This window comes from Apium graveolens, chromosome 10 (assembly GCF_009905375.1).
Source record: "Apium graveolens cultivar Ventura chromosome 10, ASM990537v1, whole genome shotgun sequence".
Lineage (NCBI taxonomy): Eukaryota > Viridiplantae > Streptophyta > Magnoliopsida > Apiales > Apiaceae > Apium > Apium graveolens.
Genome location: NC_133656.1, coordinates 38,100,684 through 38,172,772, shown reverse-complemented (window position 1 = coordinate 38,172,772; position 72,089 = coordinate 38,100,684). Strand labels below are relative to the sequence as shown.

The 72,089-nt window shown below is 35.8% G+C and overlaps 3 protein-coding genes across 6 annotated transcripts; 2 read left to right on the top strand and 1 right to left on the bottom strand.

Annotated features, from left to right (window-relative positions):
• The first annotated feature begins 27,616 nt into the window (after positions 1 to 27,616).
• On the top strand, positions 27,617 to 28,477 carry LOC141690520 (uncharacterized). The gene has a single exon (XM_074495313.1). The coding sequence runs from the start codon at positions 27,617 to 27,619 to the stop codon at positions 28,475 to 28,477; it is 861 nt and encodes a 286-aa protein (XP_074351414.1).
• A 14,061-nt stretch (positions 28,478 to 42,538) lies between these two features.
• On the top strand, positions 42,539 to 53,032 carry LOC141692621 (SKP1-like protein 21). 2 transcript variants are annotated; one of them, XM_074497511.1, is made up of 10 exons: positions 42,539 to 42,999; positions 43,121 to 43,189; positions 45,120 to 45,225; positions 45,702 to 45,923; positions 46,281 to 46,472; positions 47,320 to 47,401; positions 48,177 to 48,295; positions 48,403 to 48,569; positions 51,476 to 51,587; positions 52,662 to 53,032. In XM_074497511.1, the coding sequence occupies exons 3-9, from the start codon at positions 45,160 to 45,162 to the stop codon at positions 51,543 to 51,545; spliced, it is 918 nt and encodes a 305-aa protein (XP_074353612.1). In that variant the 5' UTR covers positions 42,539 to 42,999; positions 43,121 to 43,189; positions 45,120 to 45,159; the 3' UTR covers positions 51,546 to 51,587; positions 52,662 to 53,032. The 2 variants fall into 2 exon arrangements, with proteins under 2 accessions (XP_074353612.1, XP_074353613.1); XM_074497512.1 differs by having other exon boundaries at positions 45,702 to 45,716; positions 52,662 to 53,028.
• An 895-nt stretch (positions 53,033 to 53,927) lies between these two features.
• LOC141693961 (DEAD-box ATP-dependent RNA helicase 20) lies at positions 53,928 to 60,150 on the bottom strand. Of its 3 annotated transcripts, none has more exons than XM_074499155.1 (10): positions 59,970 to 60,148; positions 58,568 to 59,283; positions 58,295 to 58,474; positions 58,032 to 58,193; positions 57,799 to 57,953; positions 56,837 to 56,929; positions 56,638 to 56,723; positions 56,331 to 56,557; positions 54,476 to 54,709; positions 53,928 to 54,391 (listed from the first exon to the last, which is right to left on the bottom strand). In XM_074499155.1, the coding sequence occupies exons 1-10, from the start codon at positions 60,023 to 60,025 to the stop codon at positions 54,288 to 54,290; spliced, it is 2,013 nt and encodes a 670-aa protein (XP_074355256.1). In that variant the 5' UTR covers positions 60,026 to 60,148; the 3' UTR covers positions 53,928 to 54,287. The 3 variants fall into 3 exon arrangements, 1 of the variants encoding a protein (XP_074355256.1); XR_012563322.1 differs by lacking the exon at positions 53,928 to 54,391 and adding an exon at positions 54,861 to 54,929 and having other exon boundaries at positions 54,573 to 54,709; positions 59,970 to 60,150; XR_012563321.1 differs by lacking the exon at positions 53,928 to 54,391 and adding an exon at positions 54,861 to 54,929 and having other exon boundaries at positions 54,642 to 54,709; positions 56,137 to 56,557; positions 59,970 to 60,149.
• Positions 60,151 to 72,089: the final 11,939 nt, after the last annotated feature.

The following is a 72,089-nucleotide window of genomic DNA, read 5'->3' as shown; positions in this document are numbered from 1 at the left end:
CAAAATAGACAACATTCCTATCCTCTGTCATCCTATCCCCAATAAAACCAATTATACCAGTTGCAAAATCAAAATGAGTTTGATTTATAATAGCATACCCGATGTGCTGACTCAGAGTTGGGATAGCATCAAAATTCGAACATTTGTTCCCAAAAGCTTTAGTGATGCAGTCGAAGAAGAAGCTCCATTCTCTTCTGATATGAGCCCGTTTCAACTGCCCAAGTTTTGCCAAACTCTTTTCATACCCCAAATTTGCAATTAACTCCTGAAGAGCTGATTCTTCTGGAATTGAAAAGGTATAACCTTCTGGGAGATGTAGAGCGTTGCGTATTGTACCAGGAGTGACTGCATAAGAAGAATCACCCACTTCGAAAATAATACTAGGAGTGCCATGTCTACCACCGTCATCAAAGTGGCCAGTCCGCCAAAACGTCAGAACTTGTTGGCTCGAAAAGACTGAAGGCTGGGTTAATGCATACCCAATCTCACTGTGTGCAAGTAGATCTTGCACAAAATGCAATTCAGATGGAACTTCAGCATGATCAAGAATTGCAGCATAGTTATTTGGAACAAACTTAGCTCCATCAATGATTAAATCCTTAGGTGCCATGTGAAAAATTGAGATTTAAAAGTGCCTGTTAGGTGTTTGATAAAAAGTCTGTATGAAAAATCAACGTGAGAAGAAGAGAGAAAGAGAGAGTAAAAGCAAGTAGAGAGAAAAAGTATGAAGGAAATAAAAGATTAAAGAAATCCTCTCTCTGCCGTACTTATACTCTGAAAAAAAAATGTTACCGTTGGACACCTGTCAGACATGCAGTAATAACGGATAGTTACTGGGCGCGAGAAAACAGTAATCATTACTTGCCCACTTGCCTGTTTTCAAGGAAAAACCGTTCCACTTACCCAGATATTCCATTAATCAAGGTAAAACAGTTTTAATTCAAAATTGAAACCGTTCCCACTGATTTAATTATTTTTCACTGCATCATTAATATTCTGAAAATAAATCAAGTAAAAATGACCAAGATAAATCAGATGAGTAAGTGCTGATAAAGAAAAATCAGAACTTAAATTAAAATAGAATTTATATGGTCATCAGAATATGAATAATTATCAGGATTTATCAATGCATTACACAATAACTTAGAGACAAAATCTTGAAACAAAAACAAATTTCATTAATATATCAAGAGAATACATTCATGAAATTGAAATTACATCAGTACTTATACAAGATATCCCTAAGCTACTAAACCTAACATCAACAGCCTTTGTCCTAGCTAAAGAAGCAGGGCAAGGCTGATGATGAAGAAAAATAGGAAGAAGAAAATAAATCATTTCTTCTTCCTACTCTCGACAAACAGAATGGCGAGTCAGATGATTCGCTCTTGCTGGCGGAGAGCTTCCAACCTTTCCTCCTCCAATCGCTCCAGATGGCGATGGTAATCCATATAGAAGAACAGGAGGTGGGTCAGTACCTCTTGTGGGACAGAGTCCCATATCTCCTCAGGAATGGCCGTGACGTGCCATTCCTGCTGCCAATCAGCACAGCTTAGCTCCATATTAAATGTTTGGTAATTCAAAAACATGTTGTATCTGACCATTGTGTTTTTTAAAGAAAAAGTATGAAGGTAAGTTTGTGAGAAAGAATTTGATGGGAAGGCTGATGTGAAGTGGTTGCTTATATAGGCAAGTGAATGCCAGGAGACGCAAAGGAATTTAATGCTGATAGGTAGAATTAATTCTACTTCGTCTCCCCAGACTTGGAAAAAGAATAACATTCATTGGAAAGAGAAAACATGGTTTAATGCGCACAAGAAACAAGTAAAAGTAGACTCTTCAAGTACGAATACCATTAACCCTAACCATAGTGACTATTAATCTTCCACTTCAACATATTCTAGTTTGAACCGAGACTGTTATCAAATTTTATCCACATATAAGTCAAGTAAAGAATTTAGACTGTAATATCAGAACTTAGACTTATATCAGAACTTAACAGTCATCAGAACATAATTTCTTAACTCGAAAAAGGAATGCTTATCTGAGTAAATCCTCATACAAGTTCTGAGTTATACTCTTCAGAACTTAATCTTCAAAATATGCAACCAGAACTTGTCCTCAGAATTAGTGCAAGGTGACACAATGACTGTTTATCTAAAACAACATGGACCACCACAGTAATTTTCATCATTCAGATGGAGTGATTAGTGTGTGCATCAAGCTAAATAGCAGACAAAGAGTAAAGTCTGATTCACTTCAATAATCTCAGAAATAAGGCATAACTAAAATTTTGCTGAAGAGCTGTCATTATCCTGAAACCTACTGATGAATGAGTTCATGCTTGAGTCCACCTCAACTGTTTTGTGCTAATTTTATGCATATTTTGAAATTCTATTTTACAGTGGCTTCTCAGTGTAAGTGAGTCACGACTGCTTATCAGATTTTATGCTATTATCAGAGTATTTCTCCAGTAATCATAGAGTGTAAAAAGTCACCAAGAACATATTTTGCTTTTCTAATGCATATTTACTTAATACCAGCAATGCACTTGGGTCGTCCCTTCCACATTTTTACTCTAGATCTCAAAGGAGTACCTGATTTTATTCTTTGATCCTTTTGGTTTTTCTTTTGATAAGTGAGGTTTATCAGCACTTAGTATATTCAGCAGTTTTACTAGTATCAGAACTTAACAGATGAGTAGCATTATTCTAATTTGTGACTTAGTAATAAGATGAACAAAGTAAACTCAACTAAGCTCAATTATCAGAATTTGCTTGTGTCATAAAATTTCCACAGAAATAATTACTTCTTATATGGGATCATTTGTTTATTGAAGACTACTAGGTCAGTATCTAGCACAGTTATCCTCATAGGATTGAATAATTACTTAAACAGACATATCACTTATCAGAGTTTAGAAACATATATCAGACAACAATCAGTACTTAAACGCATATTTCAATTAATCATAAAATTCATAAAGAGATTACATTCTTTAAATACTGATCATAAAGTCTGATGCATCAGAACAAAACTAGGCAGATTTAGAAAAAGAACCTGAAACCATTCCAAGTTCATTTACTAATCTTGTAAAAGTGGCTTCACACAGTGGTTTTGTGAAGATATCTGCTAGTTGTTGATTTGTTGGAACAAAGTGCAATTCCACTGTAACTTCATCCACATGTTCCCTTATGAAGTGGTACCTGATGCTGATGTGCTTTGTCATAGAGTGTTGAACTGGATTACCTGTCATAGCAATAGCACTTTGATTATCACAGTAAATAGGGATTTTGAATTATGTTAACCCATAATCCAGTAACTGATTCTTCATCCAAAGAATCTGTGCACAACAGCTTCCTGCAGTAATATACTCTGCTTCTGCAGTTGATGTGGAAATTGACTTTTGTTTCTTGCTGAACCAAGAAACCAATCTGCCTCCAAGGAATTGGCAGCTTCCACTTGTGCTTTTCCTGTCAATTTTGCAACCTGCAAAATCTGCATCTGAGTAACCTATTAGTTTAAAATCTGATTCTCTAGGATACCACAATCCCAGATCAGCTGTTCCTTTAAGATACTTAAAAATTCTTTTCACAACTGTTAAGTGAGGTTCTCTTGGATCTGCTTGAAATCTTGCACAAAGACAGGTAACATACATGATATCAGGTCTACTAGTAGTTAGATAGAGTAGAGAGCCAATCATACCTCTGTAATCAGTAATATCTACTGATTTACCAGTATCCTAATCCAGTTTTGTTGCAGTGGCCATGGGAGTGGATGCACTTGAACAATCTTGCATTCCAAATTTCTTCAGCAAGTTTCTGGTGTACTTAGTTTGACAAATAAAAGTGCCTTCTTCATTCTGCTTGACTTGAAGGCCCAGAAAGTAGCTAAGTTCCCCCATCATACTCATCTGATATCTTGACTGCATCAGTTTGGCAAACTTCTTGTAAAGTCTGTCATTTATAGACCCAAAAATGATATCATCAACATAAATCTGGACCAGAAGTAAGTCCTTTCCATGGTTGAGGTAGAACAGTGTTTTGTCTATTGTTCCTCTGTTGAATCCACTTTCCAGAAGAAACTGAGCTAAAGTCTCATACCATGCTCTAGGAGCTTGCTTAAGTCCATAAAGTGCTTTATCAAGCCTGTAGACATAATCTGGATGTTTGGAATCTACAAAGCCTGGAGGTTGTTCAACATATACTTCCTCCTCCAATTCTCCATTGAGAAAAGCACTTTTCACATCCATTTGAAAGACAGTAAACTTTTTGTGAGCAGCATAAGCCAAAAATATCCTTATGGCTTCTAACCTAGCAACTGGTGCAAATGTTTCATCATAATCAATTCCCTCCTGTTGAGAATATCCTTTTGCAACAAGCCTTGCCTTATTCCATGTAATTATGCCATCACTGTCAGTTTTGTTTCTGAATACCCACTTTGTACCAACAACAGATCTATTCTTTGGTCTTGGCACTAGGGTCCAGACTTTGTTTCTTTCAAATTCATTCAACTCTTCCTGCATTACTTGCACCCAATCAGCATCTTGAAGAGCTTTTTCCACTTTCTTTGGCTCAGTCTGAGAGAGAAAAGAATTGTAAAGACATTCATTTGAAGTACCTGTTCTAGTTCTGACACCTGCATCAGGATTTCCAATTATCAAATCAGGTGTATGTGATTTTGTCCACTTCCTTGCAGATGGAAGGTTTTCTCTAGAACTGGATGCTCCCCCATGATCCATGTTGTCTTCAATTTCATTTTCTGATGCTCCCCCTGAAACTATGCTCTCTGAGTTGGATTCTTCAGAATTTAGATTTTCAGCACCAGCAGAACTTGGCTTATCAGAACTTGACAAATCAGAACTTGAAGAGCCAGATGTATGTTCTGATGTTTCTTGAGATGTGGTAAGATCTTGAGTATGCTCCCCCTGCATAGGTGCATCTTCCTTTGACGTAGTCACCACAGTTTCAATAACATCAGAGTTTAATCCATCAGAGTTTACAGTATCAAGACTTAGACTTTCAGGATTTTCAGTATCAGAATTTGAGTCTTCATTTTCAAATCTCAGCTGATCATGGTCAATGAAATCTTCAAGATCAGTAGTCTTCTTGTCATCAAAAGAGACATTGATAGATTCCATGACCACTTTTGTTCTCAAATTATAGACTCTGAAGGCTTTTGTAGAAAGTAGATATCCAACAAAGATTCTTTCATCAGCTTTTAGATCAAACTTGGATAGCTGTTCAGGATGAGTCTTGAGAACAAAACACTTGCATCCAAATATATGAAAGTACTTCAGATTTGGCTTCTTTTTCTTCACCATCTCATATGGTGTTTTTCCATGCTTGTTAATGAGTGTTGCATTTTGAGTAAAACAAGCAGTCTGCACGGCTTCAGCCCAGAAATAGGTTGGAAGCTTTGCTTCTTCAAGCATTGTACGTGCAGCTTCAATGAGAGTTCTATTCTTCCTTTCAACAACTCCATTTTGCTGTGGAGTTCCAGAAGTAGAAAATTCCTGCTTTATTCCATAGTTTTTACAGAACTCTTCCATTATCAAATTCTTGAACTCAGTGCCATTATCACTCCTTAAGATTTTCACAGAATCTTTGACCAATTTATCCAGATGTTTGACATGATCAATCAAGATAGATGCAGTTTCATTTTTTGTGTGCAAGAAATATACCCATGTGTATCTGGTGAACTCATCCACTATGACCAACGCATATTTCTTCTTTGTAATAGACATGACATTCACTGGACCAAATAGATCAACATGTAGTAGATGATAAGGCTCAAGAATTAATGATTCAGTCTTGCTCGTAAATGAAGATTTTCTTTGTTTGGCTTTCTGACAGGAATCACAAAGGCCATCAGGAGCAAATACTAACTTTGGCAGTCCTCTCACAAGATCTTTCTTGACCAGTTCATTTATATTGTTGAAATTTAAATGAGAGAGTTTCTTGTGCCAATTCCAGCTTTCTTCAATTAATGCTCTACTCATCAGACAAATTGCAAAACCATCAGTACTTGTTGAAAGCTTAGCTTCATAAATGTTACCACGCCTGTATCCTTTCAGAACAACTTTGCCTTTAGATTTACTCAAAATTTTACAGTGTTCTTCAAAGAAATCAACATGATAAGCTCTGTCACAGATTTGACTTATACTCAGCAGATTGTGTTTAAGTCCTGAGACCAGAGCTACTTCTTTAATTATGACATTCCCAAGATTGATATTGCCATATCCCAATATTTTTCCAATGTTGCCATCTCCATAAGAAACACTTGGGCCAGCCTTCTCCACAAAGTCTGATAGCAGGGCCTTATTTCCAGTCATATGTCCTGAACATCCACTGTCCAGAACTAGAATATTTTTCCTGTTGCCCTGCAATCACAAAGACCACTAATTATTAGTTTTAAGGACCCAGACTTGCTTGGATCCTTTGGTCTTATTAAGTTTGTTAACATTTGTAGCGGATTTAGCATCAGAGTTTATGTTAACATTTTTCTTATCAGAACTTACACTATCAGACTTTGAATCAGAATTTACACTAGAAGGAACAATGGAAACTTTCTTCAAAGAAGGTTTTATTTGATAATAATCATAGTACAAACTATGATATTCCTTACAAGTATAAATGGAATGCCATAAACTACCACAATGAAAACAAGGATTTTGTGGTTTATATCTAACAGACTGACTCTTAACTCCTGATTTTGAAGGTAAGGAGTTAATATTCTTATTCTTCCTGCTAAAAGAAGCCAGATGGTTAGAACTTCCACAGTTATGACATATTTTCCTAGGAGCATCAGGAACAGGTTTATAATCATTGCTTTTATTCACACCTTCCTTTCCATTCCTATTTTTCCTAGGTGATTTTACCTTATTTGCATTCTTAACATCTTTCAGTTTATGCTTAAGTTGCTTCTTTGTCATTAAGCCTATGTTTACTTCAGCTGTCTTTTCCTGTTTTAGTTCATCAGAAGTTAATTCCTCTTTAACTTCTGATTTCTCATTTTCAGACTTTACAGTTATAAACTTAACAGGTTTTAACTTTGGCTTTTGCTTAACAACAGGCTTAATTTCTTCAGTTCCTTTATCATTCTTATTCTCTCCATAACCTAAGCCCTCTTTCCAGTTTCCACTACTTAGCAAATTTTGAGTTGTTTTGCCAGAGTTAGTCCAAGTCCTGATAATCTCTCTTTCCTTTTTTAACTCAGTTTTTAGAGATTCATTCATTTTTAGCACTTCATCCCTAACATAAAAGGCATCATCTCTATCCTTCTGAGTTTGATGGAACATGACTAACTCTTTTTCTAAGAAATCATTTCTTTTCTTAAAAGCAAGATTTTTAGAAGTTAATCTTTCACATGTTAAAGTTTGATCTCTATAACTAACAAATATGGTTTTAAGATATCTTCTTAACTCATTAATATCATCAGTATGAAAAGCATAAGTAGTCTGAGGTACCTTTGTTTCAGCAGCTTCAGAACTGCTCTCAGCACTTTCTTTATCAGCATTTGCCATCAATACATAGTTCTCCTCACTTTCAGAGTCTGAGGTGTCTGTCCAGCTTTTCTGCTTTATGACAAGAGCCTTGCCTTTGTCACCTTTTACCTTCTTGCAATCAGGAGATATGTGGCCTTTCTCACCACAGTTATAGCATTTAACATTGGTATAATCTCCTCTGTCAGACTTTCCTCCTCTGCCTTCAGATCTTCTGAAATTCTTCTTATCAGAACTTATGCCTTTCCTGGAAAACTTCTTTCCCTTCCTGAACTTCCTGTATGCAATCTTTGTGATTCCTTTCACCATAAGAGCACACAGCTTCATCATCTCCTCATCAGCATCAGTCTCAGGCAAGCTTTCAGAATCTGAGTCATCATCACTTTCAGAACTTGATGACTCAGTTTCAGACTTTATGAAAAGAGCTTTACCCTTGTCTTTCCTTGAGGAAGCTGCTTTGGGGGATTCTTCTTCAGCCTTAAGAGCAACTGTCCTTGACTTTCCTCCTTTCCTCTTGCTTCTTTGTTCCATCTCAAGTTCATGAGTCTTGAGCATTCCATAGATTTCATCAAGAGTTATTTCATCAAGATTGTAGTTATCTCTTATTGTCGTTTCCTTCAAATCCCAGCATTCAGGAAGAGCTAACAGGAATTTAAGGTTTGAATCTTCAAGATCATACTCTTTATCAACCAATGACAAATCATTCAAAAGTTTGACAAATCTATCATATATATCATTCAATGACTCATTAGTCTTTGAGTCAAAATGTTCATACTCTTGAGTGAGTATTGTCTTCATGTTCTTCTTAATTGTGTCAGTTCCCTGACACCTTGTTTCCAGAGCATCCCATATCTCCTTAGCAGTCTTGCAGTTGATTACCCTATTTGACATTACATTATCAATGGCACTATGCAGTAAGTGTCGTACCTTAGCATCCTTAGCAATTGATGCTATATCTTCAGCAGTATAATCACTCTTCTCCTTTGGTACGGTCTTTGCTGCTTCACCTGTAACTGCAACAGCGAGCTTGGTTGGTTTGTGAGGCCCTTCCTTGATTCTATCAAGGTATTCTGGATCTGTTGCTTCCAGGAACATGGTCATCCTTACCTTCTATATGGGATATTCAGATGATCTCAGTATGGGAACTCTGATAGTCTCATACCGACTTTGGATTTGTGTCTTTGGAAGTTCTTCAGTTTTTGTAGGCTTAGTTGGAGTTTCTGTGTCAGACATGATTGTGTTTGGATCTTTAACTGTATGTGTGTTAACAGATTAGCTCTGATACCACTTGTTAGGCCACACACACTGTAGAGGGGGTGAATACAGTGTATAATACAATCAAATCGAACTTTAATATCTTAAGTAATAGAAAACAAACTTTATTGAAACAATAAACTCTGTTACAGTATGGAACTGTTACCTCTCAGTGATGAACAAATATCACGAGAGCTGCTAGGGTTACAATGAATAATCTTCTCGAATATAACACTTATAGTGTAAACCCTATGTCTGTGTTTATATACTACACAGTTACAAGATAATTGCTAATTGATATAGAATATAATTCTGCTTCCTAAAATATATCAATCAGATATCTTTTCTTCCAAGTATTCCATTCTTCACGGAACTCCTTCTTCATGCATATCTCTTCTTATGTTTATCTCGATATCCTTAAGTCCTGACTTCCAGTATAAGTACTGATTAATGGTTAAGTACTGACTTATCCTGTTAAGTAAGATCTGAAATCTAAACATAAATCATATTAGCCATGACATTATCAAATATATCTAACAGACTCGTATATTATATATTAACAAGTAAGACTCGATTAACCACATAATACACATAAGTACATAAGTCCGTAATCATTTTTATAGTTAAAATAATTTTTAGAATCAAAATCGACTCGCTGATCGCTCAACTGATCATTATCTGACTCGTTTCCTATTTTCGGACTCGTCTCGGCAAGTAATTCGACTATTAATCAATTAAATAACAAATTCAACTAATTTCTAGAAGAAATTAGGTTTTAATATTATTTTTAATGAAAAGAATTCATTTTTCTCAGTAAAAGGGCTTTCGTTTCGCTCGATTCGGACTAACGGTCTATTTAATATTAATTAAATATAGATAAATCAATTTATTATTCAATATAAATAATTATTACTAATTTTTAAACCCTAAAATAATTTTTAAATAATTATTTAAGAAAAAATAGAATTAAAAATGATTTTTCTATAATTTTTGGAATTAAAATGAATTTATTATGATTTATTGAAAATTATTTGATTAATTATCAAAATAATTAATCATTTTTAAATAATTAATAATTAATAAATAAATAATAAATAATCGAGAAAATAATTAAATCTGATTTTTAGAAAATATTTCAGAATTATTTATAATATAAATCAATTAATTAAATAATTAATTAATTTATAAAATAAATAAAACTGATTTTTATAATTAAAATAAAATAAAAATAAAAATGATTCCAGAAACACTTGTCATAAAATGAATTCTGACAATAACGGATCAAAGGCGGGTTGAAATTGGGTCAGAAACCGGGTTGCCAAGAACAATCCGGGTCGGGATGAACACACCGGAAAATTCCCAGATTCCGGTGGGTTCCCCGGACTTCGGCGACTTCTGTTCCTGGCCACACAAGCACCGTTTGGCACTATTTTTGATCCCAAATCATTCTAAATTACTTCCCCAACTTCAATCAACTGAAAAACGATCAAAATCATCCCTAAAACTTCATCTCCGGCCAAACCCGATTGAAACTCCGGCCAAAATACCAACTTCTTCATTTGTACATGAAATTCGATGCTTAATAGTGCAAATGAAAGCTTATAACACGTATAATCAAAGACCTAACAATTCAGGAACCAAAGATTCACCAAAATCACGAAGCTATGTTTTGAATATTGAACATAAACCCTAGTAATCGAATATTACTATCCAGACATCGTTCATTCAATTAAACACCATGAATGGACTGTAAATCATCTAACAAAGCTATATCAATCATCAAAACATCATAATCACCCAAGAATCAAAAAGTCCTAATTCGAACATAAACCCTAGAAATCGAAAATCAAAAACGATGCATTAAAACATGAAATTGATATCAAAAATAGAAAGAACATATGAAAACCTTTTATTTGAGTACTCGAACTGCTTGATTTTGTATAGAAATCAGATCAAAATCTCCAGTTGATTCTTCGACCCGCAGCTGTTCTGCCCGACCCAGTTTGCAGAGAATTTTAATTATTTTCTGATTTTTAATGATTAATTATAATTAATTAAATAAAAATTAGGCTATTTATAGTAGTGAAATTAATACTCCTAATAAAAATTAAGGCCCTAATTCTACACTTTTTAAAATTAATAGGCCCCTAATTTTATAATTTTTGAGTATTAAAATTTAATCTATAATTATTTTATATATAAAATATATATGCCAAAATTTCCCAAAAATTGTGAATAATGAAAAAATACAAAGAAATAGTATAAATGAAAGTCCTATAATTTTATAAAAAATAAAAATGTGATTTTTGTGGGATTTTTAACACCCAATGGGGCCCGGAAAAGTCATTTTTCGCAAAACAAGAAAATTTATAAAATACCCAGATGTTCAGAATATTGTGATGGTAAAAGCCGTTTGATGAAAAATAAGGCCCATTATTTTATTTGAAATACCTGCTTTAAAACTATGATTCGGGTCGTAAAATTTTTAAAATGAAAAATAAAATATCTAAAAAATATCTTAAAAATACCTGGACGACACAGAATGCTCGTAACACATAGCGATTAGGGTTTGACAGTTAATTCCAAATAAATGACATATTAATACACATAATTTATTATAAATATGATATAATACAGACGTAATTTTCCAAGACGTTACATCCTTCCCCCCTTAATAGGATTCTGTCCTCAGAATCTCACTATGAAAACAAATGAGGATATTTCTATAACATTTCACTCTCAAGTTCCCAGGTTGATTCTTCAACCATAGGGTTTCTCCACAATACTCGCACTAAAGATACAGACTTATTTCTCAACACTTTCTCTCGCCGATCTACAATTATTATCGGCTGTTCTACAAAAGACAAATCAGGTTGGATATCTACCGGTTCATATTCTATTACATGCCTAGAATCAGGATTATATCGCTTAAGAATCGATACGTGAAACACATTGTGAATATGTTGCATATGAGGCGGTAAAGCTAATTCGTACGCAACTTTTCCTACTTTCTTCAAAATTTCAAATGGTCCGACGTATCTTGGCTTCAATTTACTCTTGTTTCCAAATCTGGTTAATCCTTTCCATATCGATATTTTGAGTAACACATGCTCTCCTTCCTGGTAGTCTATATCCTTCCTAGCTTGATCTGCATATTTGCGTTGTCTGTTTTGTGCTGCATCCAGTTGTTTGCGAATAAGTTCTATCTTTTTTTTAGTCTGTTGGATTAATTCTGTACCCAAAACCTTGCGTTCTCCAACTTCATCCCAATATAATGGTGATCTGCATTTTCTTCCATATAATGCTTCGTACGGTGGCATTCCAATGCTTGCATGATAGTTGTTGTTGTAAGAAAATTCAACCAAAGGTAGATGCTCATCCAACTGCCTTCGAAGTCAATCGCACAAACTCGTAGCATGTCTTCGATTTTTTGGATAGTCCTTTCACTCTGCCCATCGGTTTGCGGATGATAAGCGGTACTCATGTTTAATTTAGTTCCAAGGCATTCTTGAAATTGTCTCCACAATCTTTAATTAAATCGAGGATCTCGATCAGACATGATAGATATTAGAACTCCATGACGCATCACAATTTCCTTGAGATACAAGTGCACTAGCTTGTCGAGCGAAAATCTTTCATTAATTGGTAGAAAATGTGTCGACTTTGTTAGTCTGTCAATGATTACCCATATCGCATCATGATTTGCTTTAGTCCTTGGAAGTCCTACCACAAAATCCATCGCTAGATGTTCCCATTTCCTTTCCGGAATATCCAATGGTTGTTGATGTTCCGCTTTAACTCATTGACATATGTAGCATTTACTTACCCATTCCGCTATCTTCTTCTTCATATTTGGCCACCAAAAGTTTTCCTTCAAATCGCGGTACATTTTTGTACTTCCTGGATGAATGGAATACTTCGAATTGTGCGCATCTCGCAATATTTCTTCCTTCAGTTTTGCCACGTTAGGGATCCAGATTCTTGATGCAAAGTGTAGAATTCCTTTGTTATCCTTCTGGGTTGTAATTTATTCTCCTGTTAAGTCGTCATATTGACTCATCACTTCTTCTTGACAGCGTCGAATCTTCTCTAGTAATTCCGGTTGAAAAGTCATAGCGTAGATAGCTTCAGTAAATTCATTGGGAACACGAATTTCGATTTCCAGCTTGTCAAATTCCTTGGCTAATTCTTCACATGAAGTTAACAGATTCAATCTTTCTTTTCAGCTCCATGCATCTGCCACAACATTCACTTTTCCTGGATGACAACTGATCGTAACATCGTAATCTTTAATCAACTCCAGCCATCGGCGTTGTCTTATGTTCAGTTCCTTCCGCGTAAAGATGTACTTCAGACTTTTATGATCTGTGTAGATTTCGCATTTCTCACCGTAGAGAAAATGTCTCCAAAGTTTTAACGCAAATACGATCGCTGCTAACTCTAGGTCATGCGTAGGATATTTCTGTTCATGATGTTTTAGCTGTCTCGAAGCATATGCAATGACGTTACCGTGCTGCATCAATACACATCCTAATCCGCGGTATGAAGCATCCCTATAAATGACAAAATTTCCATGCTCGTCTGGCAATACAAGTACCGATGCGGTTATTAACCGATTCTTCAGCTCTTGGAAACTTTCTTCACATTTGTCATCCCATACGAACTTTTCACTTTTTCGAGTTAACTTGGTCAGTGGCGTTGTTATTTTCGCAAAATATTTGACAAATCTTCTATAATATCCTGCCAATCCCAAGAAACTTCGAACGTCTGTCGGTGTCTTCGGCCTTTCCCAACTCAATACAGCTTTAATCTTCGCTGGATCGACTTGAATGCCTTCTATACGGATGATGTGCCCTATAAATTGTACTTTCTTCAACCAGAATTCACATTTTGAGAATTTCGCGTACAGTTGCTCTTTCCTCAGAATTTCCAAAGCTATCCTCAAGTGCTCAATATACTCTTCTTCCGTCTATGAGTAAATCAAGATGTCATCAATAAATACAATCACAAATTTATCCAAGTACCTCTTGAATACCCTGTTCATCAGTTCCATGAATGCTGCTGGCACGTTGGTCAAACCGACCATTACAAGAAACTCATAATGTCTATATCTAGTACGGAATGCAGTCTTGGGGATATCTTCAACTTTAATCTTTAATTGATGATAGCCCGATCGCATATCTATCTTCGAAAACCATGCGGCTCCTTTTAGCTAATCAAACAAATCATCGATTCTCGGTAAAGAATACTTATTCTTGATAGTGAGCTTATTCAATTCCCGATAGTCAATGCATAGTCACATGCTGCCATCTTTCTTTTTCATGAACAATACTGGTACACCCCACGGAGATACACTGGGTCTTATGATGCCTCGGTCTAGAAGATCTTGCAAATTGCGTTGACAATACTTTCATCTCGACTGGAGCCATTCGATATGGAGCTTTCGAAACTGGTTCTGTACCTGGCGCTAGGTCAATCGTAAATTCAATTTCTCGATCTGGTGGTAACCCTGGAAGCTCGTCTGGAAAGATGTCAGGAAATTCACATACAACTGGAATGTCTTCTATTTTGGGACTTCCTTTCTCGGTATCTAATACGTAGGCTATATACATCTCACATCCCTGTCGAAGCAATCGTTTGGTCTGCATTACTGTTAGAAATTTCTTCCGCTGTTTTTCGCCTTTAAATATTACCGTTGTATTTTTTGCTATTTTCAATTTAACTTTCTTGTTCGCGCAGTCGATCTGAGCATTATGACAAGCTAATAATCCATTCCCAAGATGACGTCAAACTCTCCTAACTTAAAAGGAATCAAGTCTACGAAGAAATAATTTCCGGCTATTTCTATATCGCACGCAGGACATACTCGATCTACTGGAAGTTGGTCATCATTAACTAATTTTATAATTAACGTCTCGCCAAACCATTCAGTTTCATAATTTAATTTGTCAAGGAATTCTTCAGAAATAAATGAACGGGTAGCTCCAGAATTATTTAATACTTTTGAATCTACAGAATTCACCAAAAGCGTACCTGCAATTACACTAAGACTCTGCACTGCTTCATGTTGAAAGTTTTTGCTCTGGGTTGATTAGGCGGCAGTGGAGGAGGTTATGCCAACACTTTCAGAATACTAGCTGCCATTGCCGGTCCTTTACAATTTCTAGCAATATGCCCTTTCTTTCCACACTGGTAGCAAGTAACTTCTGCTGTTTTTCCCGTTGGACATTCGTTGGAATAGTGCCCTTTCTGCTTACATTTAAAACACGTCATATCCGCTTTGATACAGACGCCGCTATATTTCCGTCCACAAGTTCTGCAGTATGGCACTGGGACTCTGACAATTCCCTGTTGGTTGGGGGCTTGGAAACAATTACCTATTTTCTAGATACCTTGTCCTATTCTTTTAAAATGCAAATTTGTCCGGGCTTCAAATCCTGGCTTCCTGCTGGAGCGGTCTTGGAAACTTCCCTGTCCTCTTTCCTTTTGGGATCTTTCGCTTTCTCCCTCAATAATCAAGGCTTTCTGGACTACGGCGATATACGTCGTTAATTCAAAAACTGCAAATTATCCACGGATCCACGGTCGTAATCCTTCTTGATACCTTTGGACTCGTGTTTCTTCGATATCAACTTGTTCTGGAACAAACCTAGCCAATTCAGTAAATTTAGCTTCATACTCTGTTACAGACATACTTCCCTGCTTCAATTCCAAAAACTTAATATGCATTTGATTTTTCATATAGCAAGGAAAATCTTTCTCTAAGAACAGCTCTTTAAACCTATCCCATGCAATAACATCTTCACCTTCTAAAGCCTTCTTAGGTTCCAACCAATAATTTTCTTTTCCTTTTAACAAGTAACTAGCAAAGTTAGTCTCCTGGTCTTCACCTATCTTCACTAGCGCAAATGTTTTCTCTATTTATTTCAAACAAGTGGTAGCCTTAATAGGATCTGCTGACCCATCAAATTCTGGAGGTTTAACCGACTGAAACTGTTTGAAAGTAGTAATAGGTATAGCTGGTGGTATCTGGGGCTCAGGACGAGGTGGCTGTTGTAACATTTGCTATTGAATCTGCTGCTGCTGCATCTGTTGTTGCATCATTACCATATGTTGTTGCATCAGATGGAACATTTGGTTCATGGTATCATTGGTCTGTTCCTCGGAATTGCTGTTGGAAGTCTCAGTCCTAGTCTTTCTCTTGGGTGTCATTTGTTGATAATAAAACAAGTGATGTCTTTTTAACAGTTTATTAAATAATTGACAGCAGATAAGAAAACAATTTATCTGGTTATTAACAAATTTAGATAATGGTTCGAAAAAGAAAACAGTTTGCTTAATATAAAAACAGGAAGTATAAACCGTTTATGTTAATATAAAAATAGGAAATGTAAACAGTTAAATGAAATGTTTATTCTTTTTTTCCGACAGAATTTAAAATACAAGAAGCTGTAAAATAATAAAGTAAAGGTAAATGTTTTAAATTTATAAAGACTGAAATTTAAATAAAAGAAATTTTGAAAAAAGTTCATTTTATATCTGACATCAGCCTCAGGTGTAAGTGCTTTGTACAAAAAGTCTCGCTCTGCTGGTCATGGTCACTGCTACTAGTCAAACTAACTACTACAAGTCAAACTACTACTATATACATACACACTACTCATTATGTCATACTAGGCTGCATCTATGCACATCTGTCCTCTGTAGTCAACATCTCAGAACCCTGGCGGAATACGCCTCAGCTCGTCTCGAAGTATCTGAACCAATGTCTGTGCTAAACGGAAAATCTTGTAAAACTCCACAAAAGAAGGCGGTCCCTCATGTGTCAAATTATCCAACTCACAGGTAGCACTCATCAAAACAGACTGTAACCTCTGCCTCATCATATAATCTGGCTGTAAGGCGGCTAACGGTCCTCGGTCTCTCTGATCAAATAAATGCATAATCTCTCTACACTGAACTCTCTAGTACTCAGTGTCATCTCTCATAATACTGTACTCATGGTACGGTACCATATGTGGTTGTGCAACCTAACCCACTGACTCCTGCGACGGAACCCTCGGCATCCATGCACCCTGCTGTGGTAACCCCAACTGTAAATCCATATCATGCTCACCCATTCCCTTAACTGGGATTATCTGAAATATATCTGCCTCTGGGGCATGTACTGGTATAGGAGGTAACACTGGTGGTGGTGGAAGCCCTGGCTCACTCCCCGGTATAAACTGATGCTCTACTGGAAGTGGAAGTGGGATCATCGGCTCAAAGAACTCCAATGGATCAAACATCTCTATAGGGTCATGAACTATCCTCTGCACTGGGGGTGCTGGCTCCTGTGGCAATGGTGGTGGAGGTGGAAGAGGAGGAAACATGAACTCAGATACTGGTGGCACAACTGGTGCGACTAGCCCGGTAGCTGTCCTCTCAGAAGAAGCCGAATAACCTGATGACGCCATCTGATAATATACCAAAGAAAGAAGAAAGGTCACTAAATCATTCCTAGAACTAATACCTTCTTATCCTAATTTTATCTACACTAACACTACTCTTCCTAGTTGACTATTCATATCCAATGTGATCTCCCTATCTTATCTTAACCCTAATGTTCTTGTATTCAGGGACTAAACCTACAACTCTGATGCCAAACCTGTAACTCCCTCCAGACTCGGGGTATAAGTCTGGAGGTTACTAGCTAATCACCAAACCTGTACAATCTGATTAATAAATAATAAAGAAATTAATCTAAACCCCTTTAACACTAACCAGGATATTTTTAGGTTGAAGTATGAAAATAAGAACCACTAACTACTTTATTAAAAACCAAATTCAAAATCTTACAAACTCTCTTTATTACAAACCATTGTCTACCCAGTTTTAAACTAATTTCATCTTTTATTCAAACTCACACACTAACTATCTACACTCCAACTGGTCGGGTAACTCAAAGCTTTCTTCCTGGATTGGGATCAACACCTTGGGTATGAGAGGATCCCGAGGCTTGACCCGCTTCTTAATCACTTGAGTCCTGATGGGTTTCATATTTCTTCTTTACTGAAAACAATAAGGTGAATAACAACAAAAGGGGGTTAGCCAAAAATTGCTCAACAAGTCTACAAAATATAAACAGTTTTAAAACAGTTTAACTGAATCGGTAACTTGGGTATATGTGCAAAGATATAACCCCGCGAGAATAGAAATAAGGCCATTGCTGGCGAGTACAAATGAACTAAACTGGTCACAAGTTCGCATCTATACCCTGCTGATCAGCCAGGATACAGTACAGATCTATATCCCACTATATAGATCCAATCGGGCACCCAGGCACTACGGCCCATCTCAAGGATCCGGTTATGTCCCGTTCCTTAGGATTAAGTAAACTTAATCCCCAAAAGTATCACTATCCAGTCCATGAAGTAGCAACCGGAACAATCGGTATGCTTTGACATTTTCTAATCACCAGAATATATCAACATATGTGAATAACAATTGGAATATGAACAATGAATTTAAAGGAAAAAGAGAAATCAGGAATATATCACCTTTGTCTTTCACTGGCTCAACCTGCCTTGCTGGCTTAGCTTCTGTAAGAGAAATAGATTGGTTTAGTCATTTCGTCCTTCAATTACGTTTTGAACCGACTGTACATCGTTCCTATTATCTACCCATGCGCTTATGATTGACTCGTATATTATATATTAACAAGTAAGACTCGATTAACCACATAATACACATAAGCACATAATCCCATAATCATTTTTATAGTTAAAATAATTTTTAGAATCAAAATCGACTCGCTGATCGCTCAAATGATCATTATCTGAGTTGTTTCTTATTTTTCGGAATTTTTCGGACTCATCTCGGCACGCAATTCGACTGATAATCAAATAAATAACAAAGTCAACTAATTTCTAGAAGAAATTAGGTTTTAATACTATTTTAAATGAAAAGAATTCATTTTCTGAGTCAAAGGGCTTTCGTTTCGCTCGATTCGGACTAACGGTCTATTTAATATTAATTAAATACAGATAAATCAATTTATTATTCAATATAAATAATTATTACTAATTTTTGAACCCTGAATTTTTTTTAAAATAATTATTTAAGAAAAATCAGAACTAAAAATAATTTTTCTATAATTTTTGGAATTAAAATGAATTTATTATGATTTATTGAAAATTATTTGATTAATTATTAAAATAATTAATCATTTTTAAATAATTAAATAATAAATAATCAAGAAAATAATTAAATCTGATTTTTAGAAAATATTTCAGAATTATTTATAATATAAATCAATTAATTAATTAATTAATTAATTAATTAATTAATTAACTTATAAAATAAATAAAACTGATTTTTATAATTAAAATAAAATAAAAATAAAAATAATTCCAGAAACACTTGTCATAAAATGAATTCTGACAATAACGGACCAAAGGCGGGTTGAAATTGGGTCAGAAACTGGGTTGCCAAGAACAATCCGGGTCGGGATGAACACACCGGAAAATTCCCAGATTCCGGTGGGTTCCCCGGACTCCGGCGACTTCTGTTCCCGGCCAAGAAAGCACCGTTTGGCACTGTTTTTGATCCCAAATCATTCTAAATTACTTCCTCAACTTCAATCAACTGAAAAACGATCAAAATCATCCCTTAAACTTCATCTCCGGCCAAACCCGATTGAGACTCCGGCCAAAATACCAACTTCTTCATTTGTTCATGAAATTCGATGCTTAATAGTGCAAATGAAAGCTTATAACACGTATAATCAAAGCCCTAACAATTCAGGAACCAAAGATTCACCAAAATCACGAAGTTATATTTTGAAAATTGAACATAATTGAATATTATTATCCAGACATCGTTATTCAATTAAACACCATGAATCGACTTTAAATCATCTAACAAAGTTATATCAATCATCAAAACATCATAATAACCCTAGAATCAAAAAGTCCTAATTCGAACATAAACCCTAGAAATCGAAAATAAAAAACGATGCATTAAAACACGAAATTGATATCAGAAATAGAAAGAACAGAAGAAAACCTTTTATTTGAGTACTCGAACTGCTTGATTTGGTATAGAAATCGGATCAAAATCACAAATTGATTCTTCGACCCGCAGCTGTTCTACCCGACCAGGTTTGTAGAGAATTTTCATTATGTTCTTATTTTTAATGATTAATTATTATTAACTAAATAAAAATTAGGCTATTTATAGTAGTGAAATTAATACTCCTAATTAAAATTAAGGCCCTAATTCTACACTTTTTAAAATTAATAGGCCCCAAATTTTATAATTTGTTAGTATTAAAAATCTAATCTAAAGTTATTTTATATATACAATATATATGCCAAAATTTCCCAAAAATTGTGAATAATGCAAAAATACAAAGAAATTGTATAAATGAAAGTCCTATAATTTTTATAGAAATAAAAATATGATTTATGTGGGGTTTTTAACACCCAATGGGGCCCGGAAAAGTCATTTTTCGCAAAACGAGAAAATTTATTAAATACCCAGATGTTCAGAATATTGCGATGGTAAAAGTCGTTTGATGAAAAATAAGGCCCGTTGTTTTATTTGAAATACCTGCTTTAAAATCATGATTCGGGTCGTAAAACTTTTGAAATGAAATCTATAAATGAAAAATAAAATATCTGAAAAATATCTTAAAAATACCTGGATGACACAGAATGCACGTAACCCATAACGATTAGGGTTTGACAGTTAATTCCACATAAATGACACATTAACACACATAATTTATTATAAATATGATATAATACATACGTAATTTTCCCGGACGTTACATAACATCTAGCCCACCCAAATTGTAACATCCTGATCCCTACACAAACCCATGAATTCGTTTCCCTCACCTTCGATTTAAATAGTAAAATATTTGTATATATGTATGTATTATTAGCCTTGATTGAAAATTTGCTCAAATATCGATTGATCTATGAACCCACAATTAACATATGTGTCGATAAATTCAGTAATGGCCCTGTTGGTGAAATAGAGGAAAAGAAACAAATATAAAAAATGTATTTTAAAATTTGTATACGTGCACATTATGGTGTATGCCAAGGTTATATGTCGTATTTTGTATGACATACCCGTGTTTGATATACTAAAATATTTGATATACTAAAATAGATACATTTGTAGTATCGGCGTATGCAGAAGTCATTTAAAGGTATATTGAGATAAAACTCGTGGGAGATGGGTATTTTTTCTATTATAATTTCATTTTATTCTTAAAACAAATTGTTTTTGAAAATTTTTTAGTACTCGTTTGATTACACTAAAATATGAAATCATATTTAAATTAGGATAATTTTAAAAACAATTTTCATAATAACATATGAGTTCAAATTTTAGGTAAATTATTTCATATTTTATGTAAAATATGAACTCATATTCTAGTGGTGCCTAGATTATGGCTAGACCTTCAGGAAGTATTTTTTACACCTTATTCCCGAGTTTTTAAATGGGAAGAAAATAAATGATTAGAACGTAAAGTACTTTTATTCCATTTTTGGGTTGAAAATTATTAAATTTGCATTCATTAACACTTGGTTTCATTACTTTTAAAAACTCGGGAACACGATTACGAAGAAAAGAGAAACTACATTAATTACCCTTTACTTGATTTTTTCTTCTTTTTTTTACTTAGAGCAAGGGGTTAATAGTAAATGTATAATCGAGCTGAACCGAGTCGAACACTGTCAGACTCGTCTAGAACTCGATTAAAATTGTTCGGGTTCGGGCTCGAACTCGAGCTCGAGTTCGGTCGAGTCTTAACTTTCAAGCTCGAAGCTCGGCTCGCAAAAAGTTCTTTAGGCTCGAATTTAGCTCGAAAACTCGATTCAATACCAAATATTGACAAAAATTCAAAATATGATCAGTTCGGCTCGAGATCGATTCGATTAAATATGTAAAATATAAATAAATTATTAAATATTTATATAAAATATATTTCTAATAAAAAAGTTAAAAATAATAATATGAAGTTTGAGCTCGGCTCGGTAAATAATTCGAATAATTCGAGTTCAGCTCAATTATTATCGAGTAAAATTTGAATATCTTATGAGCCGAGTTTGAATTTGCACCGTAGTTAAGAGTGAAAATTGAAATTTGTGAGAATTTATATTGTTGACTTATCTGGCATAGGTTATTAATGTCCGGTAAACTATTATTTCAATTTGTTGTAAAACAAACTGAAGGATGTTAAACTGTGTTTTGGATGCATCATCTTGCTCTCATGCATGTAGCAGAAGATTATTGTGTACTGAAGGTTGATAATAATGGGCCACAGAGCCGGAATTCAAACTACTGCTTGATCAAAATTGAGATACCATGGAAATGATTTTATCCAAATATACCAAAAACGCTAATTGTGATGCAATTGAGTTTTTATCTAAATATACAAATTCAAGTTTTTTTTAATCCAAGTGTGAATAATTTAATTTGTACTCGTAAAAAGTGAAAAAATATTATCTGTCAAGACTGAGGATTTAAAGCAATAATGGATGAAAATTTTAGGCCGGAAACAAAGTCTAATATTATTAACCTAATTTAAATATAGAAAAATTGTAATATGAATGATTATCTTGCATAAGTACCTTTCAAATTATAAGTCTCGGAACATATGTGGAGAACACCTGTAGTGTGTATTCTTTAAGTTTTTTATTTTATACCGTTTGTAGTACACGTTACAGTCTGATCCTATCTGTGATGATTAACTAATAACTGTACTAGGGGGTCCTAGTATTTTTTACTTCAGCTGTTGTCAATTGTTATACCATGTAGATGGTAGTTTCCATTTGTTATGGGGTTAAATCTTAGAGTAGTTACTAAACTGAAGGGCATATATCAAAAAACCTACTCAAGTTATCGGCATCTCATTTGCATTTGCAGTACTTTAGTTGAGAGTAATAATAAGGCCGTTAGTCAAACCGTTGACTTGACGGAAAATATCCTGCCAGTAAAAATACTTACAGCCTGGCAAGAATGACCTGGAATGTAAATGTTAAGTGGAGTCTAGCTAAATTTGCCTAATAATATTAATATTAAGAACTGAACTAATAAATATACATATATGTACATATACACACATATGTTGGAAGATCGGTAATTTTTTCAAAAAAAATGAATTTCATCAGGGACTCAATTTGATGGATGAATAACACATAGATGTTAGCATGTTCTTGTTTCTTGAAGCGTGTGTTGCATATGTAGTCTTGTACTGTGATATGTGCTTTTACTTTCTAATTTCTTGTGTTTGGGTAATTTTTTTATTTTTCATTATTAGATCAAAATTTCTGTGTAATAAATTTAAAGGGAATGATTGAGTTTTAAAAAAAAGATAAAATTATTTTTTCAAATAAAATTCCGATTATTTTTGTAAATTTTAAAAAAACACATAAAGTTAAATTCTCAAGTTTAAAAATAATAATGTTCTTCCTGTAAGAATTATGTCATACGATTTAAATATTTAAATTTATTTAGTTTTTACTTTCATTTTTTAATTTCACCAGTTCATAAATTATATTACAAATTCAAAAGTTTTCAAGTCTAAAAACAATCTTTTTCAAAATAAAAAATGAAACTTTTCTGTAACTTTTAAATAAAGGTTTTTCATTTAATGTAAAATTTGAACCTTTCAAAAATTTGGTGACTAATTATAAATTCAAGTTAATAATTTTTATAAATTTAAACATATAATAGAATTATTTTTACAAAACTAAAATGAAAGGTTTTAATTTTTAAATAGATAAACTTGATTTGATTTTAAACGTTCAAAAGTTGTTCTTAAAGTGCTTATGACTTTCCACCTATCGTACACCCTTTCCATCTGTTACTTCCGTTAGAGTATATCATTTTTCTGTCAAGTCAAAGAGGTTGACTAACGGGGCTATCGTTACTGTCAACTAAAGTGGTGCAACTGAGATGCCGATAACTGGAGTGAGTTTTTTGATATGTGCCCTTCAATTTAGTGACTACTTTGAGATTTAACCCATTTGTTATGTTGGTTATTTGGTGAGTTAAACCACCTAACTATCTGTAATTTATTGCTTCATCATTTAAGATCATACTGCATATTCATGACTTGGAGTTCGGATGTAATGTGAAACCTTTAATGTTCATATTAATGTTCTATTTTACAAACATTTTTTCTATCTAGGCATACAACAAGCACAAATTTTTATAATTTTGGCTTATTATGATTGTCTTTTATTTCTTAATAATGATGGACCCCCTGCATTCATAACAACTATAGCAATCAAAATGCTCCAATTTTAGTAGATTTTAGACCAACCCTTTTACAAAGTACCAGGTTTAGCATTCTTTTGCGAAAGTCCTGTAACTCCCTATATATTTTTTGAGTGCTTTTTTTCATTTTGGTGTTGAGGTTTGCATTTTTTTTATAAAGGAAAAGTGGAATGAATTGGGGATGCCAGGTTAGCACCCTATACTTTTCCACATTTATATTGAATTTCTGTTTTATTTCCTTTTGTGATTCTTTCATAATGATCAGAAGACTCATGGGTGTATTGAACTAGGATTTTAATGTATTATATATAATTCATGGATCTTAATGGATTATATCATATTTTGATTTTACGCGGATTCTTGATAAAGTATCGTAGAGTTGATGAAGAGTCTTTAGGATTTAAACACAATCCTTCAAAATCTCATAAATTATGGTGGGATTTTAGAAACCATAAAATACATTGAAAAATGCCACAAAATCCATCATTTTATGAAATCCAAAAAAATCCGTCAGCATGTGATAATATATATAGCTCCTGAGAGGTCTGGTCCCGGACTCCTAACTCCATACAGCTCCTGGAAGGACTAGTCCTGGAATACAGCTCCTGGAAGGACTAGTCCTGGACTCCTAACTCCATACAGCTCCGGAAAGGACTAGTCCTGCATCCTAAATCAGTCTACTCCCGGACACCGCCAGTCCTAACTGACCTAGTCCCGCAAGAACAACCTTGAGGAATCCCAGCACGTGAGACATTGGCCCAAGCACATGATAGGGACAACTGTCACACATCAATCACGGTAATAATCAAGGCACGTGTCAGAGGATCCTCAGTTAATTCCTCGACCAGTCCCGTACTGACACGTGTAAAGCATCCACTCCAACCAGGTGTCCTCCGCTCCCAGAACTAAGGGCTATGATTTAAAGGTACCAACCCCAAAACCCTATCCTTGGGCTATAAATAGCCCAAAAAGGTAAGGTTTTGGGGTTAATTACACTCTCACACTCATATACACACACAGCCACCCTGCATTCATATATATCTTCATCTTCCCCAAAAGCGAGTTCTTACTCTCACACCGGAGGCGCCGCGGGACCCAAACCCCCCTTCTGGTGTTGTTTTGTAGGATCCCCACCACAGCTACACCCCCACAGCGGCGAAAGATCCAGGCATGGCGTCGAAGGAGCGGCCCCGCTACCATGAGTTATCAGCATGTGAATACCATCAGATTTTAATGGATTTTAAATAATCCCAGTTGAATAACTTCAGATTTTTAAGCATAATTTAAAATCCCGATTGAATACCACCAGATTTTGTAGCATAATTTAAAATCCTAGTTGAATACCATAAAATTCTGATACATTTTTTAAAATACCAGTTGAATACACCTGGATTTCATGAATGAAAAGAAATCCCTTATAATCCTAGTTCAATACACCCCCCTCAGTTCTTTAACTAATTCTTTTATGCAAGGAAAGATTGTGTGATTTGGTTTACATATTTGTAAAAGATTTTGGTTTATCTCTATAACTAATATTGATGGATCTTCTAGTCTTCTTATATTGGATCATGCTTGTTATAGGTTAAGTGTATTATGTAATTATATAATCTTCTCTGTCTTTTTTACTATGAAATAGGGGTTAGCCATCGATAAGCTTGGAAGTAACATAAAGTTTTAGTCGTCAATGATGAAAGATTGTCAAGACCTTGGGATAAGTGTATTATGTATATTTTTTCTGTGTTTTCAATATTAAATACAGGTTCACAAGTGATAAGTTTGGAAGTACCATATGATTTTTGTCGTTAATGATGATAGATGGTTGAGACCTTATGAGGAGAAGGTTTTTCGGTCTGGTGGTGCAGTATCTTCTAGCTTTGGCCAGCAATTTACATGGTAGCAGGATGAGAAGGTAGATTGCTATTACTAAAACAGGTAGATTGCTATTACCAAAACAGTTTAGATACTTCTGTGCTCTATGGTGTGAATAATCAAGTTCAATGACTATTATGATAAAGGACTTTACGCCTGTATTGTTGGTCTATCTTTGTTGAAGGCAATGAATTGCAAAGGACATTGTGTTGTTTTTCAAGTAAAAGCAGCTGCGTATTCACATCGATTCGAGCCTATGTAAAAGGTTGGTCCACATTTTTGTTCCGATTGAATTAATAAGTATATTTAATATTCATGGAATTATTAGTTTAATGCCTCATTTATTAAAAATTGTTTTCAAAGATCAAACAACAATGTTCTAATATATAATCGACATGTTAACCTCTAGTTTTAAAGGACTAAATCATCATGCATTTGATCATTGTATAAATATAACAATTTTAGCTTTTACATCTTTAGGGAAATCGGCAACTATAATGTACTACCATGTGATGCAACCTTTGCATTGAAGAATCGCTCCATAAACTTAAACTTAACCCATGAAGAAATCATTAATTAACCGGCCAACATTATTTTTTAAAATTACAAATAAATATTACTATATATAAATCAAGCCTACCTAGTACATTTAACAAAATTTGAAAATTTAAGAGCTTGTTTTTCAGTAGCATATTGTTGTTAGTTGTTGTTGGTATTGTTGAGAAATGGCAAGACCAGGAAAGCATACTTCTGGGAGACCATCTGCTAGTACTCAGGTCTAGGAGTCGGACCACTCCCAAGCTTTTGATCCTGGAGCCGAGAGAGAAACGTTCCAGGAGCAACCATTGCACATTCCCATAGTGGAGAGAATTATAAACACCAGGGATGCCAGAACCCTTATTGAGCTGAACCAATACAAGTACACTAATGTCCTGGTGGCTGAAGAGCACATGGACAACCTTACAAGTGATTAAAATGGCAGAAGCGATCAGATTTTACAGGCAGGAGCAAACCCGGCTCCAGGAAGAAACCAAACTCGAGGAGGAACCGGAGGAGTCCTGGGACTCCCAGCAATCTAAGAGATCTGTTTTTGACCGAATTGGAGCCAAGGGGAAGAAAAGCAAAAAATATCAAGATAATAAAAAAGAAACAGAAGTTGCTAAGCAGAGAAAGTTGGAAGAGGTGCGGGAGCAAATCAGGAAAGAGGAAAAAGCAAAGCTTGAGCTAAAGATCCAAAGGAGAATGCAGCTAGAAGAAGAGAAGCTACTAGCCAAGTCCAGGAGCAAGAGAACCCAGAGAGACCCTACTCCGGAGCTGATTTCTGATGATGAAGAAGAAGAAAAGCAGAAGGACCTGAAAGATATGATCTATGAATTACAAAGAAAGATGGAAAGAGACTCAGGAGTAGAAATTGGAGAAACACCTTTCAGCCACTCCTTAGAGGCCATTCCCCGGTAGCGGGACTTGAAGCATTACAACTTTGACTCCTTTGATGGTCTAGGAGACTCGGAGGAGCGCCTGAACTACTTTGAGTAGATAGCGCAAATATATTACTACAATGACCTAACGAAATCAAGCTTCTTCACTTCAACTATTAAAGGAGGGGCCCAGTGATGGTTCAGCAGGATCCCCTCACGCAGCATCCATAGTCGGAAGGAGTTCAGCACCTCCTTCCTTCGGAGATTTCGGGAAAACAAAATGCACGAAATGCACATGTGTCACCTGGAGACAATCCGGCAGCATGATAATGAGTCCCTCTCTGCATACATGCACCAGTTCCAGGAAGCAATCAACAAAGTCTTGTGCTTGGATGAGAGGGAAGCTTTGAGCATTTTCAGGAGAAACTTGGACCCAGAGCACAATGAGAGATATATCGTGGAGCTAATCAATAAGGAGCCGCAAATTCTGGCAGCAGCTTACTCCATGGCTGCCAGATTCATAAAGGAAATAGATATGCTCCAGGCAATGAGGATGAGCCGGAATGGGGGGTCCAGGAGTAAAAATACTTATGATCGACCGAAAGGAGGTTACCATCAGGATAAGAAGTTCAAACAAAACCAAAAAAGCCAAGAAAGACAAATTATTACGATTTTCCAGAGACTTGGTCCTAAGCAGGAGTCAAACAGCGATCCAGGACCCATGAAGCAACCCTGGGAGCCGAAGCAGGAGCCAGAATGGACTCCTCTCAACATGAACCGGGAGGAAATCTTGAAAGTGGTAAAAGACAAGCATTTCTATTATCCTCTGAAAGCAATGCAAACTCCTCCGGAGAGCAGGCCTTACAATAGGCAGTGTGATTATCATGAGACCCGTGGCCACAAGACTAAGAACTGCTTATCACTCAAGTACTTCATTGAGGACCAAGTGAAGAAAGGAAATATGAACAAGTACTTAGTCTGGGACAGCAACAACAAGGGGGAAGCGCAGAAGAGAGGAAAGAATGTAGTCAATGTAGTCCTAGGAGGCTCCCACTCCCCACCTCGGAGCCCGGACTTCGGCAAAGAAGTGCTCTCAATCCAACCACTCCCAGACCTGGTGATATCCTTCAGCAGTAAGGACTACGAATGAGTCAACCCTCATCACAATGCAGCTTTGGTTATCACTTTGGACATCTTTGATAATGAAGTAAGAAGAATGCTCATAGACAATGGTTCCTCAGTAAATATTCTCTTCAAGCACATAGTGGATCGAATGCAGTTAGGGAGTATCCGCTCAAACGAGTGTCGGGAGGACCCACTCTATGGGTTCGGCCACAACTTAGTCCCGATTCAAGGAACTTTATATCTGCCAGTCATTTTTGGACCTGCTCCTAACCAAGTGACTCATGTCATCAAGTTTTATGTGATCAACGCTCCTTCGTCATACAACGGAATTATTGGCAGATCAGCTCTAACCATGATGCAAGCGATAACTTCAATCTCCCATCTCAAAATCAAGTTCTCAACCCCGACAGGAGTCGGGGAAATAAAAGGAGATTATGGAGTGGCTGAAACATGCTACACCCAGGGGTTAGTGATGGCAGAAACCCACCAGGACAACAAAAGGAAGGCAACAGTCCTTCGCAAGCAACAAAGCATGAAGAAGCACCGACCCCGGACAAGGGAAGAAGCAACAAAAGAAGTACAACTAATTGAATCAAGTCCGGACCAAGAAGCAAATATAACAAGTCCGGAAGGATCGGCAAGCAACCAAGTCATGGCAGTGGATAAGGAAAATAAGGTCCTAGACCAAGCCAGTCCTACCACGCAAGAAACCAAAAAATCTGAACAAGTAAACTCATATTTTAAGAAGAACTCTTAAGCCCGAATTCATCAAATGGTTTCAAACAAAGAACAAGCAAAAATCGAAGCTGCAGTTGAAACAAAAGAAGTCCAGGTTGATGAAAGCAGTCCTAACAAAAAGGTGAAAATTAGGTCAGGACTCAAGGAGTCCTTCAAGGAAAGATTAGTGTCCCTGCTCCGGGAGTACAAAGATATTTTTTTCCTGGAGTCCAAGAGACATGCCCGGACTACATGAGTCCATAGAAATGCACAGCTTGGATGTCAACCCAAACAGAAAACCAGTCAAATAGAAGAGAAGAAATTTTGCCTCGGAGAGGCAAAAGGCCATAGACGAATAAGTGGAGAAGTTACTCAAAGCAGGAATTATCAAAAAAATCAAATATCCGGAGTGGCTAGATAATGTTGTTATGGTGAAGAAGCCCAACGGCAAATGGAGAATATGTGTGGACTACACTGATCTAAACGATGCATGCCCGAAGGACCCATACCTCTCCCAAATATTGATCAACTGATAGATGCCAACTCCGGACACATCATGATAAGTTTCATGGACGCCTTTTCCGGATACAACCAGGTCAAGATGAACCTGAAGGACATACCAAAGACAGCATTCATAACTCACAGATCAGTCTATGCTTATGTGATGTTGCCCTTCGGACTGACAAGCGCAGGATCAACTTACCAGAGAGCCATGAACAAGATATTCAAGTCCCAGATTGGGAGGAACTTGGAGTGTTATATCGACGATATGATTTCCAAATCGACAACTATACCAGGACATGTGGAAGATCTGAAGGAGTGCTTTGACAACCTAAGGAAAAACCAACTCAAGCTGAACCTGGAGAAATATACCTTCGGAGTAGGAGCAGGCATGTTCCTAGGATTCATGATCAGCAACAGAGGCATAGAAGCCAATTCGGGCATAGAAGCCAATCCGGAGAAAATAAAAGCAATCCAGGAGATTAGAGCTCCTAGGACCCAAAGAGATGTGCAGAAGTTAGCAGGATCCCTAGCATCACTCAGGAGATTTGTATCAAAGCTAGCAGAGAGGTGCTTACCATTCTTTGATTTACTCAAAGGAGCAAGCAACAAGAAAGAGGTGAACTGGAGTCCAGAGTGCCAAAAGGCATTTGAGGAAATCAAGTCCTACCTCTCTCAGCCACCAGTTTTAACTAAAGCTCAGCTATGAGAACCTCTCTACTTATACTTGTCAGCAGGAGCACAAGCCGTAGGAGCTGCCTTAATCAGGGAAGAGAATGGAAAATAGCAACCAGTCTACTATGTAAGCCAAGTACTCAAAGACGCAGAAACAAGATACCCAAGATTGGAGAAGTTTGCCTTTGCATTGGTCACAACTTCAAGAAAACTCAGACACTACTTCCAGGAAAGGGAAATCAGAGTGGTAACAAATCAACCACTAAGGAAGATAATTCATAAACCAGATGTCTCAAGAAGACTTGTCAATTAGACTATGGAGTTGAGCCAGTTCAATTTAAGCTTCATTCCCAGGACTGCCATTAAAGCTCAAGCACTTGCAGATTTCATAATTGAATGCAACTTCCCAGAAGAAGAGCCAGAACCAATGAATATGGATCCGGAGCCAGAAAAAGATGCAAGTCCGGGAGCCTGGACCTTGAAAGTAGATGGTTCTTTAACAAGCGAAAGGTCGGGAGCCGGACTCATACTCAAAAGTCCTGAAGGATTCACGATTCAAACAGTTTTATCTTTCAGCTTCCCCGCAACGAACAATCAGGCAGAATATGAGGCGTTGATTGCAGGACTAAAGCTCTCCAGGACTCTGAGGGTCCAGGACTTATAAATCTACAACGACTCCCAGATAGTGGTCAAGCAAACAAATGGAGAATAAATAGCAATGGACCCTACTCTGGTGAAGTACCAAACACTAGTTCAAAGTTACTTAGCGTCAATACCAAACCATCAAGTCCTTCAAATATGTCGAGAAGAAAATGAAGAAGCGGATATTCTATCAAAATTAGTCCGGAACTCGTCAGATCTGGACTGCTCAATTTACTTCGAAGAACTCCAGAAACCATCTATTGAATCTGGAGAAATATTGGAGATCGAAAGCAACCAGAACCAGATGACTCCATTCATCAACTACTTGGAGAAAGGAGAGCTCCCTGAGGACAAAGGAAAAGCCCAAAGGTTAAAAGCAAAAGCATCCAAGTTCTTCCTCGAAGAAGCATTACTCTACCGCAGGACTTTTTCATCTCCTATCCTGAAATGTGTCAGCCCGGAAGAAGCAAAGTACTGTTTGGCATAAGTGCATGAAGGGATATGCGGAGATCACATGTCTGCAAAGGCCCTAGCTCATAAGATCATAAGACAAGGCTACTACTGGCCAACTATCCATTAAGATGCAATAGAATTCGTGAAAAAATGCAATAAATGCCAACTCTTCAGTAATGTGTCCTGGATCAGCCCAGTCCTACACTCCTCAGTCCTGTCAACTATCCCCTTTGTTGTCTGGGGTATTAACATCATGGGACCCTTTCCCCGGGCCAAAGGAGATCTTAGGCACTTGTTAGTATCAATTGATTACATGACCAAATGGGTTGAAGTGAAAGCAATGAGAACAATCAATCAGCAAGACTACATAAAGTTTATGGACAACATTTTGATGAGGTTTGGGATACCACGAGTCCTAGTATCAAACAATGGACTCCAATTCATCGTATTAGAATTCGAGTCCTACCTTCAGGAGCGCGGGATCAAGCACAAAAAGTCATCAGTAGCATATCCCCAAGGAAACGGCCAAGTAGAAGTCACCAACAGAATCCTGCTCTGAGGTATTGAAAAGGGACTCAAAGAGAGCAAAAGCAAATGGCCAGAAGAACTACCAAGTGTACTATGGTCCTATAGGACAAGCCCCAGGACAAGCACCGGAGAAACTCCATTCAAATTAGCTTATGGCACAGAAGCAATGCTTCCTATTGAAGTGGGATCTCCTTCTCACAGAACAATAAATTTTGAAGAAGAAGCAAATGAAGAAGGTCTCAAAACAGACATGGAGCTAATTGATGAGGTCTGGGACCAAGCTGTAGAAAGGATGGAAAAATATAAGAAGAAAATAAGAGAGCACTTCAGTAAGAAGTCCAGAGTAAAAAACTTCCAAGTTGGAGACTTAGTCCTTCGAGACACAGAAGCATCATATCCAACAAACACTGGAAATCTAATACCCAAATGGGAAGGACCATACAAGGTCAAAGAAGTCCTGAAGCCAGGAACCTACAAACTCCTGAACATGGATGGCTCAGAAGTCCCAAATACTTGGCATGGACTAAGGCTAAGAAAATTCTACCAATAGGAGAACAAACAAAGCAACCAAAATCCTGTAGCCAATATGGAAAGCAACCAACTTGTTTTTCCTATATATTTTGTATGAATGATTAATGAAAAACATTTCCTCTTTATATTTATTGAAGCAACACACTAGTCCGGACAATCTATTAGTCATGACTAGAACAACCATTTTTACTTAGAATAAATTTCCTAAGTAAAAAAGCAAACCACTAGTCCGGACAAGCTATTAGTCAGGACTAGAGCAACCATTTTTACTAAGAATTAATTTTCCAAGTAAAAAAGCTAACCACTAGTCCGGACAAGCTATCAGTCAGGACTAGAGCAACCATTTTTACTTAGGATCAATTTCCTAAGTAAAAAAGCAAACCACTAGTCCTGATAAGCTATTAGTAAGGACTAGATCAACCATTTTTACTTAGAATAATTTTCCTAAGTAAAAAAGCAAACTACTAGTCCGGACAAGCTATTAGTCAGGACTAGAGCAACCATTTTTACTAAGAATTAATTTTCTAAGTAAAAAAGCAAACCACTAGTCCAGACAAGCTATCAGTCAGGACTCGAGCAACCATTTTTACTTAGAATAAATTTTCTAAGTAAAAAAGCAAACCACTAGTCCGGACAAGCTATTAGTCAGGACTAGAGCAACTATTTTTACTAAGAATTAATTTTCTAAGTAAAAAAGCTAATCACTAGTCCGGACAAGCCATGAGTCAGGACTAGAGCAACCATTTTTACTTAGAATTAATTTTCTAATTAAAAAAGCTACCCACTAGTCCGGACAAGCCATCAGTCAGGACTAGAACAACCATTTTTTCTTGGAATTAATTTTCTAAATAAAAAAGCTAACCACTAGTCCGGACAAGCCATCAGTCAGGTCTAGAGCACCCATTTTACTTAGACTTAATTTTCTAAGTAAACAACCGCTAGTCCGGAAAAGATATGAGTCCAGGACTAGAGCAAAACTATAACTTAGAAAAAGTTTTTCTAAGGCAAAAACAAACTACAATAGCAAAGCAAAATAGCAGCAACAAAAGCAAATATTAAAAAACAACCAGACTAGAATAAGCCCAGAGCAGCATACGAATATTACAAGCAGCAAAGTACCAAAGGTCTTAAAGCAAAAATCAAATTATATTTCAAAGAAAATCAAGACTCCGGAGCATTAGGAGGAAAGAAACTGGGGCAAGGACCATCGAAAGGCTCCGGCTCCCCCAATTCATGCTCTATATCCTCTTTCGCCTTTATAAACTCTTGAACAAAGCTATCCCAATCGGCCTTCGGATTGGTCTTAATGTGTCTCTCAGCAACCAACCATCAACGACCAATCTCCGGAGTACTAGCATTGGCAATGGCCTTATCATAATCCTCGGATCTCTTGAACTCTTCAATAACTTCAGCTTCTGATCTCACAGTAGACATCTGCCTCCGGAGCTCAGCTAGTTCGGATTTTAGATCTGAAACCTCTTTTTCAGCATTTTCACCCCGGGTAGTGACATCAGTAAGGTGCTTGTTCAGTCCGGACAGAGAAGTATCCTTCATAATGATTTGATCCCTCAGATTACTGATCTCAGCATCCTTAATATTCTGAGAATTTTAAAATTTTCTGGGAATTTTCAGGATTTATTTCATGCGCGCGTTATTTCATTATTTATCAAAAAGCAGGTTTACAGCGCACCCCAAAAGTGTTTTAAAATTACGAAACATATATTTTTTTTATAAACTTCGGGATATTTACGAAATTTTGGCTTTATTTTCGGAATTTTCTGAAATCGTTTTTCGTACACCTTAGTCGCTTATTTTAGATTTCGGGACTAATATTTTGTTTCCCAGTATTAAAGGACACGTGTTAACTTCTTATAAATAGAAATTAACACGTATCCTTGTTAATTGATACGTGGCTGCCTTACACGAATATTAGCATAACTGCTTTTCTTTTTTTTATTTACACCTCCTCTTCCTCCTCCTCTGTGTTCTCAATCTCTCTATCCTGGCTCTCTCTCTCTTGGTCCTTATTCATCTTTTTCTTGCACTCTTTCCTCCCTGTTACTCCGGGTTACCGCCGTTCTTGTTTTTCCGGCCGTTTTCGGTGAGCCTCCGCTTGAATTCTTTGCTTGGCTGGTTCGATTGTGCTATTAATTTGTGTATATGCATATGGTTATATATGTGTGTGCCTGTGTGAGTAAGTGTGTGTGTGTGTGTGTGTTTGTGATGTGTGTGTGTGTTTGTGATGTGTGTGTGTGTTCCGCGCGGTGGCGCGTGTGTTGGTGTGGTTGCAGCCGTGTGCTCTGGCCGTGTGCGATGCTTCTCTGTGGTTTGGGCTTGTAGTTGGGCCGGACATTTTCGGGCCTTACTGTTGGGCCTGTTTATGCAGTTGGGTTTTTTTGTTGGGCCTTGTTGGGCCGCTTGGGTGTTGATGGTTTGGATTGTGCAGATTTTTAATTTAATTCCTTTTATTGCAGGGAATTATTGATTAATATTCGTGATATTAATTATTCATGTGGAAATTAGTTTTAAAATAATCGGTATAATTTATTTGGGAACCCGTAATATATCGGGCGCCAATAAATTGTGCCGCCGTTGACGATGAACTTCGGTGAGTCGACGGTGGACGGTGATGACGATGTTCTGAGTCCTAAATTCTATAAATAAATAAAAATAAAATAATTATGTAAAATATGTTTGGATTTAAATAATTAATTTTGATTGGTGTTGGAATGTACGTTATATAAATGGTGGAATAATATTGTGGATTATTGTGATTTTTGATGTCGATTATAATCGACGGGTAGTCTTATAAATAAAGAAGTTGCTGCCAAAATTTTCTAAAAATATAATTGTAAACGTACATAATTATATTCTACGTGTTACCCTATTTATGTTCGGGATATGTGATTACGTGGTTATAGGCATAATAATAACACGAGTCGGATTATCGGATTGGGTTGTTAGAATCTGAGGATATCAAGCATGTCAGTATAACTAATTAGGGTATTCTGTAATTGTAGATCCCAGTCGAGTTGTCCCAGGATCAAAGTCAGCGAGAAAGCTATTTAGGGTTTTGTAAAGCGTTGCAAGGCAAGTACCCTGACCATTCTTTTATGGTTCAGTGCATATGAATAACTAAATGTTTTATTCTCGTAATGGAACAAAAACGTTTTAAGTTACGTATCCCCTGTAGTTATAAATCACTGTTTTTAAATTGTTTTAGGGAAAAGTAACTTCGAAAGGTACCTATCTCGTATAGAATGAGTTGTGAAACAAATTTTATATGTGTCCTGATTAAATAAATGATTTTGAAAATGAGATAGGTACAAGTGTTTTGAAAACTGGATAAAATAGTCAGATATGGGATACATTGGGGCCAGAGTAGGCCTATTGAGGTGGCGTAAGAGGCTAATTCGGTTGCGCGCACTATAATACCGATTAGTCCAGCAGGTCAGAGAACTAGCTAGTCTCTGAGTTCCGGAACAGGTAAATGGGATGGCAGTTAGAGCCGTCTGGTGTTGATAGCCTGATCAGCTGTCTTCACATATCCGCTATGTATCTGATTGGGATTTGTGAATTACATAAGAGCATAAGTAGTTGATACATCGGTTTTATAAAATGATTATCATGCTAAAGTTGGACTCTGGTATTACACAGCACACTACTATGTTGTTTTAACAAAGCATACTAGTCGGTGATATCCAGTTACCTTTGATTTTCTTTATGAAATGTTGATATCATGATTATAGCTCTGTTCATATTATTGTTACATTACTGTTTTAATCTGTTATTCATATATTGGTACTGCTGAGCGATTATGCTCACCCTTGCAAACTGTTATGTATATTTCGCAGATGCCTAGAAGATCAGTCATACCGACCCGTGTTCCCGCCCTTACTGGACCTGGCTCCTCTGAGGTAGTTTGTATCAGACCATGAGGTCTGAAGAGTTGCTGAATAAAGTTAGGGTGTCTTAGATGTTGAATAAAGAGTTTGTAATAGTGAGAACCTGAATTATACTTGAACCTGGATCGGATCTTGGTTTGGGGTCAAGTTAGTATATTTTAATAATAATTCTGTTGTTTATATTTTTGATAATTGTGTTTAGTGACGTCAACTCCTGACCCCGGGGTTGAGGCCGTCACAACTAGTCCGGAAAAGCTATTAGTCAGGACTAGACCAACCATTTTTACTAAAAATTAATTTTTTAAGTAAAAAAGCTAAACACTAGTCTGGACAAGCTATCAGTCAGGACTAGAGCAACCATTTTTACTTAGAATCAATTTCCTAAGTAAAAAAGCAAACCACTAGTCCAGACAAGATATTAGTCAGGACTAGAGCAACCATTATTACTAAGAATTAATTTTCTAAGTAAAAAAGGAAACCACTAGTCCGGACAAGATATCAGTCAGGACTAGAGCAACTATTTTTACTTAGAATCAATTTCCTAAGTAAAAAAGCAAACCACTAGTCCATACAAGCTATTAATCAGGACTAGAGCAACCATTTTTACTAAGAATTAATTTTCTAAGTAAAAAAGCTAATCACTAGTCCGGACAAGCCATGAGTCGAGACTAGAGCAACCATTTTTACTTAGAATTAATTTTCTAATTAAAAAAGCTACCCACTAGTCCGGACAAGCCATCAGTCAGGACTAGAACAACCATTTTTTCTTGGAATTAATTTTCTAAATAAAAAAGCTAACCACTAGTCCGTACAAGCCATCAGTCAGGTCTAGAGCACCCATTTTACTTAGACTTAATTTTCTAAGTAAACAACCGCTAGTCCGGAAAAGATATGAGTCCAGGACTAGAGCAAAACTATAACTTAGAAAAAGTTTTTCTAAGACAAAAACAAACTACAATAGCAAAGCAAAATAGCAGCAACAAAAGCAAATATTAAAAAACAACCGGACTAGAATAAACCCAGAGCAGCATACGAATATTACAAGCAGCAAAGTACCAAAGGTCTTAAAGCAAAAATCAAATTACATTTCAAAGAAAATCAAGACTCCGGAGCATTAGGAGGAAAGAAACTGGGGCAAGGACCATCGAAAGGCTCCGGCTCCCCCAATTCATGCTCTATATCCTCTTTCGCCTTTATAAACTCTTGAACAAAGCTATCCCAATCGGCCTTCGGATTGGTCTTAATGTGTCTCTCAGCAACCAACCATCAACGACCAATCTCCGGAGTACTAGCATTGGAAATGGCCTTATCATAATCCTCGGATCTCTTGAACTCTTCAATAACTTCAGCTTCCGATCTCACAGCAGACATCTGCCTCAGGAGCTCAGCTAGTTCGGATTTTAGATCTGAAACCTCTTTTTCAGCATTTTCAGCCCGGGTAGTGACATCAGTAAGGTGCTTGTTTAGTCCGGACAGAGAAGTATCCTTCATAATGATTTGATCCCTCAGATTACTGATCTCAGCATCCTTATCATCAATAGCAGTCCGGGCATCCTTAAGCTCATTATAGGCCAGAGAAGTAGATCTAGCCATATAACCACCAAGCTGCAGAAAACAGAGGTACTTAGAAAATGGTTCTAAGGAAAAACAATATAAGAAAAACAAAAACAATAAACAGTGTACCTGACCCCAGATCCGGGGGCATTCCTTCATAGTTGCATCGAATCCGGACTGGTTCATCTTCCTCCACTCATCCTCAGTGGGAATCCCAGCCATGAAACGGGCAACCTTAACTTCTAGCTCCGGACTCCCGGCCTCCGGACTCTTGGTATCTATTTCTTTCCCCTTATCCACCCTGGACCCAGAACCCGCATCAAAATTTTGACTCCGGGGAGGTTTAAAACCAAGAGTCCGGAGCCTCTTATTCTTCCATCCGGACTCAACATCAAGGACCTCCCCGAGAGGCTCAAGATCCTCAAGATTCTGAAATTCATCACCAACTTCTGGCTCAACAACCTGCTCCAAAGCCTTCTCAGTCACATCAGCTTAGGGCCTTGACACAGCATTGCTCTGGGACCCCTCCTCCACAGAAGCATTGGATTCGGACCCACCAACAGCAGCTTTCTTCGGCAGCTTGAAAGCTTTGCCCAAACCCTTAAGTGCTTCACTATATGCCGAAGAAGACATATCCGGATTATAATGTGGTAAGCCTGCCAGAAAACAAAGCAACAAACACAAGTCAAAAAACTACAAAGATATACAACAAAAGGAAGCAGTCCGGACAAAAAACATATAAGAAGTCCGGACACAAAAAAATAGCTTACAGCCTAGCCTATGCATAGTCCTGTGAATCATGAAAGTATCACGGGTCATCTGGAAACCCAAACATTCACAAAAAGCAAATATCATCCGGATGGCATCTCCCCGGAGGACATCCCTGCGAAACCTAGTCCGGACTCCGTCAGCAGCAACGTGGGGGAGATAATACAAGTCCAACCCCCTCAACATGATCAATTCCCCATTCCAGTACTTCAATGAAGACTGCTGAATGATGGGCTTGTAGGAGTCACCATAGCCACACTCTGAAGCCCAGAATCGAAGCTCATGTAAAGGCATCTGGCTAGACCAGACCAGGCTGAATAGGTGATGCCATAATTTGAAAGTGGGCTGAACTTTGAACTGGTTACAGCAAGCAATGAACCAAGTCATCCACTTGATCCCATTCGGAGTTATTTGCATCGGAGACAGCTTATACTCATACTTACACAAATGTTTGAGAAATAAATACCAGTACAGATTCCACCCGGACCGGAGATGCTCCAACCAAACCGGAATAAACCCATCGGCTGGCCTATGATAAATCCGCTCATCCGGCTCCATCCACCTCCACTCAATCCGGGGCTCCAACTAAAAAGCAGCTCGGACTGATGAGTCCTGCACCGCATGGTCCAAAGCAGCGTACTCATCCCTCAACTCATAATGCTCCTTGGCCACTATACTATCCGCAAACTTTCTGCCCAATTCCTCCTTATTATAACGCCCCGGACCCGCGTTAGGCTGCCTCGCATACCCGAACCTAATACTTCTGTAGTAGAAGCTGTTCTCTATCTCATCACTCTTGGTGATGAAGTAACCCGGCGTATCAACCCATAAGCCCTCCGGAGTGCAAGGCACCTTCCTAGAGGAAATCCTAGCTACAGATAGCTTAGTTATAGCTTTGGAATTAAAGGTCGTCGCCTTCTTACCCATTTCAATCCGCTCAGAATCACTAGAAGACTCCAAATTTGAACCAGACGGCTCCGGATAGCAAGTTATGTAGGCCTTGGCACGAGCTTTAGTCCGGACCATAAACCTAAAACAAGTGATAAAGGTTAGTCTAAATCCCTACAGTTTATTTATCTTGAAAGTTGCGTGGTCCGGACTACCCTATGTTCAATTTTATATTAAGTCAAGAGCAAACGGTCCGGATACCCAAAACTAAAAAACCCAAAACACAAACAAATCAACCACTCCGAACTATAAAACCCTAAAACTGGCCTATTCCGGACCCGAATGTCACAATAACACAAAACAGCAAAAACCGGATAACAAAAATATATCAATCCGGACTAAGCAACCAGGTCCGGACCCAAACAAAAAACCATAATTCCAGAAACACTATTAACCAAAATCAAACACCAAAACATAACACAAAAACATATACATACACGTATATTCAAACAAATAAACACATAAACACCAAAGCATCGTGAAACCAAAGCGACAAAACAACCAAACAACAAGGTCTTGAAACAAACACAAAATAAAGTTACAAGAAATGACAGAGGAGCTTACAGGTTTAGAAAATATAGAGAAGTTGGGGACGACCGACAAGAGCAAGAAGGCAAAACTTCGAGATCTCTGCGACAAACACCGGAAAAGCTCCAGAGAAAAGAGAGAAAGAGAGAAGAAAATTAGAGAAGCAATAAAAAGAAAAAGGAAGAGTCAGGGGTGCCTTTTATAGGCATGGTGAAACCATGACCCCCTCGCCACGTGGCAAGATCTGGACGGCCCACCAAAACCGTAATTAATACAAATAATGATGAGGCACGTCTCTCCACAATTCTTAGAACTGTTAAAATTCAAATTATTGAGGGGAAAAACCCCAAAAACCGTTTCAACTTCCAGGTCCGGACTAATCAACTCGACGCAATCCGGACTGGAGGGCAAGAAAAGCCCAAATTCTCCTAAAGACAACCACCTTAGTCCTGATTGGCCGAACTCAAAGCAATCCGGAATCGGGGCGAGAAAAGCTCAAATTCTTCTAAAGAAAACCACTCTAGTCCTGATTCGTCGAACTCAACGCAATCCGGACTGGGGGGCGAGAAAAGCTCAAATTCTTGCAAGGACACCCAACTTTAGTCCTGATTGTTTGAACTCAAAGCAATCCGGACTGGGGGCGAGAAAAGCTCAAATTCTTCTGAAGACAACCACTCTAGTCCTGATTCGTCGAACTCAACACAATCCGGACCGGGGGGCGAGAAAAGCTCAAATTCTTCCAAGGACACCCAACTTTAGTCCTGATTATTTGAACTCAAAGCAATACGGACTGGGGGGCGAGAAAAGCTCAAATTCTTCTAAAGACAACCACTATAGTCCTGATTCGTCGAACTCAATGCAATCTGGACTGGGGGGTGAGAAAAGCTCAAATTCTTCTAAGGACACCCAACTTTAGTCCAGATTGTTTGAACTCAAAGCAATCCGGACTAGGGGGCGAGAAAAGATCAAATTCTTCTAAAGACAACCACTCTAGTCCTGATTCGTCGAACTCAACGCAATCCGGATTGGGGGGGAGAAAAGCTCAAATTCTTCCAAGGACACCCAACTTTAGTCCTGATTGGCTGAACTCTAATCAATCCGGACTGGGGAGCGAGAAAAGCTCAAATTCTTCTAAAGACAACCACTGTAGTCCAAATTCGCTGAACTCAGCGTAATCCTGACTGGGGGGCGAGAAAAGCTCAAATTCTTCCAAGGACACCCAACTTTATCCCTGATCGGCTGAACTCAACGCAATCCGGACTGGGGGCAAGAAAAGCTCAAATTCTTCTTAAGACAACAGCCAAAAGCTCATGTTCTTCAAACAAGCCCAAATTTACTCCCCCGTCCAGAAAATCTGCATAAGGGAGTGGGGGGCACATGATAATACATATAGCTCCTGAGATGTCTGGTCCTGGACTCCTAACTCCATACAGCTCCTGGAAGGACTAGTCCTGGAATACAGCTCTTAGAAGGACTAGTCCTGGACTCCTAACTCCATACAGCTCCGGAAAGGACTAGTCCTGCATCCTAAATCAGTCTACTCCCGGACACCGCCAGTCCTAGCTGACCTAGTCACGCAAGAACAACCTTGAGGAATCCCAGCATGTGAGACACTGGCCCAAGCACATGATAGGGACAACTGTCACACATCAATCACGGAAATAATTAAGGCACGTGTCAGAGGATCCTCAGAACATTCATCGACCAGTCTCGCACTGACATGTGTAAAGCATCCACTCCAAACAGGTGTCCTTCGCTCCCAGAACCAAGGGCTATGATTTAAAGGTAACAACCCCAAAACCCTATCCTTGGGCTATAAATAGCCTAAGAATGTAAGGTTTTGGGGTTAATCACACTCTCACACTCATATACACACACAGCTACCCTGCATTCATATATATCTTCATCTTCCCCAAAAGCGAGTTCTTACTCTCATACCGGAGGCGCCGCGAGACCCAAACCCCCCTTCCGGTGTTGTTTTGTAGGAACCCCACCACAGCTACACCCCCACAGCGGCGAAGGATCCTGGCACGACGTCGAAGGAGTGGCCCCGCCACCATGAGTTATCAGCATGTGAATACCATCAGATTTTAATGGATTTTAAATAATCCCAATTGAATACCTTCAGATTTTTAAGCATAATTTAAAATTCCGATTGAATACCACCAGATTTTGTAGCATAATTTAAAATCCTAGTTAAATACCATAAAATTCTGATACATTTTTTAAAATACCAGTTGAATACACCTGGATTTCATGAATGAAAAGAAATCCCTTAGGATCCTAGTTCAATACACCCCTCGGTTCTTTAACTAATTCTTTTATGCAAGGAAAGATTGTGTGATTTGGTTTACATATTTGTAAAAGATTTCAGTTTATCTCTATAACTAATATTGATGGATCTTCTAGTCTTCTTATATTGGATCATGCTTGTTATAGGTTAAGTGTATTATGTAATTATGTAATCTTTTCTGTCTTTTTTACTATGAAATACAGGTTGGCCATCGATAAGCTTGGAACTTGGAAGTAACATAAAGTTTTAGTCGTCAATGATGAAAGATTGTCAAGACCTTGGGATAAGTGTATTATGTATATTTTTTCTGTGTTTTCAATATTAAATACAGGTTCCCCAGTGATAAGCTTGGAAGTACCATACGATTTTTGTCATTAATGATGATAGATGGTCGAGACCTTATGAGGAGAAGGTTTTTCGGTCTGGTGGTGGAGTATCTTCTAGCTTTGGCCTGCAATTTACATGGTAGCGGGATGAGCAGGTAGATTGCTATTACTAAAGCAGGTAGATTGCTATTACCAAAACAGTTTACATACTTCTGTGCTCTATTGTGTGAATAATCAAGTTCAATGACTATTATGATAAAGGACTTTACGCCTGTATTGTTGGTCTATCTTTGTTGAAGGCAATGAATTGCAAAGGACATTGTGTTGTTTTTCAAGTAGAAGCAGCTCGATTCGAGCCTATGTAAAAGGTTGGTCCACATTCTTGTTCCGATTGAATTAATAAATATATTTAATATTCATGGAATTATTAGTTTAATGCCTCATTTATTAAAAATTGTTTTTAAAGATCAAACAACAGTGTTCTAATGTATAATCGACATGTTAACCTCTAGTTTTAAGGGACCACATCATCATGCATTTGATCATTGTATTGTATAAATGTAACAATTGTAGCTTTTACATCTTTAGGGAAATCGGCAACTATAATGTACTACCATGTGATGCAACATTTGCATTGAAGAATCGCTCCATAAACTTAAACTTAACCCATGAAGAAATCATTACTTAACCGGCCAACATTATTTTTCAAAATTATAAATAAATATTACTATATATAAATCAAGCCTACCTAGTACATTTAACAAAATTTGAAAATTTACGAGCTTGTTTTTCAGTTTACTAAATTTCACGAATTTTTATACAAAACCAAATCTAGTAATTATCATTATGATGAATAACTCTTTTTAAAGTCCAATAAAACTAAATTTAAACATTTAATAAAGTTTAAATAAATTAGGCTATTGGTTGAACACTCTAGACACATACAAAATATACATATTAAAGAATGAAATTTGACCTAATACATATCCTTTGGTCATCTATTATTTAGGTGAAAACCTTAAACACTTGCTTCTAACTCCTTTATTGAGTTTAGTATTTCTAAAATTATATAATATTTGTTTGCAAGTATGACTGTTCATGAAGTCACTGAGAAGATTTGTAGCAAAACTTTTTTTAATTATGCTTATGGGTTATTTTAGTATGATTATGGTTCTCAACATGCACTTTTTTCTTGAATTATTCATTTGATTTGTATATAATCAAGAAAATTTAGCAAGTATATTGTGTACTAAGATAAAATTGTATGATAAATTGTGAACGTTCTTTGCTAGTTTTGTATATATTTAATTTTCTTTCAAGAAGTATTGTGCTAATAAAGATCACTTGAGTGATAAGTTTTCAACTTTTTATGAAATATCATATTTTATCACTAATTATGCGGATAATGGTACATTAATATATTATGGATTGTTAGTTTTACATTTAATAAATTTAGTAAAATATACAGGCTTGAAATGTCGAACCTCCTTTGTTTTTTCTAAAGATCTTTTGTAAAACAATATATGGCATAAATTATTCGGAAGATCAAAATTTGAATCTTATTTTTCAGTGTTCTTGTAGTTATCCAACGTGATACTTGTGCTATCTATCTATCCTATAATATTATTGCGTAATAAGCCGAACTTGAGATCTTTTGTAATCTAATAGTTTCCCCCGAGTTATAATAACTTAAGGCTAAATTTCAAACTGGTCTCTGATGTGATACCCATGTATTAATATTAGTTGTATATATATGTGTCTTAATTCCTACCTATGATTTGCTTTCAATTCTACTATAAATTTAAATTTTTTCTATTATTTATAATGTTCTGCATATTTAATTTATATGTGCGATTTATTAATATTTTAATTTTAATGAGCATTCTACCCGCTCACGATTAATTATATTTTGTATATATAGGGTGTCTCTCAGAAGAATCTTTTGCCTATATATTAATTCTTATTTGTTATTACATTTATATGCAGGTAGAATATAATAAAATCTGAATCTGCATTTAAAAAAAATATATATCTGTCCGATACTTTTAATCATTATATTAAAATAATGAAAAGAATAGAATCAGAAGATGTGATATCTACACAATGTGTATATTAATTAAAAAATCCGAATACACATTTAAAGAAAATACATATTTGTCTGATACTTTTAAACATTATATAAAAATAATAAAAAGTACAGAATTGGAACATGTAATATCTACACAGTATCTATATTAATTTAAAATATCTATATGTCGGTCTCCAGCTCTGACTTTCTTTATATTTCTTCAAATTCAGGTCACGTTTGGATTGTGAGGGGAATTTATTCGAAGCTGATATGTCAGGCTTTCTTGTCAGTTGCAGCAAAATGGGAGAAGCTCCAGTGATAGAGAAGAAACAAGAGGTACTGCCAAAATTATATTCTTTCTTTGAATTCTTTTCTTTTTTTACTTTCAATTTAAATTATCAACCAATAACGGCTCCCTTTCACGTCACTTTCTTTTGTTAGTTGCATGACTTTACACTTAAACAATTGGCACAGTGGTGTTAAAATGTTGTAGAAATGTTACACTGCTTCTTTATTTCTTTTAAAAAATAAAGCTGTTTCTTGTTTAAAGTTCAGCTTCTTCACTGAATAAATAAATTACTATTTCATAGAGCTTAAATTGTAGTTTTAAATTGTAATAACAGGCTTTTTAGCAGAAACGCAAATTTTATTAACAAAACTATGTAGATTCTAGACTTTAAAAAAGAAACACTATTTTGTATAATTTATTGGACGTACACTTATTTTACTATGTTAGTTTTGTTAATTTGCTATACCTTAATGTTGTATGGTGTTTTTTTTTTGTATTAACAATATTTCACTGTGCATTCCAGACTAAGAATTCCCAGGTATGGATTATAACTGCTGATGGTTATGTGGAACAATTTGAATCGAAGGTTGCCATATTATGTGGGACTTTATGTAAAGAAATGCAATCAGGACATGGTTGTTGTATGAGCAACCCCATATTTCTGCCTCCAGCGATCAAACCGCCCTTTTTGCTTTTCGTGTTCGATTATTGCCAATATCATCATATACCTGATAGCCCTTACAAGGTTTATATTTTTTTTATTTGGTTCTCATTGTTGCTATGTCCTTTTGATTAAGTGTTTAAAATTGATTTTTCTCTTGCATGTGGTAAATATATTAATAATAATATATCATGGAGTTATGTTGTAATCTCTTAGAGCATAAATAAGTTTGAAGCTATGAGAAGCTCAACCGCTGAAATATTTGTGCAAAGATATAGGTAACTTTAAGCTATCTCTAATAGCTAAGTAATCAAATAAATATACTCTCATTACTATTATTATTTATAGTCTTCAGTATGATATGCAGAACTACATTTGTAATAGATTTTGATGAAGAACATCACTGAACGTGACACTAATTGTAAACTTTTTTAATATCAGCGCAACACTTTTGATGAAAACTTACTTGAAATGGATGCAAATCTTCTTTGTGAGTTGATGTATGTTGCACACTGCCTGCAAATGGAATCTCTAATTGATCGCACTTTTGAAGCTATTCTCAAGAAGATTGAGCGTAATTCGTCGTTTGAAGAATTATGGCACATGTTTGATTGTCCTGATGATGTTACACTGGTTTTTTGTATCTAAAGCACTTGCACTCTATTTCTTCGCTATATTGTGTGCATTCTTTCTTAAGTTCAATAAATTAAATTGGGGTTAATTATCAACTAAGTCACTTGCTGCGTCCAAATGTATCAACTGAGTCACTGATTACAAAATTGACTCAAATGAGTCACTCACTTAAAAATTTGTTTCAAAATTATCACTCTATCGTTAGTCGAAATTCTTAAAAGTATCATATATTGAGTTTCGCACATTTTTTATGAATAATATTACATCCAAATGAAAGGTTTCGAGTTCTACTATTTTAGATAATATTGTTAGATTTTTAAAATTTTGTTAACTATTTATTTTTAATTTTTTGATTATTTTATTTGATTTAAATAAAAATAAATAGTAGATAAATATTTAAAAATCTAAAAATATTATCTAAAATACTAGAAGTCATAATTCTTTCATTTGTATGTAATATCATTCATAAAAAATGTATGAAACTCAATATATAATACTTTTAAGAATTTCAACTAACGGTAGAGTGATATTTTTGATACAAATTTTCAAAAGAGTTACTAATTTGAGTCAATTTTGTAATAAGTGACTAGCTTGATATATTTGAACCAATTAAATTGATGCAAGAAGAACATTTTTCATGGATCATGCTTTTAAGCATTTTAAGAACAGAGTACAAAGAAAAGGAAATGGTGAAAATAAAGGTGAACTTTTGACACAATAAAATCCGTTTTGTTCTTCACCTGAAGATTTGATAAATTTGCAAATACGTGTATTGTACAGTTCTAAGTTTTAACTCCTGATTACTAACTATTCTTTTCACTTTCATATGATTGAGGTTGTATCACAGACTAGGCTATCAATGCCAAGGCAATACGAAGAGACACGTTCTATCGATGACCTTCTTGTCTTTATTGAAGGAGCAGATGGAGGTATATTCACTTGTTCAGTTCTTTTTCCAATGATTTTCTTGTCTTAAGACCTTTTTATTGTCTTATATATGAATTATACCTGAAAAAACAAATACTCGAGAAATATGTTCAGCAAAAAAAAAAAAACTCGAGAAATATTATCATATAGTTATGCTCCTCTTTTTTTCTCCCCAAGGGAAGGGGGAGTTACCTTTTGGAATACTTCTACTTCTTTCTGTGCATTATGTGAATTTTCTGCAAAAGAAATGATAAAGTTTTGGTGGCCTGCAAGCTTTAGTAGAACCGAGTTATTCTAGGTGAGTTCTAGACATTCTAAAACGGAACCCAGCAGCGCAGGGGAATTACCTTTTGATTCCTTCTTCTTTTCATTCATTATCTGAGTTCTATGAAAAAGAAACGATTAATTATAGTGGCCTTCAAGCTTAAGTAGAAATCGAGCAACTGTAGGTGATTCCTAGAAATTCTGAAACTAAACCCATCAGTCCTAACATCGTTATTTAAACTGTGAGACAGTTGGATAACACCTAATATCTATGCTAGAAGTTTTGCACAATATACACTACGTCTTGCTTAGGAATTTCAGACAAGGTGAGACCCATAGTTTCTTTGGTTGCACTTGGGTGCGGACCTTAGTGAACCATTATGACAAACAGCTTTGGAGTCGTTGGGATGGTAGTGCTTTCTGTTTCCGGTTAAGTGTTTAAGAATTATGTTGTATCCTTGAGCACAAAATTTTGTGCTCTGTAGTGGTCTGAGTGTTATTTGTTTGTAAAAGATGCGAGAAATAAGGATTCCCTTGCTAAGAGGGTCCGAACTAGTAAGAAGAAAAAGAACAGCAAAAAGAGGGACAGGCAGAAGAAACCCATTGAGGGCCCTGACAAGATCAGCACCGAGGTTGCCCACTTAGATCTTTTTGGTTTTCTCTTCTTCTTTCAATTGAATATTGCTTGGTTGGTTAATGTATGCTTTCTGGTTAACTTCCAATGTTTGACATCTTCCAGGATTCAAATGTTTTTGAAGCAAGTAGCCATGGAGTTCGGAGTAGTTCTATATCATCCATGATCGCTGATAAGTTAAAGCTATCGAACACTCGTAATAAGAGTTTCACTTTTAAGGATGACTTTGATAATGGTGATTCTGGTCCTTCTCCGAGTAAGGATCTTGATAGGTGAGCCTATTAATATTATAGGTCCTGTAAGCATGCAGTAGCCATACCATAAATGCTTGAAATTCCATTTTCATTATTTTTGTAGCTAACTGCTGTATTATGTACATCTTTCAAGGTTTTACTTTGCTGCCGATGAGCATTTTGTATACCCTTGTAGACAGTAGTTTGTTTGTTGACAATTCAGAACAAATATATGACATGTTTTAAGACAAAACGTCTAATTATTATCACTTCCCAGGGGCTAACTCATTTGATCCATGTACAAATTATCCAGCATTCTACTACCAACTTAAACCTGATCAACATGCTTTAATTGAGCTGGTTTCTTCTACAATTAAATCTTTTATACATTTATTAAGACAGAAAATTTTAAAACTAATGGAATAGAAAGTTGACTAGTGTTTATCAATTATTGATTATGTACTAAATAATATTACTACTTTGTGCACCTATTTCATGTATGTGCATTGTTGTTAAAAGTGGCACCTATAACATGTATGTTCATGTGTTGCTAAAACAAGTATGCATTATTAATGTCTTTTACTTTTGACAAATAGTTAGGTTATTTATTGCCTACTTTCTTAGTAATGTGATCATTTCCTGAGTCATTATAACTTTCGGCATACATGCATTTCTTACCTAGGTGATATTTAGATCATGTGATTTCAACCCGGTTAATAGGGACAGGAACGAGATTTTAGTTCAATTTTTTTTGAAATTTCAAATTCATTCTCGTTAACCGGGTTGGAATCCCATAACTCAAACCCCCCCCCCCTCCTCGTATATACTTCCTTAATTGGAGAATTAGTGTTCAGTTTTATTGTGATGTAACATATTTAACTAAGAAGGATCATAAGCCTAATTTTCGTGAGTCAGTCGGAGAAATAGGTAAGAAAAAGGGGCTTATTATCATTTCATATTACCTGTGCATTTGTTGATAGAATACGTACCTAAATTCTGACTTTCTACATGTAAAATTAAAATTGGGAACAATATATAGGTAAAATTAGATTTGATTCCTTCTCTGAACTACAGGGGATAAGAAGAATTGAATGCCTAGACAAAATAATTTGTAAATTTATATGTAAATTATCCATTCGTAAACTTGACATCACTTAAAGCAATAGAAGTAGGTAGCATTGACTTACATAGAATACACCTATTGCATGTATTCACTTTAAAGTCTTAGGAAAACATACATCATGCAATATCCGACAGAGAATTAGAAGATGCTAAATTTGGTGATCGTGTTAAAAATCATTGAGTTCTTTGAATCAAGTAACATGGGAAATATCTAATTTAGGAATTAGGTTTAGTATCTATGTTTTGAATTACAGTATTTATCTCTATTCAAATTCTGGCATAATATTTTTGGCTTTGGATTAAGCTATCCAAAATTTGACTATTAAGTGTAAAAAAACCAAACCACTAAAAGCTAAGTAAATGATATTCACATTGCCAATGGCGGAACCAGGCTGGGGCTGACCCGAACTCCAGCCCGGACCTGCCTTTGAAAATCAGTAGAAATATTTCCCAACTTTCGACGAATCTTTTACGAAACAGTAGTATTTTCTTTCCAGTTACTCTTGGTCTCCAAAGAGTATCATTAAAGGAATTGAGTCCAGCCACATCACTCCCTCTCCCTCCTGCTGGAGGTTGGGTTTCTTGTCTCATATTAGAAGAAAGGTGCGTGAGTTTATGGCAATAGATTCTCTAAAATAACCCGCTTACCCCACTAGAAAATTTAGAAGTAATATGTTGTTTACCATTTTTGCATATAATTACATAAAGAGAGTGCGGATTGTTATTCAGAAAAATGATGAGAAGCTTTACGTGATGTGTTGTGTCCTTGTTTTTTCCTGTTATACATGAACAATCATATGTACTATGTCTCTGCTTGGTCCCTCGGACAGAACATGATGATAAGTAGGCAGAGACTTGTAATTTTTAGGTGAAATAAATAAATATCCTATTCACTTACAAAACATAACAACGAAGTAGTAGTACATCATTGAAAACAATCAACATATTCCCACAAGACTAATAAGCTCACTAGTAATGTTTATGTAATGCATAACTGTAATTGAGCTCGGTAAATGGTTCTCATCATATAACTTTATAAGATATCCAAATATCAGTGATCATCATACTTCATTACTCATATTACAAACCCACATCGAATATTTAAACTATGTGTGCAACTTCTTTTTTCAGACTCCGGTTGTATAAAAAAACTACTTTGTTTATTTCTTTTCCCGCGCAATGCGCGAATTTCTCTATATAAATAAACGCCTTCTCATAAATCGTTTTACCGATGTATAAGTTCATTTGCTATAATGAGCTTGTGCTTTAAGAAACATGCACGCAATCATTCTGCTGTGTTATATTTGCCAGTGTTTGCAGAAAACATATCCTATACTGATTCTGCTTTTCATCCTTATTGCTATTCTTTTGTCTATTATCATTCACATTTTATTTACCCATGTGTGAAACACTGTGCTTGTATTAAGATAAGCGAGGAATCCATGTTTGACCACTTGATGCGTAATGCAGTGGCTTCTAAAGCATGCATCACTTCCAAAGCCCTTACTCTGCACCTCAGTAGTATTGCTGTAATAATTTTACTATTCTGAAGTTTGTTCACTATTTTATATTTGTTTTACACTATCATGTTAAGTTCCGAAAGTGCTTCACATGTTCATCAGACAAATTTCAGTACCAAACTGTGTTTTATCAAGTTTTTTTTGTTATTTAATTTTTCTGAGTTAATTGCCTTGGTCACTCCAATGGATTAAGGAAACCTTGGGAAGTAGCCCTTCTCAACACCCGCCATATTTGGCATGATAATTCCTTCTTTTTCTGTACTTCTGACTAGGAATTTATTATTTCTTACTCTCTTTACGCAGGGAAGTAGAGGAATTTTCTCGAAGATTAATACCACAAGTGCCTGTTATATACTTCGACTCTTCAATTTAGAAGAAGTTGAAATATTCAAAGGAAATGGAACCCAGATGTCAGGTAAAAAAATGATTGTTTCCCCCTTTTTAGAGTGCAATATTGTTCTTTTTTTATAAAATAAAAATGAAGCTAAGTTAAGCCTTTTAATGTTAAAATTTGTATCCTTATACAGAGATAGCATTAGATATCTATTACCTTTTTCAGTAATAGAAGAAAATATAGGACTACATAACTTTGTTAGGCTTTTTAATGTTAAACATGCATATTTGGAGTTTGAACAAACAAAAAAAATTACTTTGTATGTGTAGATAAGTTTATGTAGTTATGTGTGTGCGCGCGCACGTATGTGTTTTGAGTTGCGTAACAAAATGAAAGAACTAATCAAATTGGGTTTGAATTTTCTTTTCACTGGAAATGAACTTGATGAATGGTGCTGCTGATTGCTATATCCCCTCTCTCACCCCCACCCTCCCTTTCAATTGCTTTGTCATTATACTATCTTTATTGGTATAGGAAGGACCCAACTGGATCGTAAACTATTAACAATTAACATAGTGCATATGTTTTTTAATAAATAATTTATTGTTCATTGGGAATGAGTTGACTGTTCCAGGAGTCTCCTTACCATGCATAAAGTTCTTAAATCATTCTCTTAATGGTTCTGGACCATTTCAAGTTTTTTTTTTAATAGGGAGATCAAGAATATTCATTTCAATACATGATTACCCTTTCTTTCCTCCTAATGCTCATAAGCAAGTTCACTTTAAAAGCGAAGGGTAATGCACGGTGAGCAACCACAAAGCACCGCGCAGCGCTTAAGGAATAAGAACCTGTAATGTATCATTTTTTTGTTTAACTTAAAGTAGTCATCGTTTCGATTAAGGAATGGAAAGACAGGACAAGTATAGGGTTCAAATTTTGTTATTATGCAAGGAACTCATCTGAAGTCTGTCTATAGCACCTTTCCTCATGACCACTGAATCATTGTCCTGGATTTATAAGAGTACAAGTTCACTTTGTTAAACCCAAATTTCGGTTAGAAATTTTCTGAATCACTTGCACACAAAAGTTTAATGTCTACTATTACAAAATAAGCCCTTGTTTCTAAGTAGTTTATATTCTAATGATTGACAGGACTTGACCATCATCACAAGTAATTCTAGTGCACACTCCAAATGTATTATTTGCTTGGGGGATGGCTTCAAGTCATGGACGACAAGGCTTCATGTACATCTGTGGTCTGTAGTCAGAGCTAGTGGCACCATAAAAGTGAACATAATATACGTTCATCTTCCATTTATTTTCTATGCCTTTTCGAGTTTTTTTTCTTCTAATAAACAGCAAGTGATCAGGCTTTTTCAGTTTGGTACTTGGAAGATAAAATTTGGATCATTCAGAAGTTCAAAGGTTTATTGGTTCGGTATACAATAAACATCTTTGAGTATTTCCATCTTTTCACAAATTTGTTCTGTTTTTTCGCATGTTGTCTCCTATTTTGATCATTTTTCCAAACTCCTCACTAACTTAATACAAGCTGCTTAATATACTCTGTTTATGTTTTATTTCATGTCAGTTTTAAATATAATTATACCTTTATTTTGGAGATTTACAATTTTTTTGTGATATATTTAAAAGCAATATTTAAAATTAAAAATACTATTTTATATAAACAAAAAATTACTAATTACAGTAGCTTAAGTTAAAAATTGGGAATAAAAACACAAAAAATCTATTTAATATAAAATTACAAGGTATTACAATATTTTTATAATTATTACATGAATAAAATATTTGCAGTAAATTTATATGACAACATCCATTAGTATGTTATGGTCCTACAATGAATCAAAAAGTTAGTAAATGATCCGAGGTCTAGCAACATTTTTATGACATGCTCCGGGAATAAACTGAGAAGTTGTGAAGCCTTCTTTGACAAATTCTACCCATTATTTGAGAACCATTAGCAAAGATACCCGTATTTGGAGGGGAAGATTGATTTCACCGAATGGAATACCCATTTGATAGTTTGATATCTACTTTTGTATTTTATTCCAATTTTTTATTTTAAGATATCCATCCAATACAATTTTTTCTTACAATACCCATTTGCCAACAAACCGAACATTTTTCCATTTTCACCGATAAATTATTATTCTTAACGATCTTTCCCCACTCCACAGGTTTTTTAATGAAAGACTTGAGCTCATATTGTCAATGCTCTTTAAGACACCAATCCTAATATTTCCACATTTCCACGCATCTGTTTAAAGAAACCACAGCCATCGCTCTCAAAGCAGCCCTCAAGTATGTTAAACTGCTCAAAGCAGGTCACAGCTTCTTACTTTCATGGAATCCCCTTTGGATTTAGAGAAATAAAAGCATGATTCTTTACTCCAAATCTCCAATAAAAACCCCCTTCCATTTGAAACACTTTAATGTCCAATCGTTGCCACAAATGTTGATATAGTGAATAATTTAGTTACATAAAATACAAGATATTGATACTAAAATATTTTAGTTTCAAGTCCGCGGCTATGCTGCGGCCAAGAAATGACCTTACAAGTCCCATATATGCAAGCTATGAAGTAAATGTAAGTTAATTCACAGATAACCATGTCTCTATTTTACTGCCTTCTGGTACTACATTTCTGAAAAAAGGGAATGCAACACAATAGCTAATTCACTCCAAATATATTGTTCTCATAATGGCCCATCTTGCTTTTCAAATATAAGAAAAGGTTACAGCAATTATGGTGCAAACTACCAATGCATCCTCCCCCCAATTGGGATAGCATTAGATCCAGATACCTGACCTCGATTACCATAGCCTCCTCGCCCTCTGTTGCGGAAATTACCTCCACCACCTGATGTGACGAAGAAACAACATGAATTTATTATTTGACTGCCGAAATATCATTTTTTTGATATATATTTTAAACTGTAATTACCTCCATGTCCAGAACCAGATGAGCGAGCTAAAGATGACAAAGGAACAGGAACAACTTGCCCTGCTTCTTGCAGGATCTTAATTAGATCCCTAGCATGTTTGGCATTTGAATGTGTAAAAAATGTATAAGCTGTTCCCTTAGCTCCTGCTCGACCAGTTCGGCCAATTCTGTGGACATAATCCTCAAGACTTGATGGAAAATCGTAATTGATCACACACTTTATGTCTTTCACATCTACAAAAAGTCAAACAAAAATATAACAAGTTAAACTAGCTTCATCTACATGTCAAAGAGAAGATGATAATACTAAGCAACCTTATCCCTGCAGTTCTAAGATCCGATTGATCACTATAAGATAACACATTCATCATATAAATGTGCCCACCTTAAACCTTGCAGGGATAAGGAGCAACTCCACCACCAACTTCCATTATATCCAATCAATGAATTAAGCCTGTATGAGTCAACCGGGCTGTCATGAGAACAAACACCATAACTGTGGATGGCAGGACGGGCATTACCAATTTCAAACTCTTTCTTACACTCACTAGTAGGGGAAAGTAGAAGTCATAATATACAGGAAATAGCTTTCTGTTCAAAAAATTTCATTGTGAATCTTAAGAAATTTAGATTTCTAAAATGTGACTTAAAATTAACTATACGATCATCTAAAAATGACCCGGTGTAGCCTGCAATAAAAAAACTGTGTACTAAAGCAGAGCTTCCGCAGACTATATGCTTTCACCATCCACGTAACTTAAGCTACATGCTTTGGGAAAAAGATGATGAATCCAAAAGACAGTTGAGCATCTTTCAGTATATTTTAAACACAAAGTGACAAAATAGGTTACAGGCCATGGTACCCTGTGCTGGCCTAGGTCATAACAAATATTTTGCTAAGGTCCCGCCAAAATCTAGGCACCACTACATAATGTTACACTCCAAATTAATTTAATGATTATATGTTTTACGCTCCATTTGATCGGCAAAATTATAATGTCCACCAAAAGAGTAACTATTTCAGTCCATTTCGAACTCACTCTGTTTCTTACAACAAAACAGTGTGTTAAATGTAAGCAAGTAGATCGTGATGAACTACACTTCACATACATCGTCCAACTCTGTAATCCATCTAAACTACATGAGATACAGTAGTTAACTAGTTTCATAGAAGATACTTAAGCTACATGCTTGGGAGCAAAATTATGCATCCCAAAGACATTTTAGCATCTTTCAGTTCACTTCTACACAAATGACATAATAGGTTTCATGTTCCAGGAAAGGATTCCTATGCTAGCCTACCAACTACTATATTTTGATTCTGAAGTTATAATAGATACTCTATAAAGGTCCCACCATAGTATAAGGCAACACTAGAATATGCTACAGCATGACTTAAGTTATTGATAATAGAATTTATGCCCTATTTGATTGCACAGGATATAATAGGCCCGCCAGAAGGGTTATTAGTTCATTGATTTCTTTCTTACTCACTCAGCTCCTTGGAACCAAACGACAAGTTAAAGGTTTAGGATGTGGCTCATGATATGAAATTTATTATCTAACTCTGGTTCATCTCAGACTAGTTGAGATACACTAGTGCAGAAGTTTCAAATTTAAAAAAAAATGGTATCTGAAATCCCTTTCATTCTACCAGAAACCTCATCAGGCATTTCATGGAGGCAGGTGGGAAGATATTGCATAGAAAAATGCCAATGATCAAGGAACCTGCTATCCTTTTATCACCCAAACCACAATTATATTCTCAATTAGACAGCATCCGGAAGACTCGCGCATTTTCAGCATCTATAACCAAGGATAAAGACTTAAGAACCCTAGCACATAATGATCCTACCAAGACCCCGTGCAGCAACATCAGTGGCAGTCATTATAAGACTCCGGCCACTTTTAAACTCAGCTAGAACCCAATCCCTTTCATCCTGACTTTTGTCACCATGGATGGATAAAGCAGGCCATCCATCCATTCTCAGAGACTTTGTGACGTGATCACAACCCTTTTTAGTCTCCACAAATATTAATATTCGGCTTCCATCCATCACTTCTTTCAGCAGGCTGATCAACCTGCGGGAGTAATTCTAAATTGAGTATTGTTGTCGAAGCCAAGGTAGTTATGACATTTAAGTTATCCGTTACTGTAGTACCTGTTGTACTTCTCCACTTCTGTTACCACTTCAATAACCTGGTTTATTGATTGATTTGCTTTCAGGACAGGGGAACCAATAATTACCTACAAGACCAATAACCAGAAGACAAGTTAACAACAGACATCGAATCAACATATCAACACACATACCCAATTTCAACAATCCCTATCCTTATCAAGGGCGTACAGGATTCAACCTTATATGGATTACGTAAAAACTGCCTCGCTAACGTCTCCACTTCTTTTGGCCAAGTAGCACTCCAGTACAATGTTTGTCTATCAGGTCGTATCTGCATATGACTAAACACCTTCAAAACTCAACTATACTCCATAAATTTAGAACGTATCCACCCAAACACCATGTCAAGTGCGATAATATTAATAATGATAGCTTACACAAAAAGCATCCTGAATACCTAAACATCAGTACTACAAAAAGCATACTGAATACCTAAACATCAGTACTTAAAGCATATGAAACTATTGAGCAAAAAAATTACGTCAAGAAATTAAGTGACTATTTGACAGTAGGCAAAGGAACTTCATAAATATAATATCATGAACCTGACAAAGATATACTTTACAGACTGCTATTGGTCAAAACAAGTCGAGTATAATTCCAAATGCCCGCATAGCACAATTTAACCAGATTGTTAATTCTAAAATTCCTGTCAAAAATTCCAGCTCCTTGCAGGCATGGTTGTTCGTCAACAGACCAGAAAAAAAATATGGGTTTTAAACCCAATTCTTAATTTTCTTTCTCTGGTAACTTGTATATTAATACATGTAACTCGGATGAACCAATATCAAAGAGATGTGTGCACCGAGAATAAGTTAAGAGCTCTGCCCTCGCAAACTCTCTTTGTTTCAAAAGTATTTTTTTACCCATCTATTACCCAGAATCACAACCACCAACCACTTTATATTTCAAATTGATCTAGTTTATAATTAGAATCACGCTAATACAATAGATTTTTACACCGTACTTTTTTCAGTTTGGTACTTTAAGAAGTCATCAATTGAGCAGCACAAGTTAATAAAAAAGAAAAAATGACTGATATTATTTTAAAGCAGTGCTTATATAAAAACATAGAGGCAACACAAAGTTCTCTTATGCAGCTTACGTTAGTTAATATTTACAAGACATTTAATGTCGTACCTGGGCAATAATTTTACGTATTTGAGGCTCAAATCCCATATCCAACATTCGGTCAGCCTCATCCAACACGAGGTAAGTTACTCTTTTCAGGTTTGTATGTTGAGCTTCTAGCATATCAATCAGTCTACCAGGAGTAGCAATGACAATTTCCACACCTGTCATAGAATAGTGTTAATTAATAATTTTCATACTTAGCATCACTATATGTCAAGAAACTTGATGAATTCTAGCACCTCTTTGCAGATCACGGATCTGAGGTCCTTTTGGGGCACCACCATATATGCAGGTACTTCTAATGTTTGCACGTGCTCCAAACTTGGTAGCTTCTTGTTGGATCTGAACAGCCAATTCTCTGGTGGGTGCTAATACTAGTACAATGGGGCCTTCGCCTTGCACTAAAAAATTTCATTTACAATAAATAACTAGAACCTAAAAAAAAAATTAAAGCTGACAAAGAATAAAACTATTCCAATCAGAGATTAAAAGAAATACAAACCTAGACGAGGCTGTGCACTAACATGAATTAGAGCAGGCATCAGATATGCCAAAGTTTTTCCTGAACCAGTCTCCGCAATACCAATTAGGTCTCTTCCTTTTAAAGCCATTGGCCACCCTTGAGACTGAATTGGTGTCGGCTCCACAAATCCCAGCCTCGTAAAAACCTCAAGAGAATAAGCTAAGATAACATAAAAAGGTTCAGCTTTCCCATGATACATATTGTCAAGTGATTAAAAAAATATATATCAATTAACCGTGTATCCTAATATACCAGGAAAATTTGCTTCCATAAATGTCCGGATGGGCCGTGGTACATCATAGCCTTCCACTGTTATATCCCGTCGTGCACGATAAACTGCAACATCCTGCTCCGTCATTGCTCTCACAGATAAACTCTCCTCGTAAAAGTCTTTCTTAAAAGGGACCAAGTTTCCAAAATCTTGTCTTGGAAGAGAAATATTGTCTAGATCCCCCTTTGACCCACCACCATGTCTACCACCCCTTCCCCCACCACGGCCTCCATCAAAACCTCTCGCACCACGGACTCCATCAAAGCCTCTTCCACCCCCACCGCCTCGGCCACCACCAAAACCTCTTCCACCATCAAAACTTCTTCCTCCGCCCCTTCCGCTAAAACTCCCACCTCGACTTATTCCATGACCTGACTCATATCCCCTCCCTCCACTATCATGACTTCGACCTCCTCTATGTGCCCCAGGACCTCCACTGCTCATCCTACCACTATAACCTCCACCACCCCGATCACCAAATCCTCTTCCTCTACTGCCGCCACCACCTCGTCCAATATCAAACCCGCTACCAACACTAGGCTGGAAAGGTGGGTAGCCATTAAATCCACCTTCTCCACCCGATCCAGTACCCATAACAGGAGGTTGCATACCATATGGAGGTGGACCCCTACGACTAAAATCAGGCGCTCCTCCACCCATCATAGGTGGAATCATTGGAGGTGGCCCAACCAAATCACTTCAAATACACACAAACAAAAAACTATATCACAAACTAACACACGTATAAATTTAAAGTCATTTAGTGACAAATTTTTCGGAAGACGATAAAATTGCGTAACAAAAGGTTCTCCAGTTATCATTTAAAAGTTAACATATACTGAATAGATAGATTTTACCCATACAAATATATAATTACCATATGAACCATATGAGATTCTGCATTTTTTCGTAGGTTATCCACTAATTCCGACACTTATTTTGTTAAGAAAAAGCTTAACACTCCATGTTCTCACTAAACTGAATCCCAATCGCGTATGTATATAAAGTAAAAAATTCAGTAACATTTTTTTTTCAAATCACAAAACTTAAAAGCATATACACAACTGTCTCCATTAATAATCTAACCTTTAACGTCTAGATAAACTACAGGTATATCCGTAAAACCAAACCAATCAGAATACTATAATATACATGAAAAGGAATCATATACTTGCCCGAAAAGCAATTTCGAAACAAATATAACAAAAGGCCTAATTACATGACTATAATACCATTAAGAAAGAAGGATATAATACAATAACAACAATAAAGTGAGTACAATACATATAATAGAATCAAAAATAAAATTAAAATCAAGAACAAAAGCACTAAAGCTACAGACAAATATAAACACAGATATATGTATGAAAAGATGAAGAATACCTTCGGCGTGGACGATAAGAAGAAGGGTCGGCAAATCTGGAGTCATAAGGGTTCATAATATATTAATTAAGGATTGATTTGATAGTTATTACAGTATGGAAACAAATGTTGCAAGAACTAGGGTTTGGTTTGGCTACCACGCTGGTTCGATTATATCATCTGTTGCCTACTTATTCGAATTGGGAGCTTGCCAAAACGGGCAACCCTCTGCAACTTTCTAAATTAGCAAAAAGTCATAAAAAAAACGTTTAAAATTTATATTACTCTACCTACTTTTATATTAAACTAATTATAAAATTAATATAGAGAGGGGCAACATTTAAAGTTGCTTAACTATTGGAGCAAAATTTTAATAAATGTTACCAAGATTCTTGACATGGATGTGAGAGAAAATTAGAAAATAATATATTTAATGATTTTTCATGATTTGACAACTTTGTTAGCAATCTCTATTGAAGATGCCCTTATGCGTTAGTTTTGTCCCTAAAATTAGAATGGACTTTGCCATACACGTAGGTCTGAGTAAAACCAACAGTTCCGTTTTGTTTTTTCAGAAATTTGGTAATTTTTTTTTTATCATAGATAACCCGCAGCCGCTACCCTTCGGGTATAGGTCGAAATAAAATTCAGCCTGATCCGATTTTCTAATACACTAAATACACCAAATATTAAATATCATAATTTTATATTATATACATTTACATATATCTTAAAAATCCAAATCATAATTTTTAATTAATAATTATATTAATACACTCTAAAAACTCTAAATATCATGTTAATTTAGTTATATTTTAGATTTCATAATTTGTGGTTTAATTTAATGCAAATTTCTTTTTGACAAAAAATTTGGTCCATTCAGTTCAAAACCGGACCAAACCGAATTATTTCAGTTCAACTTTGGTCCAAGGAAAAATGATAAATCGATTTTTCAGTCTATTCCGTTCGGTCTGATTTTGGACCGAACCGACTGAATATTCAGCCCTATTTATACCCATAAAAAATATATACAAAAAAATCCAATTTATGGAGTTCAATTGTATATATTATCCTTTTTGAAAATATCTTTCTCAATTGTATATATTCCAAAAAATAGTAAAATTTAATAATATAAAAAATAACAACTATCCACTCGCATTCACTACTTTTTCCCCTCCATTCAAATATACATTAGATATTAATTGATCCCATCACTTTATCATTTTTCTAACTTTTTTCCACTAAATTATATTTTTTCTTAAACTCTGTGTCACACACCATATATATATATATATTAATGGTGGGATGGAGGGAGTAATATTTACAAAAATTTATGAATAAGAAAATGATTAGCGAGATATATTTTTGGACTTTTTTGAAAAATACCCAAGAATAAAAATATTTTTGAAAAAATGTTGTCATTTTTTAAAAAAATTTGCAAAAATACTTTTTAATTTACAAAAATACTATTTTCAACTAAAATCAGAAGATAGTAAAATCACAAAAAAAACTTAGAAAAGTTGGTATTTTTGGTAAATTCTCTATATTTTTTTAGAAGAGAAGGGTTTAATATATTTCAAAAAATCTGTTTACTAAGCCGCGTTTCGCAACGGCCTTGTGAACGTGTTTTAAATAAAACAAAAAAATTCATCTATTAATTAATAATCTATTTTATATTAATTAAAATTTAATTTTAATGTTTCTACAGATTTTAATTTAGAAAATCTTATTAAAATAGTTATAAGATTTTAAGATAAATTTTAGGACTTGAAACTTATGAAATGCATGTGATATCTTTAACTTAAAGAGAAATTTAAAAAAAATATTAAAATAGAAATATGAATTAAAGAAAATTTTATGAGTACAATATGATTACAATTTTATTAAAAGAGAATGTTTAGGAAAATATAGTGTAAGTAATATTTTCTTGATTTAATAGTAAAAAATTTGAGAAATTTAAAAATTAGACCCGGGCAATATGAATAACAGAACTACGGAAAGTTATTGCTCTGTTACGGAGAAAATCATATTTGATAATCATTTGCCAATGCTAGACTTACCCCGACCTGAGGATGACGACTTTGGGGAATAATATTTAGCTTTTCTGAATCTATCTAGGGTTTTATTATGTTAGGTCACACAATATTGTAGAAGGGGGTTGAATACAGCGTTTATACAATCAAATCGATTTAACACAACTATGTAACAAAGATCAAATATATTAAATAAACTCTGTTACAATATGAACTGTTGTTCTCTCTTAGTGATGAACAAATATCACTAAGAGCTGCTAGGTTACAATGTATAATCTTCTCGATAATGATAACACATATAGTGTAAACCCTAAGTCTGTGTTTATATAGTACACAGTTACAAGATAACTTCTAATTGATATGGAATACAATTCTGTCTCCTAAAATATATCAATCAGATATCTTCTACAAGTCTTCCAGTCTTCTAACTCTTTCTATACATATCTTCTTTTGTTTTGGTCTCGATCTTCTACTGTAAATCAGCTTCCTTCCTTATATGAAAGTCTTCCCGCACTCAAGTTCTGATATGACCTTAAGTTCTGATATTAAGTTGTGACTTCCAGTAAGTCCTGATTTAAGTAAGTCCTGATATATCCTGTTTGTTAAGATCTGAAAACTAAACATGAATCATATTAGACATGACATCTCAAATATATCTAACAATCTCCCCAAACTTGTAAATTATGCAAAATATACAAGTTAATAGATTTGATGATGTCAAAAACATTTAAGTACAAATGCAAATAAGAGTTTAACTAGATAACTTACTACAACTTACAGTCTTTGTAGCTTTTACCAATCTCACTGAGTCAATATGAATCCATAATGATTCTTGACAAAACTTGATATCAGCTTTTCTTCTTTAATCCTCAGGACTTGAGACATTGTAGCTTTAACTTGCTTCATCTCTTCATCTTGACTCCCAATCTGGTAGATTGCAGTCCTTAAAGCAGAGATATGGTTTCTTTCTAAACCATCATTCAGTCTTATTACCTTAGGATGAGAAGAATCTTCATTGTAGCACAAACATTTCTCATTCAGTAACACTTCAAGTTTAGCAGAATCCTTCTTCATTGGAGTTTCACTTCCATCATCTTCAACAATATTAGGAATGAATTCTGTAACCCTTGAACCAGAAATTCTTGCTTTATCTCTGATGGTCTTCAATATGAAATTTGACCATCTCCTAGTAATATTAGACTTTACCTCTAAAAGGTAATGAAAGTTCTTTCAGTGATTTGTTCAACACATTTGATTCTGACATCTGATATGTCCTTCCATCTTCAAGAAATAGAATCAGATTTTCCTTTACATTGTGCTTGTCATGAGCATCCAGTACCACTTGAACAGAGATAACCTTATCAAGGTGTTTTTGTGTAACATCTTCAAAAGGTCTATCAGTCAATAGAAATGGATCTCTAGTAGCAACTTCAACTCATGTCTTGATCTTTGCTTCATCAGAACCTAGTCCAGCCCTGTCTCTTGGTTCTCTAGCATTTAACTCAATAGTCATGAAAGTAGACAGCAATTGGCTTTTCTTTGGATCTGATGGTTTGACATTTTTCCACAGAAGTTTCTTTTTATCAGCTACTTCCATCTTGTCTAAATCAACTTGAGCACTGTCAGAGGTTGATGTCTTGATAATTTTATCAGAACTTGATGTTTCTGTTCTAGCTTGAAGTTCTTTACTCTGAACAACTTGAGCCTTGTCAGAGGTTGTCTTTGATTCTTCAGAAATCTTTCTTCTTTTCAGAGTTTGAACATCTTCATCTTCAGTAAGAGTGTCATCAGTAACTTGAACCATTTTACACACTGGTTTCATCAGAATTTGAGGAATTTTCATCTCCAGTGGCTTGATTAGTTCATCAACTTTTCCCTTCCCTTTGTCTTTGGGATCAATCTCAGATTGTGATCTTGTTTTGGGCTTTGATTCTTCAGTATGTGACTTTTTCTTGATCACAATGCCTTTTACCTTAGGCATTGGAGGTTTCTTTACAACAGAAACTTTTGGCTTTAGATTTGTCTTTTCAAATTTAAATCTAGCTTCTTCCTCCTTGAGATTTTCTAAGTCCATTCCTGAATTATGCTTCAGAAACAATATTCTAGCAATTTCCTCATCAAGTATCTGAATCTTGGGATCTTTGTAGTAGACAATAGTCTGCTTTCCCTTAAGCTTCAGAGTTTGTATAAACTTCTGAGAATCTTGACTTCCACCCTGTATCTGAACATCAGGCTTTGTCATCAGACTTTTCTCATCAGAACTTGATATCAGATTTTGAGTATTAGTACTTGCTATCAGATTTTGAGTTTGAGCAGTTTCAGAACTTGTCTTCTTTTGATGAGAAGATCTGCTTGCATTAATAATTAGTTTACTAGAAGAAACCTTGCTGCTCTGCCCTTTACTTTGAACTTGACCTCTACCCTTGCCAGGGTTTCCCTGGTCATCAGCTTCATCATCTTTCTTCTTCAGTATTTGATCATTAGAGCATTTGGACTTAACTATCTTCTCCCCCTTTTTGGCATCATCTGATAGTAGGAGTGAGAGAAGAAGTTCCACTGAAGATTGAATATCATTCAATTGAGCCTGTTGAGAAGCTTGATTAGCCAGGACTTCAGAGATTTGGGCTTGTTGCTTCTCTTGAGCTTTCTCAATTGCTTCTACTTTCTCAAGTGTAGATATGATAATCCTTGTCTTGTCAAGCTTGATCTGCATATCTAGCTTATTAGCTGATTCTTGTAGTTTATCAACCTTTTCTTGAGTTTCCAAGATTGTAGACCTTGAAGGCTTTTGGTAGTTAGAGCTGTGATTTTAAGTTGAGTCTTAAAATCAGTACTAGTCATCAGCTCATCAGCCTTAGCAATGTGCTCTGTCAGAACTTTAGAGCTTGGAGTGAAATCAGAATCATTCCACTTCTTGGTCCACTCTACTCCTCTATGAGTTTCATCCCAAGGTACATGAGCATCTTGTTCAACAAATTTCTTGACCAATGCTTCCTTTCCAAGTACAGGAGCTGGAGTATGTATTGAAACACTGTCTCCAGATCTTGAAGAAGACTCATTATCCTCTGATAACACAACAGTGTGTGAGGCTATAGGAGTTTCTGATTCAACTTCATCTAAATTCTGATCTTCAGGTTCTTGATCCAGAATTGGTGTAGATGGTATCTCAACATCAACATTTAAGATTGGAGAATTATCAGTAGATGGTTGAGCTGCTATAGGAGCTTCCAAATAAAGAATAGTAGGAATGTGCAGCCTATTGATGCCAATTTCAGGACTTAAGCCTGAAAATTCAACTGTAACATCTTCATGAAGAGGAGAGACAGGAGGTGTAACCACTGTATCCTGAACAGTGTCTTTTGGTTCTGGAAGGGCTTCAATGATAATTGGCTCTTTGGAGATCAGAGATTCTTGATCCCTTTCTTCAGCTTCAACAGTATCTTCTGATGGAGGCTTAGCCAAATGCCTCTTAGCCCTCATTTTCTTCAATCTCCTTGCTAGTGAAGGAGTTTCTTGAGCATCAGAACTAGCAGTTCTCTTTCTCTTCAAAGTATCAGAACTTTGAGTTTCAGCATTTATTTGTGGGTTTGACCCTGTAGCTTCTGTTTCTTTCTGAAAAACCAGGGTTTCAGCTTCAACAGTCACAAGTTCTGATGCATGAACTTGTAGTTGTTCCTCTTCATTATCAGACTCATCCCTGAGAATCATTTTTCTTCTCTTTTGTGGAGGTTGAGGAACAGACTTTGCCCTCTTATACTTGGAAGATGAAGGTCTGATGGTATGTGCTGATGGTTGTTGTTGTGAAGATTGAGCTGATGGTTGAAAGTAAGTTCTGATGGTAGGTTGAGTTGGTTGAGGTTGAGAGGTTGTTGGTTGTGTAGTTGTTGAAGGTGCTGATGGAGGTTGGGTTGGTTGGACATCAGGATATATGGTGGAATATATGGTTGGATCAGAATTTACTAGAAACTGTTTTACTGATTGCGGAATTTGGTGGGGTCTTAAAATAGTTTTCTTATTATCAGCGGATAATAAGTCAGTAAAAGCTCTCTTAGCTAGCTTAAATGGGGAAATTAACTCACTTTCCAGTTGAGGTGCATCAGAGTTACAAAAGCTATAAATAAGTTGACAGAATCTAGCAAAATATACAGTATTTCTATCTTTTGTCATCCTATCCCCTATGAATCCTAGTACAGCAGTAGCATAATCAAAATGAGATTGAGTAATCAGAGCATACCCAATTTACTGACTAGGGATATGAATTGCATCAAAGTTTGAACACTTATTTACAAAGGTTCTTGTGATGCAATCAAAGAAGAAACTCCATTCCCTCCTAATGTTGGGTCTCTTCAACTATCCCAGCTTTGCCAATCTCTTCTCATAGCCCAGATTGGCCATTAGCTATTGAAGAACTGGCTCCTTAATAGTTGAATAAGTGCAGTTCTCAGGCAATTTCAGTGTTTGGCGAACTGTAGCCACAGTCACCACATGTTCATCCTCCCCAGTTGTGAAAATAAGACTTGGGGACCCATGAGCACCACCATCATCTTACATGCCACTTCTCTAAAACTCCAGCACTTGAGTCCCAGAGATGGCTTCTGGTTGGGTCAAAGCATACTCAATCTCAGAGTTAACAAGGAAATCATGGATGAAATGAAGATCTGTTGGGGTTTCATCCTTGCTGAGAATAGCTAAGTAATTGTTAGGAACAAACTTAGCTCCATTGAAAATAATATCTTTTGGTGCCATTTCTGCTAAAAATCAAGTGAGAAAAAGAGTGTTTGCAAGGTGTTTGGTAAAATGCCTGTATGAAAAAGAACTTCAGAGAATATTAGTGGGTGAGAGAAAATAAGAGAGATAAGAGAATGAGAGAGGTAGGTAAAAGATTGTAAAATCTTTTAACTTTCTTATTTATACAACCCATGTGAAGTATGGCAGATAGTTTACACCTGGCAATATGTGAACATTCAATAGTTAAAGCATGAGTTAGTGGGCACGGGAAATAAGTAATAATTACTGTGCACATGCAGTTTTTCAAGACAAACACGTTTACCACTAGCCCAAATGATTATGTCTGTTTTTATCTCACATAATTATATTCTGATTAAATATGACCATTACAGTATTTACCATAAATAAGTCAAGTAAATAAATAATGCCACGTAAGCATCAGAGTTTCCATCAGGATTTAATATCAGAACTTGACTATTATTAGATTTTAACAGTCATCAGAACATGGCTTCTGTACTCAAAAAGTGAATGTTTGTTACTACGATTCTTCATACAAATACTGACTTGTTTCTTCAGAGTTTAATCATCAGAACTTCCATCAGAACTTGTCATCAGAATTTATGCAAATAACACTTTACTGTTTGTCAAAAACAACTTAATCACCACAGTAATTTTTATTATTCATATGGAGTGAGAGTGTGTGTATTTAGTAAAATATCAGATAAAAATTAAAGTCTGATAAACTTCAGTACATCTTAGAAATAAGGCATAACTAAGAAAAGTGCTTAAAATTTGTCATTAATAATGAAGTCTACTATAGAATAAATTTATGCAAGAATCCACCTCAACTGTTTGTGCTCATTTTATGCGCCTTTTAACATTCTTTTTCGTAGTGGCTTCTCAGTGTAAGTGAGTCACAACTGCTATCAGAATTTATGCAATTATCAGAGTATTTCTCCAGTAATCAGAGAATGTGAAAAGTCACCAAGAAAAATTTATTTGCTTTTCTAATGCATATTACTTAATACCAGCAATGCACTTGGGTCTTCCCTTCCATATATTTACTCTAGATCTCAAAAGAGTACCTGACTTCAATTTTCTGTTCTTTTCTTTTCTTCAGATAAGTGAGGCTTATCAAGCATGTGGTTCATCCTTAAGATTTACTGACATCATAATTTGACAGATAAGAAGCAAGACCCTAGTTTGTGACTTAGTAATAAGATACACAAAGTAAATTTGACTAAGCTCAAAATCAGAATTTGCTTGTGTTAATGAATTTCCACATAAACAACTAATTCAAACATGAGATTTCTAGTATGATAAAGACTACTAGGTCAGCATCTAGCACATTTATCCTCATTGGATTGAATAGTCACAGAACATTCAAATCACTATCAGAGTATATAGATCCACATCAGATGATAATCAGCATTTAATGTATTTCAATTTAAGCACATAGTACATGAAGATAAGACAATCTATAAACACTGATCATAAAGTCTGATGCATTAGAACAAAAACTAAGCAGATTTAGAGAAAGAACCTGAAACCATTCCAAGTTCATTTACCAGTCTAGTAAAAGTAGCTTCACATAGTAGTTTTGTGAAGACATATGCTAGTTGTTGATCTGTTGGAACAAAATGTAATTTCATTGTACCTTCCATCACATGTTCCCTTATGAAATGGTACCTAATGCTGATGTGCTTTGTCATTGAGTGTTGAACTATTTTACATGTCATAGCAATAACACTTTGATTATCACAGTAAATAGGTATTTTAGAAAATTCTAACCCATAGTCCAGTAACTGATTCTTCATCCAAATAATCTGTGCACAACAGCTTTTTACAACAATATATTCTGCTTCTGTAGTTGATGTGGAGATTAATTTCTGTTTCTTGCTAAACCAAGAAACCAACCTGCCTCCAAGAAATTAGCAGCTTCCATTAGTGCTTTTCCTGTCTATTTTGCATCCTGCAAAATCTGCATCTGAGTAACCTATTAGCTTAAAATCTGATTCTCTTGGATACCACAATCCTAGATCAGCTGTACCCTTGAGGTACTTGAAAATTCTTTTCACAGCTATTAGATGAGGTTCTCTTGGATCAGCCTGAAATCTTGCACAAAGACAGGTAGCATATATGATATCAGGTCTACTTGCAGTTAAATAGAGTAAAGAACCAATCATACCTCTATAGTTAGTAATATCTAATGATGAACCAGTATGTTAGATATATTTGATAATGTCATGGCTAATATGATTTATGTTTAGATTTCAGATCTTACTTAAACAGGATAAATCAGTACTTACTGGAAGTCAGGACTTAAGGATATCAGTACTTATATTATCAGGAGATAATCATTAGAAGATGGATATTAGAACTTAAGTGCTGGAGTACATTCAGATAAGGACAGTAGCTGATTAAAGGAAAGAAGATCGAGATAAACATAAGAAGAGATATGCATGAAGAAGGAATTCTATGAAGAATAGAATACTTGGAAGAAAAGATATCTGATTGATATATTTTAGGAAGCAGAATTAAATTCCATATTAATTAGCGATTATCTTGTAACTGTGTAGTATATAAACACAGACATAGGGTTTACACTATAAGTGTTATCTTATTCGAGAAGATTATTCATTGTAAACCTAGCAGCTCTCGTGATATTTGTTCATCACTGAGAGGTAACAGTTCCATACTGTAACAGAGTTTATTGTTTCAATAATGTTTGTTTTCTATTACTTGAGATATTAAAGTTCGATTTGATTGTACTTTACACTGTATTCACCCCCTCTACAGTGTGTGTGTGACCTAACAAGTGGTATCAGAGCCTATCTGTTAACGCACATACAATTTAAGATCCAAACACAATCATGTCTGACACAGAAACTCCAACTAAGCCTACCAAAACTGAAGAACCACCAAAGATACAAATTCAAAGTCGGTATGAGACCATCAGAGTTCCCATACTGAGACCATCTGAATATCCCATATGGAAGGTAAGGATGACCATGTTCCTGGAAGCAACAGATCCAGAATATCTTGATAGAATCAAGGAAGTGCTTCACAAACCAACCAAGCTCACTGTTGCAGTTGCAGGTGAAGCAGCAAAGACCGTACCAAAGGAGAAGAGTGATTATACTACTGAAGATATCGCATCAATTGCTAAGGATGCTAAGGTACGACACTTACTGCATAGTGCCATTGATAATGTAATGTCAAACAGGGTAATTAACTGCAAGACTGCTAAGGAGATATGGGATGCTCTGGAAACAAGGTGTCAGGGAACTGATACAATTAAGAAGAACAGGAAGACAATACTCACTCAAGAGTATGAACACTTTGACTCAAAGGCAAATGAGTCATTGACTGATTTATATGATAGATTTGTCAAATTCTTGAATGATTTGTCATTGGTTGATAAGGAGTATGATCTTGAAGATTCAAACCTTAAATTCCTGTTAGCTCTTCCTGAATGCTGGGATTTGAAGGCAACAACAATAAGAGACAACTACAATCTTGATGAAACAACTCTTGATGAAATTTATGGAATGCTCAAGACTCATGAACTTGAGATGGAACAAAGAAGCAAGAGGAAAGGAGGAAAGTCAAGGACAGTTGCTCTTAAGGCTGAAGAAGAATCCCCCAAGGCAGCTACCTCAAGGAAAGACAAGGGTAAAGCTCTTTTCACAAAGTCTGATACTGAGTCATCAAGTTCTGAATGTGATGATGACTCAGATTCTGAAAGCTTGCCTGAGACTGATGCTGATGAGGAGATGATGAAGCTGTGTGCTCTTATGGTGAAAGGGATCACAAAGATTGCATACAGGAAGTTCAGGAAGGGAAAAAAGTTTTCCAGGAAAGGCACAAGTTCTGATAAGAAGAATTTCAGAAGATCTGAGGGCAGAGGAGGAAAGTCTGATAGAGGAGATTATACCAATGTCAAATGCTATAACTGTGGTGAGAAAAGCCACATATCTCCTGATTGCAAGAAAGTGAAGGGTGACAATGGCAAGGCTCTTGTCACAAAGAAGAAAAGCTGGACAGACACCTCAGACTCTGAAAGTGAGGAGAACTATGCTTTGATGGCAAATGCTGATAAAGAAAGTGCTGAGAGCAGTTTTGAAGCTGCTGAAACAAAGGTACCTCAGACTACTTATGCTTTTCATACTGATGATATTAATTAGTTAAGAAGATATCTTAAAACCATGTTTGTTAGTTATAGAGATCAAACTTTTAACATGTGAAAGATTAACTTCTGAAAATCTTGTTTTTAAGAAAAGAAATAATTTCTTAGAAAAAGAGTAGTTATGTTCCATCAAACTCAGAAGGATAGAGATGATGCTTTTTATGTTAGGGATGAAGTGCTAAAAATGAATGAATCTCTAAAAACTGAGTTAGAAAAGGAAAGAGAGACTATCAGGACTTGGACTAACTCTGGCAGAACAACTCAAAATTTGCTAAGTAGTGAAAATTGGAAAGAGGGCTTAGGTTATGGAGAGATAAGAATGATAAAGGAACTGTAGAAATTAAGCCTGTTGTTAAGCAAAAGCCAAAGTTAAAACCTGTTAAGTTTGTAACTATAAAGTCTGATAATGAGAAATCAGAAGTTAAAGAGGAACTAACTTCTGACAAACTAAAACAGGAAAAGACAGCTGAAGTAAACATAGGCTTAATGACTAAGAAGCAGCTTAAGCATAAGCTGAAAGATGTTAAGAATGCAAACAAGGTAAAAACACCTAGGAAAAATAGGAATGGAAAGGAAGGTGTGAATAAAAGCAATGATTATAAGCCTGTTCCTGATGCTCCTAGGAAAACGTGTCATAACTGTGGAAGTTCTAACCATCTGGCTTCTTTTTGCAGGAAGAATAAGAACATAAACTCCTTACCTTCAAAATCAGGAGTTAAGAGTCAGTCTGTTAGATATAAACCACAAAATCCTTGTTTTCATTGTGGTAGTTTATGGCATTCCATTTATACTTGTAAGGAATATCATAGTTTGTACTATGATTATTATCAAATAAAACCTTCTTTGAAGAAAGTTTCCATTGTTCCTTCTAGTGTAAATTCTGATTCAAAGTCTGATAGTGTAAGTTCTGATAAGAAAAATGTTAACATAAACTCTGATGCTAAATCCGCTACAAATGTTAACAAACTTGATAAGGCCAAAGGATCCAAGCAAGTCTGGGTCCTTAAAACTAATCATTAGTGGTATTTATGATTGCAGGGCAACAGGAAAAATATTCTAGTTCTGGACAGTGGATGTTCAGGACATAGACTGGAAATAAGGCCCTGCTATCTGACTTTGTGGAGAAAGCTGGCCCAAGTGTTTCTTATGGAGATGGCAACATTGGAAAAACATTGGGATATGGCAATATCA

Bases quoted from the DNA above. Each gene is read 5' to 3' on its own strand.
- LOC141693961 (XM_074499155.1), bottom strand. From the start codon at position 60,025: ATGAACCCTTATGACTCCAGATTTGCCGACCCTTCTTCTTATCGTCCA. The intron at 54,710-56,330 runs GTAGGATCATTA...GACTTTTTGTAG, and splicing joins TGTTGCTGCACGGGGTCTTG to ATGTGAAAGACATAAAGTGT. The intron at 54,392-54,475 runs GTAATTACAGTT...TCGTCACATCAG, and splicing joins ATCTGGTTCTGGACATGGAG to GTGGTGGAGGTAATTTCCGC.
- LOC141692621 (XM_074497511.1), top strand. From the start codon at position 45,160: ATGTCAGGCTTTCTTGTCAGTTGCAGCAAAATGGGAGAAGCTCCAGTG. The intron at 45,226-45,701 runs GTACTGCCAAAA...TGTGCATTCCAG, and splicing joins TGATAGAGAAGAAACAAGAG to ACTAAGAATTCCCAGGTATG. The intron at 46,473-47,319 runs GTTTTTTGTATC...GTTGTATCACAG, and splicing joins GTCCTGATGATGTTACACTG to ACTAGGCTATCAATGCCAAG.
- LOC141690520 (XM_074495313.1), top strand. From the start codon at position 27,617: ATGCACATGTGTCACCTGGAGACAATCCGGCAGCATGATAATGAGTCC.